General features: G+C 37.8%; 2 protein-coding genes across 14 annotated transcripts; one reads left to right on the forward strand and one right to left on the reverse strand.

Moving 5' to 3' along the window:
• Positions 1–299: 299 nt before the first annotated feature.
• LGI1 (leucine rich glioma inactivated 1) lies at positions 300–30,688 on the reverse strand. Of its 3 annotated transcripts, XM_069019678.1 has the most exons (9): positions 30,557–30,601; positions 13,500–13,948; positions 13,039–13,110; positions 9,185–9,256; positions 9,010–9,081; positions 4,886–4,957; positions 3,479–3,648; positions 2,904–3,068; positions 300–2,819 (listed from the first exon to the last, which is right to left on the reverse strand). In XM_069019678.1, the coding sequence occupies exons 2-9, from the start codon at positions 13,688–13,690 to the stop codon at positions 2,002–2,004; spliced, it is 1,632 nt and encodes a 543-aa protein (XP_068875779.1). In that variant the 5' UTR covers positions 13,691–13,948; positions 30,557–30,601; the 3' UTR covers positions 300–2,001. The 3 variants fall into 3 exon arrangements, with proteins under 3 accessions (XP_068875779.1, XP_068875780.1, XP_068875781.1); XM_069019679.1 differs by lacking the exon at positions 4,886–4,957; XM_069019680.1 differs by lacking the exons at positions 13,039–13,110; positions 13,500–13,948 and having other exon boundaries at positions 30,557–30,688.
• Positions 30,689–30,779: 91 nt separating this feature from the next.
• Positions 30,780–50,725, forward strand: LOC138112487 (protein FRA10AC1). Of its 11 annotated transcripts, none has more exons than XM_069019690.1 (14): positions 30,780–30,902; positions 35,297–35,373; positions 37,355–37,447; positions 37,531–37,576; positions 38,382–38,458; positions 39,143–39,226; positions 39,714–39,798; positions 42,970–43,015; positions 45,711–45,824; positions 46,824–46,866; positions 47,280–47,427; positions 48,029–48,067; positions 49,325–49,412; positions 49,851–50,725. In XM_069019690.1, the coding sequence occupies exons 1-14, from the start codon at positions 30,870–30,872 to the stop codon at positions 49,904–49,906; spliced, it is 1,029 nt and encodes a 342-aa protein (XP_068875791.1). In that variant the 5' UTR covers positions 30,780–30,869; the 3' UTR covers positions 49,907–50,725. The 11 variants fall into 11 exon arrangements, with proteins under 11 accessions (XP_068875791.1, XP_068875792.1, XP_068875783.1 ...); XM_069019691.1 differs by having other exon boundaries at positions 47,303–47,427; positions 49,328–49,412; XM_069019682.1 differs by lacking the exon at positions 30,780–30,902 and adding an exon at positions 31,084–31,254 and having other exon boundaries at positions 49,328–49,412.
• The last annotated feature ends 1,466 nt before the right edge of the window (positions 50,726–52,191 follow it).

The raw sequence follows: 52,191 nt of genomic DNA on the forward strand, positions 1-52,191 counted from the left end.
AAAACATTGAATGGTTTGCTGGTAGATTGGAGATGGGTTCATGACTTTGTATTTCATTCCTTTCCCACACAAAGAGCACTGAAGAAGAAATGGACAAACTGAGTTGGCAATCACAGATGTGTAGCCAATGTTGAGAAATAATAAAAAGTATTATTTGGGTTCATCTGGGGTTTGAAATCATGCTCATATAAAAGCTAAAACCACATAAAGGAAATATGGTTCGACATATAAAGGAAACTGCCAAACAAGAGATTATTTATTAAGAGGATTTTTGGAAATGTATTTATTAAGAAAAACTTGGGAGGTTTCAGCTGTGAAACATAGTTTAAAATCTTTCTACTCACATTGTAAATACTTACGGAATAGGTAGTTATTAAGCCAAATGCTTAGCAGAGCATACGCAACTATGGATAAAAAGGCATCAGAAAAATTAACTTATTCGAGTAGTATTGTTCAGGTGAGATTTCTTACTTTTCAAATAACATTAAATATAAAAAACCCTCCATTCTTTATTACAGAAGCATACTGTTTAGGACTGGCTTCCTAAAATATACATTAATCAGCTCATGTGACTAGCTGAACTGCATAGTATGATTAGTTTTATTCACCAATCATTGTCTGTGAATGGTAGAAATGTGTAGAAATGAACAGAGTATTCATGTGTATATTTTGAAGATGGCACTGGAGCACAATGATAACTTAAGTGAATGCAAAGGTGTCTAAAATAAACTTGAGCTCTCTTCCTGAGCTGCACCAAATCATTTTCAGCATCAGTGTAGGTTTCTCTCAAGTGGTGCACTAGATGTATGTAAACAAAAGACTATTTTAACTTTGAGCTTGTAATGGATTTTGATGCCAAATTCAGATTTGGCATAATTTAACAGATATAGTTAGGTTCCCTGGAGTTGCATACACTATACAAACTGACTTTATCCTGCCACATTCAAAATTCCCTGAATTTCAGAAGTACCTGCTACTAAGATTCATTGTAGGGTAGTGGAAAAAAATTACTTCCCATTCACTAGCTTCATTCAGAATAAGGAATAAATTCATTGAAGACTAAATAATTGCAATTACAGTGGAAAGACTTGACAAGGACACAGAATTCATGCAAGTGATGTTTGACAGTTCAGCTATAGAAATAGTGCTAGCTGAAAAATAAGCTTTGCTTCCAGCTTTCAGCTTTTCAGCACAGTAACAGCCCCAGTGTTGTACAAGAGATTTGTTTTCTGCTGCTTCAGCATCAGGTGAAGAAACACAGACCTTTACCTTATCTTTTATCCTGCTGAGTTCTTTGTAAATTTTTAGCTGTACACAGTACAATGGCCCATCCTGCAATTAGATGTGTATAACTGAACCCTTCATCCTACAACCACATCTAGGTAACTGAATTCTTTTTTCTGCTTAGAGTTCTATTTAAATCAGTGAAGCTTTACATAACTGCAAGGATTGTCCAGGTGATAATTTATAGGCTTGTGTTTCAATGCAGTATCTTTATCAAGAACTTCTTGTTATAAGCAAAACCCACCTGATCTTCAATATTGTGCATCTTCTATGCATTACAACACTGCATTGGGCAATATGCCTTCTTGGCTTTATTTTATATGTGTATAATATATACACAAATAAAAAGTATCACCTGCAAATAATATTTGGAATGTGAAAGACACAAAATGTAAACATTTTATTTGGCAGTTGTTTCAAACAGGTGAATAAATAAATGGAAAAGTACATCTTAATATTCTTTATAGCAACAGATGCAGTTGCACATGTATTTACATATTGTGGATGCAAAGAACAGTTAATTTCTTTTTGTTAAAAAATGCAACTTCCAACACCACTAGACTTGACAATTAAAGATGAAAATACTAGTAATACTTTGTTCTAGCAATCTCAACTTTTAAAGGCATTCATTTGGAAGTAAGATAAGAGAGTCATCATGCATTTAGTTCATTTTGTCCACTTACAGTAGAAAGTCTGATGTAATCTCAGAATTATGTGTCATGCGCTTAAGTCAACTATGACATGTTTATAAATCAATGTAGTTCCCTTAAAACTTGAAGCAAAGAGAAAATCTCGTTTATCGATGGAGACATGTATGAAAGATCTTGGTGCCTGTACGTTTAATTCTTGAAACTTCACAAATTTTGCCTTTTCCGCATCCCAATAATAGACTTGAGTGAAAGAATAATCACTTCCAAGAATGGCATATTGATAATTATTTATCTGAAGTGGTTGGAATACCATTGACCCTCGGGATGGCATCCTTTGTAAATCCAGAAATGCTGAACCACCCCATTTCATTACTTTAGAGTCCCCAATAAATCTTGTTAAGCAAATGTATACATCCTCTTTCACTTTGAAATGCTTCACTGCATATGCGTCTTCCATATCTTGAATATCAAACCGCTTAACAAATTCATTTGTTCCTTTGTTCCATTGATATATTACAGGTCTTTGGGAACTACTTGACAGAATTAAATGTGGTTTGCCAGATATTTCAAGATACTCCACATCAGTATCTCTGTACCAGGCGTGCAGAGACTGATGGGAATAAAATCCATTCCCATTCCACTTGTAAACTGTGGTGAAACCAGCCTTTGAACTGTCTGCAACAACAAAATACCAGTCTTCAGCAATCCTGAAAGTTTCAATGTCATTGGGTTTTCGGATTTTAAGGATTTCAATATCTTGAATTTTTATAAACTTATTAGCAAAAATATCTCTTTTATATATGTGGGAGCCTCCAAACAGCTGTGCGACAATGACATACAGCTGGCTCTCAATAACTATAGGCTTACACACAACAGTTGAAGTACCTATAAAGAGAAAAGTAAAAGACAGGGTTAGTACCTCTTCCTGGATAATTTGTTGTAATGTTATTTGTCAAGCAGTGTTCATACCTGTAATGTTGTCGTAATTCCTGAACATCACTTCCACATGGTCCCATTCAAGAAAGATGCATTTTCCGGTAAAAGGCTGAGCAATAACCACGTGTTCATCATTCATATATGAGAAAGTATCTACTGACAGAGATTGGTATGGCAGGGACTGATAAACTTCAAATTCTGCAAAAGTGCACACAACAGATGATAATTACAGAGATACTTTACATACTGTACTGAAAAAAAGTCTGCTTAGCAGATACCAATTTATTACAAATTACAGTATTTCATCACTAGTCTAATTTTTCTATTGATAAAGGAACACTACAATTTGGTTTTCAATCTTTCTCAATAAAAAGAGGTAGTGTTTTATGTCCCAGTTTTCCAAATCCTTATGTAACATATTGAAGTTTGAGTAGATACTGCAATATGGGACACTGCTCCTAAATGATTCCCATGTCAGACTTAGACCAGCAAAGAGTTCAATATTGATTTTAGTAGAAATTCCATCCAGAATGCAGCCTTCCTGCAAAAAGGGGCTCTAGAATGAAAAACTATAATTTAACAAGATTAAATAATTTGAGGCACATTACCTGTAATAATGCAATCAAACTCTTCCGGAGAGAGGCTATTGATTTTGCGCTTCTTATATTCTGGTGGGCTTTCACAGTAAATGTCTTCAACAGTTGCATTGGTGCTGCCCAGCCACTCCACTAACCACTTCAGTTTGCAGTCACAATTAAATGCATTGCCTCTAAGATCTCTACAACAAATAAATCATGCATTGAAAATGAGTAGTCAGCTAATGTGTTTCTCCTAGAGAACAACAAAACAGGCTTTTGTTAAATATGTGCCCTCTTGCTTATTCTCACTTGAGGCCTTCCTGGCTTAATTTGTCCTGACCCATAGCTAAACCTGCACACCAGAACCCACACAGCTTTAATTATATTAAGGTAATCCAGGAGATCTTAACTTGGTGACAGTCAGAAATATTTATTGATTTCCCTGAGTTTACAGGTAGGCAAAAGCCTACCAAACTAGTGACCCCTGCTTCTTTTGGATTACCCTTTCTCAGTAAGAACTTTCTAGATAACAAAATAGGAATTAATGTAACCTGATGGTCAGTCAGTCAGTCAGTATTCACTATCTCCTTTAGATACATTCATTTGGGGCTTCAGGAGACACAAGCAAAGGAGTTCTGTTCAAGTCTTTTACAGCTGTCTTCAGACAGATTTCCGATCGTATGTACAGGAACAGGCAAGCGCCAGGACCAGACTGTGTGACCACCTGGCCACCATCAGTCGTGCCAAGTAATGCTCCCAAATACACTGGCCACGTCCACATCTTACTACTGCAGCTCTGCACTAGGAATTCAGCCCACCTTGTTCATACAGGCAGCAGGCCAAGGATTTCTCAGTTTATTATCCCAGATCAGATGAAATGGGATTTGGTATATTCTAAACAGGATCTATTTCACTAAAGCAACTATAAGATTTATCTGTTTATCTATATTTTGTGGTTTTACTAGTATTATACACATATATTTAAACAAATTGATGTTTTGATTTGGTTTCAATTAGATTTAGTATGGGATACTTACTTAGACACATGCTTTATTGATAAAAGACAGCTTTCCCAGACATTGCTTACACATTAAAATGTTACTCCATTAAATATCTTCCACCTCCCCCACATGCCTTGCTCTCTCATGCATCCCTAAGGATCCTCCCTTTTTAATCACGAAATATTAATGAACATGCAGCTTTATTACATAAATACTAACAATATTACTTATCTTCATAACTGGTGGAATGTTCAAAACTATCACAAATTCTCAACAACAATAGACAAAAACTGCAAGCCTACCCATACTGTGTAGTCTCTACCCAGTAATAAGATCCATTACCAGCTACTGGTTTGAATGGTTACTCAGAAAGTCCTCTAAAATAATCTCTTTATACTTCTAGTATAACTCATAGATTAATTAATTGCGTTCTTACACATTTGTTAAAGAATCCAAGCCTTTGAATATGTCTCTAGGAAGTGACTGGAGATTATTATTTGCAAGACTCCTGTAAAAGAAAACACTGCAGTATTAGTGCTAGTTCATGAAACTGCACATTTTTGCAAGTTGTGGTATACTGTGTGGGGTTTTTTCTTATGACAAAGAACACTGGTATTCTCCAGCACTTAGTTCTAAAAGATTGCTTTTAAGAATAGCTCACTTACTTTGTGACTTTTCCTTCCACTAAAATGCCATGCCTCTTTCTACTTTCTCACTCTTCAGCAGCCTTACAGCATTTACAATACTTCACTTAGCAGGGTAAAAAGTGCTATCACCTTTGGTGTTTTGCCAACACCATTTAACATTTTAAAACAGTCATGATTGGATCTACTGATGTTTTCCTAATGAGATCCCAATACATGGTGTTCATATCACTGCAATTTCCCCACTTTCTTGTACCTCTTCTGGAAGGAAAATCTTACTACTATGGGCTGGTGGGCTTAGGCTTAGCTCATAGTTTTTGAAAATATGCAGTAATAGGCTATAAATTGCTGATTGGCATGTGTTGCTTTCCTGGAATGTGCATGTGTGTGTGTAAGTTGTATTAGACCAGCAAAAAAAATGTTATTAATTCCCAGTTTTTAATGTTGGGAAAACTTGTTTAAATTCAGTGAGTATCCTAGCTAGTAAAAGTGATGAGGAAATGTGAGCAGGCTTTGAACAAACAGTATATTACAGTCAGACTGTGTCTGTGAGTCCACCAAAGGTCTCAGATGTCACGGGGGGCATGACAGAAAAAGAATAATGTTGTAAGGTATAGTTTATGCCTCTTCCAATTAACAGAATTATTTATTTCTTATGAGAAGAAGCAAAAATGGAAAGAAATCATTCTAGATTAAGATCTCAGTTAGAATCTGTAGCTAGTAAGACTTAGAACCTCTTCTGTTTTAATTTGTAAACATAAATGTTATCTATTAACCACAATTTCTCTAGCCAAACAAAGACACATAGGCACATACAAGAACAAGCCCAGATGAATTAGGTCTGCTGCCTGATTTAAAAATAAGTGTTTGTCTGATCAGGAATAGTAAATATGGGAGGCTTCCATTAGTCCATTCTGACTTCACCACTTTCAGAGTATGTCTCATTGTAACACTGTATGTGAATGTATCATGTGCTTCACTTATGTGCAATTTCATGCTGCAGAGCAATTCTTTAAAAGGTATTCACTTGGAAAAAACTGTGTGGACTTGCAAGCTGAGACAAGTTTAATGCCCTATATAGTTTTTATATATTATTATATAGCAAACGAATAGGAATGATGTTCTTGGAAGTAGGAGTGGTTCACCACTGCCATGGGAATATGACTGACAGAAAAATTTAGGCAAGGTTTATGCATTTGCCAATTTTTGAATGAAAATTATGCAATTTATATTCCACTGTTAAAAAGCATACTTATATATTAGAAAACAGTGTCTTGACTAGATGGTGCTGTATGTGGTATTTGGTTTATAATAACAGAGTAAAGGTTGACTCAAACATGCCGTTAAACTTAGGGTGACAGTTCTGAAAGAAATGCAATCAAAATTATGTATTGTGCATAGAAATTATTGTCCAATGCCACCTGTAAGATTTTGACATTAAATTAGTAAATTAGTAAAAAGATGCAATCTTTTTAAATTTTTTCTGTTCTTAAATGTACTCTGACCAGAAAATAAATCCTGTTGCACAATAATAAATACTAGATGGCTCTCTTTTACAATAAGGAGACACTGTAATTATTGAAGTTAATCGCATTATAAAAGTACAAATGTTTGGATAGCTTACTGCATTCCACAATTTATGTTGTGAAAAGGAAGCAATAGAATAAATAGAACAAAGTTCATCTTATCTAACTTCATAGAACTTATTTGCATGCTCATTTACTATGATTCTTTTTAATATATTTTATGTACACAAGTACTCTCTTGTTTCTTAAATGAAAAGTGCCTCAGGGTGCCAAATGATCATTATTAATGTGTATGTGCAATTTTTCCCAAAAGATGGCAAGTGGTTCTGCAAGCAGATTAAACTAGTGGTGCCTCTGCAGTTATCTTCCACAAATTTCTCATTGTCTTTGTGAATAGTGCTCCATGGACAAGAGCAGCATGATGCACAAATCTATGCCCCAAAAATGTGCATGCAAATGGCAGTTGCTGCTCAAATGTGCTTCTGTCTTTTGCATATGTTTTCTCTTGTGAAACTCCTGACATCCCCAGAAACCAATGTAACAGGCAAGACAAGATATTAGTCTTGGACTAAATGCTCTGTGGAGAAGAAACTGTGCCTTCCTCTGTTTTAGAAAAGCAATTTGTTCACTAGGAGCAGCAGCTACTAAATAAATAAATGACTATAATAAATAATGTACTGGACCCATTTGTGAATATAAAGCTACTCGTGCATAAATATTTTGAAGATAGGGTCCCAGTTACCAGCCTTATCCAGCTATCTGTGTTTTCTGACAACAGTATAATTCTGCCTGGACCTCTAATATGGATTGTTGTCGGATGTGCACAGCCTTCTTATGTACCTCTTTCCCTCTCCTCTCTCCTTCCTCTTCCTCAGACCTACAGTCATTCCGTAAGTAACTTTATCTACACAAGTAGCCACAGTAGGCCTGGTTTCAGCCAGCTGTAAATCTTGTCCTGACCAAAAGGGAAAGTAAAAGTGTTTTATGGTACATTTACTAGGTGGTGAAGATGTGGTGAATTGCAATTTGACAATTATAGTTATGCAGTAACTGTTTAAAATGGAACCTTTGCTTTCTCTCCTCTGTCAAAATATATGAAAGAAAAAGTTAAATGACCCTGTTTCAAAACCCTCTTGGAGATTATCATGTTAAGGCCAAAAGGTCAGAATCCACTCCCTTGCCTATGACATGCACCCCATGACATGCTTCAGAATGCAGATGCTCAGAACTGGGTATAAATCCATGTCAGGCACACTACAGATGCTTCCTTTTCTTCCTTTTCTTATTTTGTATTTTTTTTTGTTTTCTTGTAGTGTGTATTTTGTTTTTAAAAAATTTATTCCTCATTAAAGTACAATTATTACTAAAAGATAAACTTGCTGTAAGGTAAGAGACAAAAGCCTGTATAAAAAACTGTCTCCCTAGCTCAGAGACAAGGATGCTACTCTTGTTTGCAGTGAAATGTTGCAGGTATTTGTTGCCAGTGTGTGTCTCACCTGCTGGGCACAGTGTCAGAAATGCCCCTCCTGGTGTGGGCATGGGCAGCATTGCTCCTACTGCCACATCGGCATCCAGAGTGCCTTGGACTAATTTCCCCTCCCATCTAATGCAGCAAGGGGCTGCAGCAGGTCAGAGGGCAAGAGCTGGCCATGTTTCCAAGATAGCCAAAGGGCTGAGCAGCACACAAGGAATGGTAAGCAGATCCCAGTGTCAGTGGGTGACAGATCCTAACTGTGGGAAGCTCTTGCTCACATGCAGGAGAGGACACAGTGCTGAGTAGGGTAGGTGCAGAATGGAAGAAGTAGATCAGTAAGCCATAATAAATACATCTTATTGCAAGTGTTCTATTTAAAACTGCTTTGGGTGGGTTATTTTCAAGTTTGATTTAGTCAAATTCTTGTGGATACTATTACTGTCTGAAGTGGACACAGGCACAGACAGTGATGGCCTGTCCAAAGAATGACTGCAATATTCTCCTGGATCCATGTCAGACTACGGTACATGGGAAGAGGTGTGTGTCCATCCCTCAGCCTCCCACATTCCTAACCACAGCACCTCCTTTCCAAGTCCCAAACTGGGACTCACCTCATCAGTGCCAAGATTCCCAATTCATACTCCTCCCTGTTCCTGCATGCTCAGCTGGGAATCCCCTGTGCCCCAAGCAGAGAAAGTCAGGGAACTACTGCCTAACATGTACTTCTTTGCCTTCTACACATACCACAGTTTGGAAGTCTTTGATGGAAACACAAAGATTAACATTCTAATTAAATTACTATTAATACTACTTAAATAATATGAACAGTTATATATGAAAATGAGAAATTCAACAACACAGTGGTTCAGTCACTGTATTAAATACACCGAGTAATATATTCAATCACTTTACTTACAGGTGAATTAAAGATTTCAGTCCTCTGAAAGTATTTCTTGAAATTGACTTAATGCTGTTGTTCTCTATGAACCTGTAATGGGTCGTAAAGTGATTCTGGTCAAAGCAATGCCTGGAACTTGGAAGCCCAACCCCTCTACTCAATAATGCCAGGAAATATACTTTTGTCCACTCACAAATATTCCAGATGAGGAAGGCCCATGAAAGCATCATCACTAATAACATCAAAAGTGTTGGACGTAAACAACCTGCATAAAGAAATGCAAAACAAAAGACCATTAGGTTATTAGCAGCTTTAGAAAATGGTTCAGCAAGCCATGGTAGGCCAAATTTCCACTGCTTGGTTTCATGTTTTTTCTGTGCAAGCACTGTAAGACCGTAAGGCTGATATATAGCACCATAGTGTGGTGCAAAGGGAAGGATCCAACCATTGTCTACTGGGGCCATCTGATAAAATTCCTTTGACTTCTGTGGGATGTAAACGTGGGTTTATCATGGCAGTGAAACAATGGGATTGTACAACTGCCTCTGGAGATATATTAGGACGACAATGAAATGTTCAAGTACTACAGAGGTTTAAATTGTCTTGGTTTAAATTGCTGGTTAGCCAGACATCAGGTTGAATTTGCAACACTGACACGAAGGAAAATCCTTTAACTTTTAAGTTAAACTTGTGAGTGTATTTAACCTGAGGGTACTGAGAAGTTACTGAGGAAAAAAAAGGAAAAATCTCTTAATTCAGTCAGTGTTTAAGTCAGAATTATTTTTAAGACCTCATTATACCTCTTGGAGATACTCTTAGTGTATGCATCTAACAGTAAAAGTACCAACAACACTTTCATTTTATGTAATTTTGTAAGCATTAAAAATGGACTAGCATTGATTTTTCCAGCTTTATTTATGCTTATCAGCCGTGTTTGCATTTGTCCATTATAATCTAGCCCTGGACCGCCACACTTTTACTGTGGTGAGACATCATCAAGTACGATGACCTTTACCCCAGAATACTATATGCACATCTATATTTTAATCAATTGACCTGATGGATAAATAGATTCATATGATGACGTCCTTAGACATTCAGGAATGCAAGATTTCCAAGTACTAATTTAACCACTTAATGAGTTAATATCTTATTTTGAAGTTTACATTCAGAATAAATTGCAGGTAATTTATTTTCTCACTTGGCTGTTGCAGATTGTGTTTTTTCCACTTTAGGTACTTTATATATGAAGTGTATGAAAAAATACAAGCAGGAAATTCTTCCTTTTTGTCAAAATCAAGAAGTACTTCAATTTTAGAGAAAACAAGTATTTTTGTAGAGTCCTTGAACCAGAAGACCAATTTATTAAATCCTGCAACTAATTTTACTTTTCTGATGTGATTTTACTGGATGATTTTTCCTTTTCTGCACTCTACTGTATAATTTAGAGAACAGAGTGGTATCTCTTTAAATAGTATTGCTATTTTAGAGATTGCCAGGCTGATAGCATAGGTCTCACACTTGGTGAGCTCACTGGCCTCCCAACTCATACCTCCCCCCAACGTCTGTATCACATGTATTTGATGGACAAAGTGGTTTTTCTCCCATTCTGTCCTCAAACACCATACTTGCTTTTTCTGGAGATAGAGGCTGAAGGTACTGCACTGTATCTAGGGACTGTATCACTTGGCAGGAACAGCACAGTGCTAGCAGGTGCAAATCCTGATGCCATGATTACCTCCCTTCTTTCTACGGGCTTTCTTGTCATCGGTTTATAAGGGCACCCTCAGCACGTTGCTAATATACAGAGATAAAAGTGCTGAAGATGAGAGCCTGGAGGTTTTCTCTACATTTAGGGAACACTCCTGCTGGCACTTCACCGTAGCTGTGTAGGTTCTTTGTATTTTTGTTGTCACATGAAGAGCACAGAGCATACCATCCATACTACACAAGAAGAAAAGCTCTCCTGGACTGGGAGTAACGAGTAGTGTTTAGCTCAAGACTATGACTTTTCCAGAGACCATTGGTGCTACTACATTAAAAATAGTAGTAATTAATAATAGTGGCAGAAATATTCCATATTTGGAAATCTGCGACTGATGTATTGGAGATACCCAGTTACATTTGGACTTCAAAAACGTAGTGCTGGAGACTATTCCTATTTCTATATGTATTTCTATTATTATAGAAATACATATAAGCTACTAAATCTTGCTGTTGGCTAAATTAAACCTACCATAATACAGCTATAATCACGCAAAGCTAAAACTTACAGTAATGCTTAATTAACGTAAGTTTTCCATAGTCTTATTTCCCTTACTATCTTCTTCCAAATAGGAAAATTTTTCTTTCCCATTTACAAATTGGAGTGTTGTCCCCACAGATACAATCCTGCTCCTATGGTCTGTGTTTCAGGAGTCATTTGCCTTAGATTAGCAGCCTGACATTCCAAGGATGGCAAGCAGCTCAACTACCATGTTAAAAATACATCTGGAAAAGAGATCACTCATTAAAGCCCATAGTGGAACAAACCCTGCTTTTCTGGGGTCATAGATTTTGTTGCAGCATTGATGAACAGCAGTGTAGAACATGCATTTCTTTGTACAGTAGAAATGGAAATTATTATCATTACCAAAATGCCATAAGATGTTGCCCAAGCCCACTGTGCCAGGCACTATAATAACTCAAAATAAGATGACTGTGTCTGTCCTACTCCACCATGCCAAATTCTGCCTGCTTTGCAGTGGGATTGCTAAGTGTAGGTGGTGTATCGTAGCCAAGAGAGATGATGTCCTACTCACTCTCTTCAGATACAAGCTCTACCAATGCTGCTGCTTTTTCTATTTTCCTCTCCTTTGAAAGGCCCATTGCAGAAATTATGTGAAATGTGTCCCTTTTGTGATCTATGACCACCTGGGAAAAGCTTCTCTGGAATAAAGCACCATGGAAAAGCATTTAGGTTTCCATAGTAACTGCATTTACCTATTTACCCTGTATCCAAAATTGTACAGTATGTCTGCACCTCCTTATCAGCTCCACTTGAGGTAGCAGAGTACAGCCAGGGTCAGGGCTTCAGCTGTCGGTACGCCACCAGTTTAATTTAACAGCCAGAGAGCTCCGGTACATCAACATTACACCTCTGACCACATCCAGAGTGCAGGGAAGTCGGTTTGGGACAGACATCCGATTTTGGTTTTGATCACACTGGGGAGTCTGCCTTGCCGGATTTCTGAGACAAATCTGGGTGTGTGTCAGGCTGGCAGCACATCCACTATAAACAGTTCAGGTTACACCCCCTCTACCTCTGTATAGCTCACAATTATATAATCGTATGCCCACATTTCTAGGAAAGCCTGTGAGCCTGTAAAAATCCTGTGTTGAAATGCAGCTAACAGTTAAACATCCCAAAATATTCTCTTTCCATGTATACCTCTTAACAGTATTTGATTTTGAAATAACAACTTCAGTTTCTTTAATTGGAAAAAAATCGTCATTACTTTTAATAACATAAAATAAAAAACAGGGTCAATTCCAGGTGCTATGAAGGCAAAACTCCCACTGAAGTGACTAAACTTCCACAGAAGTCAATGGCAATTTTACATGGAAAAGGACTTCAGGACCTGTCCCACTGCAGTGATGGGCCTGATCTGAAAGGTTCTGAACTCACAGGCCATGGGAGTTGCAAATGGGCAGCTTTATACTGGGATCAGGTCCCAGGAATGCAGAAAATAAACAAGAATAGTTGTTGCAATACTCAAGTCCTTACTGTAATGTTAATTAAAGCACAATGAAGATAACATACATTCTGTCACCAAAAGCTTCAGCATGTAAGCATTCAAAGTAGCACTGACAACAGACAGCCTTGCAAAATACAAAGTAAAAATTAAACATGCACTATCTTTCAAATTGCTAAAAAGTCTTGTATTTTATGATCTAATAAATCTTCTGCTGCTGTTTCTTATAAAATTAATACTAAGACCCTTTCTGAAATATTTATGAATACATATACATTTCATAACAAAACTGTATCATATAAATATTTCTCACAGAAGCTGCAGAGATGGTGTGAGCAAAAAACTCCCTTCTGGGATTTTAGTAAAAGCAGATCTCACAAAGGATCTGTAAAGAAGAAAAAAACAACCATACATTAATGTAGCCTCATATATCTATGGTTATAATACTGATCTGGTCATCACAGAGAAATTTATTTATATAAGTAAAAAAAAATACCTCCCCCCCCGAATATAATGTGACAGGTTTCATGTACTATACAAGAAGGTATAAAATGAGATGTGTGCACATACACAGACACACAGACAGACAGACAGATGAAAGAGATATAAAAATCAGGATTCAATAATGCAGCACAATTCTAACACACTAGCTGATGATTCTGAATGCTGGAGGTACTCCCTGCAGCAAGCATCCTTCTGTATGCACTGAAAACACCACACATCCTAGTTCATTTTAAATCATAAATTAAATAACCAAATGCTTACAGCCCTTACAGTGAGATAACATCAGGCGGAACGCTGCGAGGAATAGATCTGGCATTTTCACATAAAGCATTATCTTTGGTACAAGTACACCAGGCAGGACATTTTGGCTTCACTGGTTTCTTCCCTTCAGTCAGCAAAAGCACAGATAAAAGGCATAAGAAATAAGCAATTCTTCTAAAGGGTCTGCTGGCATTTCCCATTCTTTTGATCCGCTCTCGTTCCAGCCAGTTGAAAGAATATCCCAAAACATGAACAGGGTTCTTTATTCAGCCATTGGATGTCTTTCTATAAGTCCAGGTCAATATTTGTCTCTGCTTTCCCAACCCTTTTCTTTCTCTTTCACTCTGTTTTTGTAGATAGAAACCTGCAGCTGATCTGTATGTTTCCACTCACTCAGGCAACGTACTGCTCAGAGAAGAGACCTGCGAGGTGCTGTAAGATGGGGAAAATCCAACCGGCTGAAGGGAAAAAAAAAAAAAAAAAAAAAGAAAAAAAAAAAGACTTGCATCACCACAAAAACACTGAGCACAACACAGCATTAGATTGCAAAGTGATGTAACTGAGAAATACACTGCTTTCTGTTTTCACAGGGAGGCCCTTTCCCTGTTTCCAAAAATAGTACAGCATTATGTTTTGCTGGTGGGTGGGTGAGTGGGTGTGGGGTGGAGTGTATGTGTGTGGGGGGAGAAATCAGTCATCTCTTACTGGATCCCTACAACCTCATGAACCTTTCAGAATTATGCTCCGCATATTGCAAGCAGCAGAACTAATGGCAGTATCCACAGCAAAATGAAATAGAATGAAACCATCAAAAGCATTGCTGCAAAAACTGTTAGATTAATTTTTATCCTCGGCCTTTATTGCACATATTTGTACCACTGAAAAACAAGCTGCCACACATGGAAAATATTACAATGTATGAGAGAATGCCTTTGACTGTCATTCCTAAACAAAATATTTTCTCATGCAAAATAGACCCCAAGGACAGCTTTTTTTTTTTTTCCTTTTTTTTTTTTCCTTTTTTTTCCTTTTTTTTCAGAAAAAGAACACTTCTCATTTGTTGCATGTTTTCTGAGCTGGTTAAATAAAGGCATAGGGGGATAAGGCACAGTTCTATATGGACAACATTAATTTAAAGTTCAAGTTAAAAAATGTATTTTCTTGGAACTGGTTTGATCATTTTAGATGGAAAAAAAGCAAATTGTCATTTAAATACCAGCTGTGTTAAAGATATAGTTAAGAATGGACCTTCTTTGAAAAGTGACAGGATAGGGACAGATCTTGGTGGTAATAATGAACCTTTACAATCCTGCCTGGAGGCTGCAATCAAAATGAGTGCTAGGTGTGGTTTGAGTGCTCTGTAAGATACAGTCCTCAGCCTGAAGACTTTACAGTAAACTACATTAAATATTGTATAGGGAACTTAAGCAGCACCTAAGCATTACTACATTAAGAATGGTAAGACAAAACTAACAAATGCCAAATGGCTGGGAAGCCATATGGGATGATTTTTTTGTTCAATATAGTATTGCTATTAGAAGAGTTTGGCAAACTTTAAGAGGTCTTAACACTTCTCCATTGGACTGTTTACATTAGACAGCTCACAAACACTACTTGGGTCAACCCAGTGGTACAGACATTTAATACAGTCAGGCTCACTATTGGCTCCATCACATGGATGTTGTCTCCTCACCAGGTGACAACCTGATCTCCTGATAAGATCTCTTTTGACTCCTGGTTACCCTTCCTTTGATTTCACCTGATGGCCACCTGGCTCTGGCCCATTGCTTCTGCTCTACAAGCCATGAAATCACAAGATCAATATCAGGCCATGTCTATCTTCCTCAGGAACAATCCCAGCAAGGCCTTAGTGCATATCCAGATACGAGTGCCCACCAGGGATTTCACAGGCTATGGGCAGAGACTGCAAAACTGCAGGAAATTGTCTATGGATATATGGCAGGACACCAGCACTGCTGAACCCTTCACTGGCAGGTGGCATAGCCCATCTCCCTGGGATGAGGGGAGACACTCCGAGCTCACACCAGATGTTGAGACTGCACCCTCTGAGGGACTGCAGCCTCTGAGGGACTGTAGGACTCTGGGTGCAGCCAGAAATGTCCAGAAAGCTTTCAGAGGTAGATGGCCACCTTCAAAGGCCCTGCTGGGAGAGGATAGCAGTGTCTGTGCACAGGCAGGCATCTGAGCCCGTGGAAGAAAGAGCAGCTCATGCTTTCTCATCTCCCATGCTTTCTCTGCTGTATTTTTGTAAAGCTCTTTGTTAATTTAAGTGCGGGCCAATGTTTTTGCTCTTAAGAAAACCTTCCCTGTCAGCAGTCTCTCCTGAAGTACCACCAGCTAAGAGAGGCAGAAACCTGGGTTATTTCTGAGCCCTTCCATCTTCTGTAAGAAAATGGAACAGAATTACAGTAGCCAAGGTACTGAAATAATTATTAAGCAAATGTTAATGCCTTTCCATCCCCCAGTATAAGGGTAACTTCTTACTCTGGAAATGATCTAGTTGTACCTGCTGAGAAGGGAGCTGGATCTGTGGGACTTGCATAAGTAGGCTATACCATCTTCTCCCCTCCAAGATGTCCAATGGCACAGACATGGTGAGGTGAGAACAGAAAATTCTCTAAACTTTTTTTTCTGAAAGAAGCCTGTTGTTGTTTGTTTGTTTATTCCTGGCAAAGCTACCCATTGCCATGGCAATATTTTGCCACTGATGGGGAAACCCCGTGTTTCATTTCCTTTGGCTCATTCACTGAAATCCACCATCAATTACCTAGGCATTTCTCTTTAATTAATACTCCAACCACATTGTGAACCTCCTGAAAACTTCGCAGTGTAGAGTTTTCTTCAGTAACAAAAGCACATTCTGTAGCAGAGCAGTAACCTGACTCCAGTTTTGTCCATGCAGAGAACCGCCTGGAAGTTAGCTTTCTATTCCAAACCACATGCCAAAACAACCGCTTTTTCCAAAATTGCAATATTATGAATATTTATAACAGTCCCATCAAAAGAGAGGCATAATCACATTTTCCAGGGTCCTTTTTTGCCAAGGTCAGCATCTCATTTCTTGCCATGCAGCAGTTTAAAAACAAATTGGTTCATGGATTTTCGGTGGCATAGCTTCTCTCCAGCCCGGCGACACTTGGCTCACCCTTTGCCAATGCCATCGCTGTTTGTCTGGGGGCCAGCGGAGCAGGCAGTGGCCTGCTGCGCCCACGGACCAGCGCCTGCCTCTTGGTCCCTGCTTGTTTTCCCGGGTGTTTCAGGTACTGAGTAAACACAATGGGATTCAAAATTCATTTATTTTTCTTTCAGCGAGGTTCCAGCAGGGGGGATGAGGGAGTTGAGGATGCGTTCCTCGGTCTGCTTCCCATCACTTGACGTTCTAGCCGAAAACCCTGCACCTTGCCGTGCCGCGGAGGGGGCCGGCGGTCAGGCGCGTTCCGGGCTGGGCAAAGGGACGCTGGCAGGGGGACGCTGGCAGGGGGACGCCGGCTGGGGGACACTGGCTGGGGGACACTGTTCGGGGCCGGCGCGGACTCCGCGCCACCGCCTCGCCGCGGTCCCGTATCCCGGCAACGCGGCGGCCCCGGGCGGCGCCCGTCCTGAAGGGCCTCGGCCGGGCGGGGGCGAGGCAGGGCCCGAGGGAGCGCCCGGGCTGCCGCTCGCCCTCCCTCGCCCCGCGGCCCCTGCGGTGCCAGCCCTCGCTGTAGCCGAGCGGGCCCAAGCCGAGCGGCTGCAGTGTTTCCTGCACCTATGTGCCGTCATATTTCACCTCTCCGGGGTTGACCAGAGCCAACTACTCCTTAGGGACCAGTCGTTTCCCACGCCCTGGCTCTGCGTGGTAAGAAACAAATTGCTGTTCCTTCCAATGTATCCAAATTGTTTGGTAACAATTTTTTTAATGATAATCAACCATCTAGTAAAAATCTTGGTGCAAGTATATGAGTCAAAATTAAAACTACTTTTGCCTGTTGCCACTAGAGGTATTCACCACCGACCACTGCTTGTGTTCTTTGGTGAGACTTAGCACAACTTCTAGGCTTCGTTCCTAGAGCAAACATATACATTATTATTATTATTATTATTTACTAAGCATACAATTTTACAATGTGTTCTCCAATATCTGGTTAAAATATTAGTTTTTCTACAAGTAAACCTGCTTGCTAAAATATTTGAGGACAGCAAACACAAATGGTCAGAACATAGAACCAAAAATTATTTAAAAAAATATTTAATATTTTTGAGGTATTAACTCCACGCCAATGGCTATATTTGCCTATTTGCATTAGACTACCAACACATGACAAAATTTGAATAAGCTTCCTGGGGTTTCATGCTCAGTACACTTCCCTTTGCAGATCCATATCCTGTTGCAATTATCCTTAATTTCATCCCACTTTTAGAATACCGTGTTGCCTTTTCTCTGTTCAGGATGAGCTGTCTGCACATACATAATCCAAAATCCACTGATGGTGATGATGAGACTTTACTGTGCTTGGTGTTAAGCCCATAATATTACACCACACAGATGGGCAATAGTCTGAATCACACCCAGTATTCATGGGTCTCCTAAAGAAAAAAACATTGTCATTGCTATGTTACTACTGTGTTTGGAGCAGAAGGATTTTGAGATCAAAGACTCCTAAAATATTTCATGAGTCTGAGTTTTTGCTCTCTTGGCTCCACCCTTTTAAGAAATTCTGCAGCAAATGGCAAATTTAAAGCAGCTGAGAATGAGGCTTACTTTCAAGAAACAAAACTAAGTCTTGTGAATTCTAAACAGTTTTGAAAAGATTATGCTTCCTGGTGGATCTGGCACCAAGAGCCATTGCCAGGAAGAGGCCTTCTGCAGGATAGGCATAATAAAACTTGAGATGCCTTTACAACAGCTCATAGCACAGACAAGCTTGGGAATGATCACAAGACTACCCAAAACTTTTTATTTGAAGAGTTTTGCTGACTTTGTCCTATCCTGTCTATACAGGTTCGTATTATGGGTATCCTTCTTTATTACACCAGTTTCATTAAAAGCAAAACAACCAGGCCAGTTCCTGTGTCAAAAAGCCAAGGAAATGGCCAGTTCCTGTGTCAAAAAGCCAAGGAAATGGCTGCTTAACTGCTGCCAGCTTTGGAGGAAAGAATGACTTGGAGGGTGGTCTGCTTTCCCTTACATAAAGTAGCCAGTTCACAGTTCATTATGGACTTAGAAGCAATCACCTCTGAAGTGAGCTCTCATGGCCAAAACTTCATAGTGATGTACAACACCTGCTCCACTGAGCATATCCTGGTGAATGTGCAGGTGTCTCTGGAACTGCTCGCTGGTTTAAGTACACCAGAATTTTGCCAATGACAAAAAGTATGTCAGGAGACATGTACTGGTATCTGAATGATCTCTCTTTATGAAAAACAGATGCATAATGTATTTCTTTCAAAGGGAAGCCAGGGAAAATTAATCTCTTTCTAGGTTTTATTTTGTTGCAAAAAAGAACTTTCAACATCCTTATGATTCTTGATGCTTCATTTGCTTCTAAGCTCTGTTACCAAGCAAATACAATCCAGTAGCATCAACTGCTCTCCTGATACCAGCCACTTTTTTCCAGACCTACACAAATAGTTCTTGCTTTGCTTCTGTTGTCTGTTTTTCCTTGAAAATGCTAACAATGGATATTTAAAGTTGAGGAAGAAATGAAAGAGCAAACATACATGCTCAAGAGCGAACCAGAGCCCAATTTAAAGATGTATGAAGCTGTGCTACTTCATGGTTCACAGCAGGAACTGAGACCACACCTAATACAGGGGGAAGTGTAAGAAAGGAAACAATACACAAGAACACAAGGTTTCCACCAGCTGCAGAAATCTGGATTTTTTTTTCAATCTTTCAAGACAACTTGCAAGAAAATTTGTAGTTTAGTCAGGGAAGATCAACTTCTCCTATGTTGGAAATGGGAACACTTTTGAGACAGACATATGTCTCATATGCCCATCCATTTCAGTGGAACTGACATCACACTCATCACCTAGCATACATCCTACTGTAAGATTAAGTGCACTCTATATGAACCTCTCAGCGAGGAGAAGTCTTGTTCAAATATGCAAGTTACTTTTTTGCCTTTTTTTCCCCTACATAGATGGCTTGATCAGACATAAAAACCAGAATATTAGTGAGAGAATCTATGCTTAATTTGTAATTGCAAGTTTCTTCAAAACTGGCATGGTGATTTTAAGAACATATTTCTGTGCAATGCTTTCCTTAAGAGGATGGTTTCTCTCTTCCCAGCTCTTCCAAGTACTATGGATTCTGCTCTCTTCCACAGCTCACTGCTGGTGTTTCTGCTCTAATGCTATTTTCTAAACTGGATTAAATAAAATAAATTTCTGGTAAAAGAACCAGAAAACAAACAAAAAAAAACCTAAACAAGTCTAAATCCTTCAAACCTCCCTCCCCCCCCCCAAAAAAAAAAAAAAAACTAGACCAGAACAAGCAGCTGAGGACAGGAGTGGGCAGAGAGCATTGGTTTCGCTGATAGAGAAAATGTGTAGGGAGCTGCATGCTTGAGGGGCAGTTTCATGTTACAAATGCTCATATTTAAATGAACCATAGGCAGAACTGGTGACAAAGCAGTTGTCAAACCTCAGTCTCCACCGAACAGGACATATATATGAACCTCATCAAACACCCCAGTATTTAGCTACCATTGTTTAAAAGTTATCATTTAACTGGAGGACAGACTTTCAACAGGCGTATACAAACTGATACTTCATAATTATCATCTCCCCTCTGCCAGGTCCTTGCACTCTTAATTTGGTATTTATTCATAGAAGGTATCCTTCATGCCTGCATTCAAAATAGGAGGGATAGAAAATCCAGTAAGAACCCTGTAACCAAAACAAAATGTCCCAGATTTTCTAGCATGAGCAAGTGCTTTCTACAGACCCAAAACAACATACTACTGTCAGTGTAGCTAAATGCCATTTAATTGGCAGCTAGAAAAGTCTATAATACATTTCTTCATGGAAAAATGTTTGAGCTCTTCCAGTTTGCCAAGATGCTAATTAAAAACAGACGGCGTGTTACAAAATCTTTTCCTTGACCTGTGCTATCTTACATGCCCTTCTGTACTTTTTCATGGCATTGGCTCCCTGAAGAATTATTCTAATCTTTATAAACTTGTCTTTAATTATCCTTGTCATTTTGCAAACAGAAAAAAGGTAACAAAATATTATTTATTTAAATGTACATAGGAAATTTATTTGTTACATGGCAGAGACAACAAGCTTTTGAGGAGAAAGTCTTTACTTGTTAAAAACAAAAGGTTTCTATGTCCTGAATAATTTACAGTGAAAGAAATCTTAGTGCCACTGAAGTCACTGAAATACTTCAAGTAGAAGCCTTGCTGGAGTGCCACTGACATAATGAACTGCACAATAGGAAGGATGTGCCTCATCAAACACATATTATTGTTTCATCATTGCTAATCAACATGCTTTACAAAGCAGAGATTTGGATCAGAGCTGAAACATTTTAAGGGGTTGTTGGTGATAGCTCCACAAGTGTATTTTACTGATGTTTTTATTGTTCTCAACAACTCCAGAAATTTGGAAAAATACCTTATTTCAGTAAGAGTTAATCCTTTTTACCTCAAGCAAATACCAATTCTGCCTGACATCCCACCCTACATTATGGCAGGCAGGCTGCCACTGCACAAGCCCAGCACAGATTCTCCATCAAATAAAATACGGCACCAAGCTGAACTCCAAGGTCCCTTTTTCTTACGAACCACATTCACCCTGCAGAGGAGACTTTGGAGGGCTGAAAATTTCATTACATCTGTTTGCTCATATGCCAATATGGTACATATTTAGTACAGCTTTAAGAAAAGATTTGCTCTTTTGGCTGCTGGCCCTCTCCCTCTGCAGTGGGAGAACAAAACCAACACAACATCTTTATCTAAGAACTGACTGTAGTTTTAAATATAATTTTCATAGCAACAGAGAAATACATGTTTTAGTTATGACTGCTCAGAAGCGAAAGGATTTTCTCTACCTTGAAGATGGTAACATTCACACTTAGAGTTCAAAATGATTCCTAATTTCACTTTTCTAAGACAACAATCCAAATACTGTACAGCTGACTTTCTTTTTGACACCAAACACTTGTAGGCATCTGTAAGTTTCCACTGTTGCTGCCCTTGTGATTTAGGCAAAGAATCATTAAAACTGGAGGGCCTAATTCCCAGCCTCAATATAACACATTAGTAAGAAGTAATAAGCTCCTTCATGAAGCAATATAGCTCCCCAGCTAAATAATTGGCACACAGTACTGATTAAACAAAGGCACATGTGGCCTTTTTTCCCAAGATTTTTTTTAGAAGCAAATGGATGAATATATAAGAGAAAAAGACAAGGACAAAAAAAACCCCAGGAATGGGAACTCAAGAGAACAGTTAACATCACAGAAACCGAGATGTTGGCTCCTAAGCATGGAAGGGGGGACCTGAGAAGTTCCCTAAAGAATTTCTTGAAGCAAGTAATGGCTGAAAAGAGCTTGGAGCTGCAAATAGTCTCCTGCTGTTCAATTTTCTCTTCACTTAGGGAAATGAAGGCTATACATTCATTGCAAATAAAGACTGGATCAAAGATACCCAATTCCATTAACAATTTATTTTCTTAAACAGAACAATTGTAAATAATGACTTTCTAGATAACTGCTAAGGTCAGAAATAGTAATAATGCTCTACTTTATGTTTCTGACACCACTGCTTCCCCCTCAGGGAGGCAGATATCCCTTCATATACACATTATATATATACATATATATTAAGATCTCTCTCAAGAGCTATATATAGCTTCTATTCACAGGCAAGCACCACAACCACTTATTCATTCTTTTCATGCTTTACCTGCTGTTTTCAAGGCTGCCCTGATGCTAAAAATAGCTTCACATATTAGAGGAGGGTTGCTATAGATTCAGAATGGGTGATGTTCCAAAGACAGCTAAATCCCTCTTTGCCAAGGATCCATGTGGATGCAGCTGATGGGCATCTGTGACCAGGGCTGTGATGCCCTTTCATGAAGACTCTTGGGCTCCAAGGATGGGGTATTTGTGTTGTTTTAAGGCTGCACTGAACTGCAAATCAATATGAATCATGGATGTCATCGTAAGGTTAAGGCTTTGTTTTTTATACTCTAGTTTAGATCACAGTACAACAGTACCTTCAGGTATTAATAGCATATTAGCTTCTTTTTAAATGGGAGAACAATTTAATATTCTGTTGTATGGGCATATTTTTCTGTGGGCATTGATGTCTTCAAGTAAGAAAATATCGAAATGCTTCAATAGTCTTCTTGCTTTTTCTAGTTCTTAACATTTGTGGCTGGATTATGACCATATCTGAGATAAATGAGGTAGTCAGAATAGTATTTTGCTTTTGTTAACAGACTCATAGAAACCTGCCAAATACCGACTCTGTTAAGTCTTTGGCAGTCTGTTGAGGTTCAAATAAAAGTTTTACAGGGAAAGAGTGGCATGGATTTACTAAACCAAGATTGATAAAATATATTAAAACAGATTCTAATATAAATCTAAATAACACAATCCATCTTTTATGGGCAGTATATTTAAGGCCAGTGTAATACAAACTTGAGAGAATATTTCATGAAATGCTAAAGGAAATGTTTTTTCACTCAAATCTCAGTTCACATCCTGACCCTTATCTTCCATGTGGTTATGTTTTATTTCCATTCAAGAAAGACAGTCACCTAGATATGTAAATGTAAACATTTTGACTTATAACTTGCAAATTGAATGTGGTTTCAGCAAGTAGCAGGACCTCCCCCAGGGTACAAGCCGGAATATTTCCTTTTACTTGCCATAGATACTTTCCTTGGTGGTTTTTTGAGTCTGCCATTTTTACTTCTAGAGTTGTGGATATTGCACAGCTCAGTGTTGCTGGCTATAAATAACATAACATGATATTTGTCGCTAAGGTAGACTAATGGTTGCCATTTAGGATAGTTATCTTTCTCATTCCACTTAGGTGCCATGGAATGAATAGTGTCCTGGAAATACTTTCAATAGAAAGGTTGACAGCATTTCAGTACTTCATGTCTCAATGATACTGGTGATTAAATAACATAAAATTGTATTTAATTTGAAATATAATCCAAATTATTTCCAAACCCTGGCAGTCAGTAGTATACTTTTACTAATAAAAGGTCAGTTGTAGCAGAATGGCTCATGGTATTACTAATTAAATGAGGTCTCACAGCAGTACTCTATAAGCACGTTCATTAAAAACTGTGAAATAGGAAATTTTAACTGATTCATCCTACTTCAGTGCTCAGAGCCACTTTTTTATATCCCTGTATCCTTCAGTTTTCACTGAAGGATCAGTTATTGATCACCTCAACCTAGATACCAACAGCCTCTACATGCAGCTACTGTATTACTTTACTATGTAATGCCACTGAAATAATAAGATGAAGTGAGGGTTGATTCCATCATCATTACATCATATTATGCTCTTATACCTTAGTTTTTAAAAATCTGACTGTGAGATTCCAAACAATTGACTGCAGCACTGTATATTGCAAATAATCTCACATGTATTTTCTTTGCTTTAGGACAACCAGTGGAAAACACTGTGATGAACTCATCTTACCAGCTCCACAGTACAGTTTTCAGGACTAGCCCTCTGGATTCCTGAGTTAAGATCTCAACTTCTAAGTTAAGATGAAACACATCTCTAAAAAACAGGTGTTTTCTGGAACATATTTGCAGGAATGAGACTGTACATCTCTATTACATTAAATCTTAGACCCAGACTTTGAGGCAGAAGACTTTAGATCCCAGACATTCCCTGTCAACAATTTGTACCTTTCCTCAATTCTCATAAGTGAATATTATGAATGTACATACATGGCAGACATTATGCACAAAAATGCATGTCAGGAAAAGAGGGAATGCATATCTTTTCCACTATAGTTTAAAAATGCAATGAACTTTAACTTTGCTCATGTATTCTTTTTTCCCCCACCAAAAAATGCAGTGGGAAACAATGTAATTTAAAGAAAATAAGTATATTGCTTGCTTGTCAGTTGTTTTCTTTTATTTATTTCCACGTTACTGGATTTTCCTTCTCTTGCTTATTATTTGCTATGATTTTTTCATTTTATATAATAACTCTGATATCAAACTGGAAAAACAAATTTGCCTTTCTCTTGTATTTATGTAATTGAATGCCATCAATCACTTTCCACCATAGCAGATCTAGCCATAAAAGTAAGATTAAGCATTCTTTTCTCTCTTAGGAAATAGTTCATACTTCAGGGAATTTAAGCATAATGAACTTCTAAAATCGCCTCAAATGAAAACTGGAACATGGTGGAGGAGTTAGTCTCTGTATTCCACTTACTTAAATGCAAGTTGATAAAAGTAAGCAGTAGTATTTTGCACATACTAGTAATTACTTTTAAATTAAATTCCTGATAGGCTGAAGTCACTACTCTTTTTTATGCATGCCTCCATGCATGTGTAATCTTGTAGTGAGCTTTGTTCTGAGCAGAGCTGCCAGACTAAGCTCTGGAGACCAAAATCACCTGCCACACAACAAACATGGAACTAGCAGTGACAATTAAAGGACACCAGACAGGAGTCTACATAATATATCTCTAGGGGATTTATTTAGTAAAATTCTGTACGTTTTTCAAAAATAAGCCCAAACTTTAGAGATAATATGGGGAGTTGATTCTAAGAATTATTTTTTTATGAAAGTCTGATTTATTATTTCCATAACTGAATCAGTCATACCTGTCATACCATTATTATTTAAAATCAGTCAGGGTCATACCATTATTATTTACATTATGCATCTTAACAAGGGCTTGCAGAAAACTTTATTTTAATGATATTTTTTGAAGTACACTGAAGTTTTAGGATCAAAGTTGATGCTTTGAGTGTTCCCTTAAGTGCAATGAAGTGAATGGATGAATGAAGCAATCTGATTTTCAAGATATATTATTATAAGATTCTTACATAACTCTGTAGTCACAGGCAAGAAAACGAAAACAGATATTAGGAATTAAAACAGTTATAGTTCTTCTACAGTGTATCTGTGATCCTTTAGCATGTTAAGAGTGGAAGTAATGCTACCATCAAATAAACTGTTGAGCAGGACTTAAAACTACTTCAGTCCATGATAATGAAGATTAAGGCTGCTCTTCTGTCAACAGTAATGAAAAAATCTTGTTAATTATGTGTGAAGTTGAGAGGCCTTATCTGCATCGTAGGAGGTGGAGCTAAGGGAATAAATCAGGTTAGGCTGTATTTTTTAACATTGTGCCCTAAACTGGGATTCTGTTTACCAAATTGATCAGCTGAGAATAAGGGTGCAATTTCCTCATCTTTGACTTCTTGGGAGATTTTCAGATCAACAGAAAGTTTCAGCTTTATTTTTAATAAGAGCCTTTGATACTTGTTTTTAACCTAAGAGCAGAACAAGTTCAATCTGGAATTTGAGATGTGCACTGTTGCCTTCTTGAGCTTTCCATTACTGTTTATTAAACTAACTTCCAAACTTTGGTCTCAAAATAAATGCTCTGTAGACAGACAATAGAACCAGCACCTTCAGTGCACTAGGCAGTAAGTAGTTGTGGAGACTGGCAGTGATTTGTTCATCCTAGAAGTAGAGGAGCCAGGAATAACAAAGGTCCATGGGTCAAATTCTACCTCATATGTCCTTCTAAAATGCCATCATCTGTCAGATCTGCCTTCAGATGTACAAATTTTAAAAAGAACTGTTTTCCAAATTGCTTATCATATTGGAAGTCTTCATGTTCTAGAAATTCTGTCTCAACATATCTGACATTGATATCCAATGGTGTTAAACAGGAATAATTAGGAAGAAAATGTCCACAGATAACTGGAATTTAGGAAATTCAATACTCTTAAAATAGGATTAGATATCCTATTATTTGTTCTATTTTATCTTATTAATAAGTGAAATGCAATACAATGATTGTGGCTACTTATACAAAGGTCTGGGATTTTGGAACATGGAAGGAAACTGATGATCAGTCAGATGCTATTTTTTCAAAGGCACTTTTCTAACAATGATTATGCACTGAAATGGTAATTGCAACTTCAAAATAGCATAAAACTGCACAGCTGATCTCAAAATAATGGACACAGCATGGGCTTGTCTATGATTACTTTTTGTAACTGACTCGATACTGGAAATATCTTTAAATAAAGAAGTTCTTTTCTTGAATAAATTACTTTATCAGCCAAACAAATAAAACTGCATTTGCCTTTTAGCACAGCAACATTGACATCTAGTGGCTAGTTAAGCTTCATGTTTGATATTCCCTGTATGACAAAAAAATGTGGACACACCATTTATTGAATTGGACAAAACAGATATGCACTGCAACAGCCTGCTATCTCCACATAGCCTCTAGATGATTACAGAATATCATTAGTCTTTAACGACTAGTTTGGAGTGACCAGTGCCAGTGATGGGAACTGGTGAGCATGAGTCACTGCCCCTCCTGAACAGCCCCACTGGTTTTCCCTGACTGTCAGGAAGACTTAAACTTGGGAAAGAGTTGCCTGATTGTAGTGTATACCTTCCTCGGGGCTTGTTGGGAGGCACACTGCATCCCTGAAATTGTACACGCGTACCTCTAAATGAAAAAGAGCTACAGTTACTGAATGTGATGTTATTGGCATATGTGAACGTCCATTTTTAGCTTTATTTGTTTTTTTCTACAAATTACTAGGGGGCTTCAAATAGGAGGAGATAAAAATCAGGAACATGACAGATGCCAAAGTACTGTTTGTACAATGAAGACACAAAAATAAATGATTTGGCAACTTACTTCATAGACATGTAGGAGATAGGAAGGTGCCAATATAAAAAAACATTAGAAAGTCATTTCCTCATTTGTCAACAAAAGAACTGACTTAATGGAGAAAGAGGAAAGATTAGACAGGACAAATCTCAATTTTACTAGCATTCTTGATGGTTCCACATTACTGTCTCATAATCAAACTCAAATGTAGTCCCTGGCAAACAGCTCACAATGGATGTGGTTGTCAGTGACTGCCCTGCCTTGCTCTTCATACCAGTGGTAGCTGCCTCTTCTGGCCTGCTGGCAAAGCCTTCTGATTTGCTTCGTTAAAAATTAGAACAATTTTTTAATTGGATAACCAAAGTAATTTTGATTCAACAGATTAGAGGCTGCTGAGTTTAAACAACTTTACCAGAAGATCTTATGAGGCAATCATCTTCTCCAGGAAGGCAGATGTGTTTCTTCCTGGCTAAATACTGTTAAGGACTAAACAGCTATGCTTAGTATTTCTTAAAAATACATAGAGAAATCTGAGTCTGAAAAAGAGCAACAAAATGTAAGAGTTCTCCAATACATAATCTATATAGAAAGGTTAAAGTACTTTTTTAGGCTGCAAAAAGGGAAGACTGTGGGGATATATGTCTTCCAGAATTTAAAGATGTTATTCAAATGATGATCAGTTCTTGCTTTCTGTACAAACTAGTGCAGAGCATTAAAAAATTATTGCAAGTAGCAAGAAGATTTTTCTTAGACAGTAGGAAAAACCCCTTTATACCTAAGAGGTTAATAGATTAAGGTATTTAAGCTGTGAAATCTCCTATACTAGAACCTTTTAGGAACAGCTCAATAAGTATGTCAGGTATAATACTTTGAATTCTGCATCTTTATAATGTATGTACCATGTCTGACTTAAACTTTTTGGATACACCAGGTCTCATACTTAGCCCATTCTAGATTTAGGGCAGAACTAAAGCAAAAGGTACAGTGATGTTTTCTCCTTTGTTGACCACGAAGTTCAGGGCTACGGTAATTTAAGACTATTGTTTCACATTACTGCTGATTTAAAAGAGCTGCTGCTGAAAGGGCAGCCTGTGTTTCTCACCTCCCCCTTCCCTCCTGTCCCATCCCTCCATCCCTAACATTTTGTTGCCCCACCAGGATTACTCATCAGACATCACAGCAGGATAGCCACAGGAGCTAGGGTGGCAGAAAATTAAATTTTGTAGTTCAGCAGGAGTGGTCAGATGAGCACTAGGGCCAGTTCAAAAGAAATGTTCTCATCAGTGGCAGGTAACCCATAGATTGACTTACTTGTAAAGGAAAGCTGTGCTCCTAAGGTTTGGCTGTACAGTCATTGAAATCCAACTTAAAATGGTAGCACCTTCTGCCCCGTAAAGAATGATGCCCATCTCATCAGTTCTTTTTCCTGTATCTTCCAGTCCTGTGGGACTCATATGACAGAACTGCCTTTTTGGTGTCAAAATATACTGTTGTTAGAATTAAACTATGGAGATACTCCCCTTGGAGCAAAGTATAATACACACACCAAGAGCTAAGGGCACATTCAGTTTCAACTACCAGTTTATTTAGGAGGCCATTTCTGAACCCATTCCCCAGCTGTAGCTTACTGTAGCCCACATAGAAAAAGCAGTCAGGTGATGTTCTAAAGCAACACAGTCAGACATCAGAAAAGCATAGCATAGCAAGATGAAATTATCTAGCTGCTATTCTCAGAAAAGCTGTTTATAAAATAACTTCAGCATCTACAGCAGTTGCTATAGTTGGACTCACTGCAGAATTTTCCTGTCCCAGAAACTGTATTTTTTCTATATGCAGGCTTTTGTGGTCACAATACAATGCCAAGAGATTCAAGAATTGTAATCTTTCCTCTACCTTTCCCACTCTTCTTCAAAGTGCATAATCAATGATATGTTGGCCCAGTTTCCAGAATCATGTCAGGATTCATTCACACTAAAGCAGTCTGTCATTTCCATAAGACAGGAACAACAAAAAGATGCCTGCTATTACAGCTTTGAGGGTATACATTATTTATTTTGATATATTTAAATTATTAATTAGGATAATTCCATTTTTGCAACAGAGTCTCTGCCCTTTAGAGGAAAGGGGCTGCATTCAGTAGGACTTCAGCAGAATACTTCAGCATGCACTCAAATAAGCACAGTGCCACTCAGTTCCTTTCCACGGGACACTTTAGCATCATCTTTACATCCCTTCACAGCGATCATGATGTAACAAGTAACACAAACACTAGGTCAGGAGAAAAAATAATTCTGAAAACGGAGATTCGGTAGCCAAGGTAAGGAGATACATTGTCAACTATGGTGTGTGACTGCCTTGCTGCGGAAAAGCAACTACCTACAACTTGTATTTTACAACTTGCATATTACAAGGACAGCAGCAGTATTCAAATTTTTAATATTTCTCTGTATTAAGTGTATCTGTGGTTTAACTATTCAGGAATCAATAACACAACTGGAAACTCTAACACAGTCCAGAAGAAAGTACCTGTGATGGATTACAGCATTTCAGACCTCAGCAGTTCAGGTTGTGTTTGATGGGAAACTATCAATTCCTTGCCAGCTAATTGCTGTATCTGATGACTTAATGCCGAAGACTGGTGCTTCCCAGATACTTTATCAGAAAACATTTTTGGTTTATAAAGCTCCTTTTTATGATGCAACCCACAGGCTCCCAAACTCTTATCGCCCAGCTGCCGTCGGTCCTCACATGGAAACTGAGTCACATACTGCCTTTCGTTCTTCTAACTGCGAGATGCGACTGAAAAGAAGAGAAGCCGCTGGCACAGGCAGAAATCAGAATTACAGATCGCCGTGCCGAGGCTGCGATCGCGATCTGTGCCGCGCCGAGGGCAGCGCGCACCTCCCGGGCACGCCTGGCAGCTGCTGCCCATCGTAGAGCGCCTCCCGGGGCCTCCCTCACTGAAGGGTCCCCTTCTCCACGAGAGGTCCCTTCCAGAACAACGACCCCCCGCCTCCCCGATCCCTCCCGAGGGACCCTTTCCGCCGGGCCCCAACACCCGCAGCAGGGTCTAAGCCCCTGCCCCCACGACAGGAACTGCCCTGCCCGAAAGCGCCGGAGCTGGTGCGGGGGCGACCCGGGCCGGGAAGGAGAGGGGCGCACTGAGGCCTCCCTGAGCCCCTGCGGCAGAATCCTACCTTCCCAGAGGCGGAGACCGCGGCAGCCGGGGCCGCTCACCGGGTTCCCGGGCACGGAGACTCCCCTCGCCCCTAAACATGCTGAGCGGCTTTCCCCTCCCCTCCCCTCCCGTGCCGGCTCGCCCTCGCCCTCCCCCGCGCCCCGTTGCCCCGCGCCGCCCGCCCGCGGCGGAGGGAGGGACGGAGGGAGGAAGGGAGCCCTCGGTGCGGCCCTGCTCCGCCTCTGCCCCGCTTTCCGGGAGCGCTCCCCACAGCAGCGCCGGGGCCGGGAGCAGGGCCGGGCGTTCGAGGCGGCCCTCGCGCCGCCGCGGCCATGGAGCCCAACCAGCTGCGCCTCTCCGCGGCCGTGAGTGGGGCCGGGAGGGAGGGACGGAGGGAGCCCGGCAGAGACGGGCGGGGACAGGCCCGGCGGAGGCCGCGGCCTCCATGGCGGCGGGACCGCGGCGGGCGGAGGGGCCCGGCCGTGCCCGCGCTGGGAAGGGCCGAGCCGCCCTCCCCGGGCGACGGGCGGGCAGCCGGGGGTCGTGCCTGTGCCCCGCTCCGGCGACGGAGGACGGGTCAGGCGGGCAGGGACAGCGCTGGGCCACTTGGTGGAAAGCAAGTGAGAAAGAATGGCTTCAGAAGCTGCGTGCGACACACACCGGCCGGTGTTCGGTTTCTCCGTGGAGCTCCCCAGTACTCTAATCCTCGATGTCATGGTCTGCTGTGACCTACCTTTTACTCCTACTTTTTCTCTCATAGCTATAATAAAGGGGCAGTATCTTGTGAGTGCGTTTTCCCATTGTTAGGGTAGTTCACTGTACAGTCTATGCAGGCACTCCTTGTAATTGTTTTTACAAGGAAGAATAGGTTTGAAGCTAGTTGTACTTGTTTTCAGGTTTTTTCCCCCAGGTGGGAGTGGCAAAGCTTCATAGACAGCATCAAGGTGAGAGGAGGATGTTGCAGTGAAGCATTCTGACTTTCCACACAGCATCCTTTTATCCATCCAGGATGGCTCCTCAAGCCCTGTTATAGATCCTGTGCTTCCTTCAGACCCTCCCCAAATAGTTAGTGCTAAAAACGAGCACTGGGGCCTGTTCTGGGCCACATCTGGGCTGTGAGCAGACACGACCACAGACCTGCGTGCTGGGCAGATAAAGGGAAGGATGGGAATGATGATTATGAGGGCAGTGGCAAGACTAGGCCCGAAGTCAGGAGCCACACGTTGGAAATATTTTATGGGACAATTTTGCCCTTTTTTCTTCTTTTTGACTGTCATCTTGTGTTCAGCCACATGTTGTGGTCAGGAGTCAACATGAACTGTGATGTGTCCATTTCACCAGTGTGTGTTTACTCCATTGGCGAGGCTTAAAGGAGGTGCCTTCTCTGGATGCAAATAAGTGCTGTCAATGCAGTGCTGGGCAGTTTGTAGTGCTCTGTATTGACATCAAGAGTTGTTATGTCAGTCTGAGGTCAGTTACGTACAACGTTCATACATTTACTGTGTTTTGTGTGGGTTTTAGGAGCCCAGAGTTAAGCGGACTTTGTTCTGTCTCCAGTTGTTTCATTATTAAATAATCCAAGATGTTTGGATTACTTAAGTGTGACCTAAATGTACCCCAAAACATATTTGCACTTGTTTTAATTTCATGGTTTCAGTTTGTTTTCTTCTTTGGGAATAAACAAATCAAAGTTGGTGCAACAGCAAAATACACTGTACCATTTAAGTTACATAGTTTTCAGGTTCATGTTTTGATAAAATATTTGGTATTTTTATTAATAATTTACTAGAAGCATTCTGAATCTGACAAATTACATCAAAGCAAAGTTTATATTTAAGGGTTTATTAAATAGTGAAAGCAGTTATTTTAAATTTTGTTGATGGTTATGCATGTCCATGTCTAAATCTTATAGGTTGGGCACAAAGCTTTGATATCTGCTCCTCTTTTGCTACAGTTAAATATTAAACACATTTTCCTTATTTGGGAATGTTGTCTGGCTTTTTTTTGTGTGTGCAGAAGGGAAGAAATCTGCCATGAAATTTTATGGTATTAGGTAGATATCTGTTCACATTGTCCTTCCAAAATGGCAAGATTCATTTACGGATGAGATTCTTTGATGGAGTTCTTGAAATGAACTAGGTATGTTTTACCAAAAGTCAGGTCATCATCCTAAGGTGCTATCATCCTAAGGTGTTGGGTTAGAAATCATTTAGTCCCAGTCTCTCCAGTGTGGTCCAGCACTGCTGGAGCTGCTGATGTCAAACCCAGCACCAGTGCAGCACCTATCCATCCTGCTGTTGCCTTCAATGGAGGAGTGATCTAGAAGTGTCAGGACATCAGACATGGGTTTATTCTTTTTCACTCTGAATTTATCTCTGAGGTATTGTAGTGATTCAGAGGAATGTCTGAAGCTGTGAAGAGCTTTCCTGTTGGAAGAGCAGCCTAGTCCTTAGCCATACCTGCCTTATATTCCCAGTCAGCTTTACAAAAGGCAATCATCAACTTCTGAGAGCCCTGCAGTATGACTCTGTTGGAGCAGCTTTTCTTGCATCTTTTTTTCTTTTTATTTGAATCATTCCCAGAATCACTTGAGAGCTGATTACTGAGGATGTCTACTTCTTTCCTGGGGTACATCATCCAAGGGCAACTGCTTTGTGAAAATCTCCTTTCATTTGAGCTTTCCTCTTCTTGCCTGTTTCAGTACTTCATCTGTCTAATGCTTTCATGCTCATGGTGTTGGCTGGGACTTTCTTCCCTTTTGAGTGTGAAGGAAGGTCTTGATGTTCATTTGGGAAGCATTGCTAATGCCATTTAAAACATGCCCAGATTAGCATGATATTTTTTAAATTTATAGGCCAAGTATAAATATATTTGATGCATACTCATAGAGTGCTCAGACTTTTCTAAAGACCACATAAGCTTCATTAACAAAAGTAGTGACATGCTGGCTACTAGAACCAGCTAGCTATGAGACTACATCATTGCTGCTTTTTTGCTAGTGCACGAGGACCATTTATAGCAGACATCTGCTGCACTTGTTTGTTTGGTTTGGGGTTTTGTTTTGCTTTGGGGGGTTGTTTAGGTTTTTTGTTTGTTTCTGTTTTGTTTAGTAATGGACAATTTTTATGTCTCCTGGGGAATAGAAGACAGTTCAGAAAAAGGTTCTGATTTGCTTTTGCTCTAATATAAATGTATAGGAGAGTTATGTGTTTTTCAGAAGCATCCAGAAGAGTGGGAGGAACATTACAATATTTTTATTATTATTATTATTAATAATAATAATATTTTTAAATAATAATAACAATAAATTTTTAAAAAAATCTTAAAAGCAGTCCTTTACTGTCAGTTTGAGAAGATAGTGTTTTACATACTGTGCACGATACAGACCAGTTGTTGGTGTCAGTAGAGGATACAGCTGACTCTTCAGCATGGCATTTCTGCAAGGCATTTGCATCAAGAGAAGGCACCTCATCAAAATCATCCTGAGAAGTTGTGTCTTTTTTTCAGGTTTTGTTTTTCTCAGCTTTTTGGCTGAGGAGGAATATGATTGTAGGTAGTGTAAGAATCAGCTGAATCAAACGTGCTTGTTTTCTAACCCATTGTCTTTTCTTACCCCCAGTCTCACTTACCAAGATACTTAGGTAGTGTGTGTTGAACCTTTCCACATGTAGATAAATGAATAACCATCCCTCTTGTTTTTACCTCAGTTGTGTAAAAGCTTGTTTGGAGTCGGTGCTGGTTTATGCAGTTCCCAGCTCTGGCTGCTCTCTCCTTGTGCTGCCCCTTCAGCTGGCTGGTGAAGGTTGTGGGGACTCAGGATGAGCTGTAAGGAAACTTACCTGGGTTAAAAGAATCTTTTTTTGCATAGGTTCCTTTGTAACTTGGGTGAGTTGTTTGATCTGGTTCATGTGTACTTTCACAACTGTAACTGAGCACTTGGAAGGAAGGTACCAGAGTAGGAGTGAGGGAGAGGAGATGGGATGTACTTAAGCCATTGCTTCTTCTGAAGGAATTGAACATGGAACTGTGCCTTGAAAAATGGAGGTGATAGATCTGGGCATCAGTCAGTGCTTGGTCATTTAAAAGCATTATAATATGGATATTTTGGTTTTCTTATATGCGTTAATTTGACATTGTAGTCCCAAAGTGTGTGGAAAAGGTTTCATTTTCTGGTAAGAATGTTGTGCTGATGAGGTGATACATTTCTGCAAGCATATTGTTATTTTATATTTTAGTTATTGTTTCAATCAGATTTCCAGCTACCAGTGTAAGATCTAATGATCTAAAATGCTGTATCACAGCCCAAGAAACTTCTATTTCCATTTTCCTTCATTTATAATGTGGGAATATAACTTGCTGTCCTCCAGTCCCCTTAAAGACTAGCTCCTTGGGAAAATATTCACCTTTCTCTTATGTAAGGAACATTTTTTGGAAAACAAAAACTCAAGGTATTTATCATACTTGTAGTTTTCTGCATCTATGTGAAGATTAAATACGAGGACATATGCATATAAATTATTTATAAGGTGATCTATTTTATTAAGTGATCTTTCTTTGCCCTGTATTATATGGAATATTCCACAGACAAAATTCCATTGTCTGTGGAATTTTGTTTGCCTTAGACATGTGAGACTTTGCGCTTGTTGGCTTGCTCTCTGTCTTTCTCTCTTTTATTTCTGTATGATGGACAGTACTGATTTGTAATTATGCCATATCCATATTACATTAGCACATATATTGACTGGTCTATTATTTTCAGGCACATGGCCATGGAGGCTATGATTCTGATTTTAGTGATGAGGAGAGTGGAGAGAAGTCTCTGCAAAAGACTAAAAGGTAATGTAGTACAGAATTAACACTTTGCATTATGTATTTTGTACAAATGGCCTCTTAGTGTGCATAGAAGATGATGCTGTTGTATGTAAGGTCTGGTGTTGAAACGGTTTTTAAAAAATCAATCTCTTTGATTTCTGCATCTCCTCACCTCCAGCTTGCCAAAGCTTGTAATCTCCTAGGAGCAGCTGATTAAGATCTGTTCTGCCATCTCCATCTGGTGTATATTTGCCCCTCAATTCTTGGAGCAGAGTGTTTTGTTTTTCTAAGCATTAGTATCCACTGCTGGGTTTTGGCAGTGCTGTTCACACCCCTGTGATCCATCAGGACAAATGGAACTGCTAGGAGAGCAAGGCAAAACAGGCCAAGTGGTAGCAGGCTTTGTAGATATAAAACACATAGAGATATAAAGTGGAGAACTGATGCTACTTCTTTAATTTGTGGTGAGACCTGGGAATTGCTAAATTGTGTTGTGATGAATCCTTGAAATGTACCTGCACATCTCTTATTTGAGATGACCTTGGCCAATACTTGCAGTGGTTTGCACAGTTAGTGACCTGGAATTTTGTAGTCTGATCTTACTGTATTGTAAAGATGTGTATTTATTTATGTATTTATTTTGCTTTTCTATTTTAATTCCTTGACACTTTCTGCACCATACTTAACATTTGGCCTACATTTTGCATATACTTTCCTTACTTTTTCCTGTTTCTCCCTTGCTCTTTTATTGGACTTTATTTAAGAGGACTTTCTAGAAACTTTCTTAGGACTCTTGCATATTTTTCCTTTGTAGAAGAATTGAAAGAATGAGTTTTGTAGTGTCTGATTGCATTCTGGGGAAAAAAAAAATCATGTTTTAATCTTTGGAATAGTAGCCATTGTGCCATTTCATATATTTTATAGATATAGCTGTTCTCCATTAAAATAGTGACTGGTTTTGTTCAGATTTCAATTTCTTTAAATGCCATTGCACATTCTACCATTCCACTTTCTAGGTGGAATATTAACTAACCATCAGGAGCCTTTCAAAAATACCGTCATTATCCTTGTTCTGGCACACTACTGCTGATTCCCAGTAGGGCTCTTATGTGGGTTCCTTTTCTTGTTCTATCATGGTATTTATTTTCACTGTAGGGAAAATAGCTGTCTTAAATTCTCTCCAAATTGCTGTTGTATAGAGCCTCCTTATGGGAATTTTGTGCTTTTGAGTAAATTATACCCTAAGTGTCCAGAGTCCTATATTCCATAGCTAGAAACAAATTCCCTGGCTTGCTTTCTTCAGGTTTCTGATTTCCATTCTTTCTGCCTGCTGATAGTTAAGGAAAAATCTCTTCTTCACATAAGTTCATGAATGAAATCTACTAAATTTAGTAAAAACTAAATTTACTAGCTAAAATGTATATATTTTTATTTTTATTATTGTTGAACTCTAAAAGTAATTTTAGCTGCCTACTGACAAGTACAGTTCACAACATGGTAATTGACTTTTAAATTTGTGATTCTTGTGATTGCACTACAAGAGGCAGAACTGTTTAATGAGGTGTTGAGACATTGGCATGAAAGGGTGGAATACGGTTACTGCCAATCACTCATTCAGTGACTGCACTGTCCTTCCTGTTCCTACTTTGCTGTGTAGCTGAGATTTGTAAAGGACTTTTAATGTCAGAGTGAAACTGAGGAATCTTCCAGGTTTTTTCATTGCGATTCTATAGTGATAATATTAATAAAAACAAATATTAAAAATTGCTGGTTTAAGCAATTGCCTCTAAATGCCTACTGGAAGCAAATGCATTTCTGATTTGTTTCTGCTAATGAGGTGAAGTCCAAGCTGACTTTGGTTCTGAAGTTTCATTTTATTCTTGTAGAAAATAGCAATATAACAGTTTCTGTTACTCAAGATAGTGCAAAGTTTGGCATATGAAAATTTTATTGCTTATAAAAAGTGTTTGACTAACTTTTCTTCCTTTTTCCCACCTACTTTTAGAATAGAGGAGGATACCCTTCTGATAAAGCCATTCCAGAAAGCAAAACAAGGCAGTGTGGTCCACAGACAATTTGCAGCTGAAGAATGTGATAGGTATCTTTTACATATTGCTTTTGTGAAACATTTTCCCCCTAATGGAAAGATAGTTTTCACTGAAACATGTTTGTTATTAACAGGGAAGAAGCAAGAAAAAGAAGATTTCACTTGATATCAATGGATGCTGTATCCTTCTGTTTCATTTTTCAAGTTTGAAGATGGAGCACAGGTTATCCATTATGGTAAAATACTGGGATTTCTCAATTATCACATCAGGTGACAGTGGCGCACCAGATACTGAGTGATTCTTCAGAGGAGCTTCTTTTTGCTGTTGAGATAAAAGTTAATTGAAAACCTTTCTAAGAATCCATATAAAGTTTTTATTTGTGAAGACACTTTCTGAATAAGTTATTACACATTCAGCTCAAATTATGGTACAAAATGTGTTTCAAATTATGTTTCTGAGGCCAAAATGTTCAAAGAAGCATTTAATATTTTTCCATTATTTTCATTTCCAAACCAAATCATACAACTTTTATTTGTATGTTGCTGGTAAAAATGTAATAAATTATTCCATTTTAGTAGCCAGACTGTTTTTATAATAGAAGAGCACAAACCTGTTTTAAACCAAAACTGCAGTACAGAGAAGCTGTTGTTTAAATCACAGCTGAAAAAATGAACCAAGTTTCTGTGTATATGCATACAGAGCATCTTTGATAAAGAAAGACAGTTTTATAAATGATGAATGAGGTTTTAAAGATGAAATTGCCTTGAATTCCTGTATTTGGAAATTAGCTTCTATGAGAGGTTATTAAGTAAAAGTTGCTATTTGGGTTGCATTAATTCCACTCCTTTTTTTTTGAAATTATTGAACTGTTTGTGAGAAGAAAAGTCTTTCTCTTAATAAAAACATTTAGGTTGGAGTTTTTTTAGTTTTAAGCTATGGTAAAAGGAAATAAGTTCTGAAACAATCCTTAATTGCTTTATTCAGTATGAAAGACATAAAAAGTTTGTGCATGACTACATTTTATACTATGGCGGCAAAATAGAGGATTTCCGACGATCTGGGTGAGAACCATTAGCAAACTTTCCCCTCTTGACCCCAAAGCTCTCCTATTATGTAAAGGTGATAAGTATATATTATAGCTTTGGGGGCAGAGATGATGTAGCTGTGTATCAAATTACTAATTGTTTTGGTCACAAATGGTAGCTACACTAATTGGAAATACCCAAACACAAAATTGCCTTGTTTCATTTTGTTTCCATATTTTTAGAGAAGAGCTTACCATGAGCTGAATTATTCTTGTTTTGTTATGTAAAAGGAAAGATGACAGGTGATCATTAATGGAGGGTACATTGAGAAATATCTGTCAGTACCTTCAAAATAACAGTCTGAAATACCTCTGAAATGTGCAGAATTGCCATCCATTGTCCAGAATAATGATAACTTCTTTAGAGCTATCTATAACTGCCTTTTAACATGACTGTCTTCAACAAAGAGTATAAAAAGTGTTTTCAGACAGGGTCAAGTCATCCACAATTTCAGTGGCTGTTTTCCACCATGAGTTTTTTTATTTGTGAACAGGTATGCCAAGGAATACGTTTTTGATAGTTTTATTTCATAGCTATGTATTCCTTTATGCTGTGAGGTAGAGATCAGAACTGTAAAATATTGATGCTTACCAAATGATTATTTGATGGATTTTTATTTTAATGTTACATTGTACTTAAAAAAGGTGTGTCCTTTTATAGAGCAAATGACAAGACGGATCTTGATGTTATTAGAGAAAACCATAGATTCCTGTGGAATGAAGAAGATGAAGCAGACATGAATTGGTACCTGAAACTATTATAGGATATGTTATTTTTAGATCACTTGTACTAAATTTGTTATTTCCCCTACTAATTAAGAATTACTGTGCATACTTAGTGATCATTCTTTGATCTTTGATGCATTAGAAAATGAAAGACCATTAGAAGATCTTTCATATTGTAGTATTGCTCAAATGCCAACATGAATTCATGACAGAAAGAACTAATAAATAATAGTGATTCTCTGAGATCCAGATGACTGTTCAAAAACTCTGAAGAAAGCAGAGTTTGAAAAAATACTGTTTAGTATGTACTGTGGATTTATTTTATTTTTCCAGTTTTATGGAAATTACTCCTTAATTTAATGAGCGTGTATCTGTTGTATTTCTAGGTCTACAACTTATGTTCTTTTGATGAAACAACTTGTCTTTGTCTTGCTAATGTCATTACAATATAAAGTGAAATGTGTTGTCTTCTACATTTAATAAAAAATAACACTTTTTTGTTTTAGGGAGAAGAGGCTTGCAAAGAAATATTATGATAAATTGTACAAAGAATACTGTATAGCAGATCTCAGCAGATACAAAGAGAATAAGGTATCTTTCATTAGTGTAAATAATCTTGGTTTTTGAAGTATACCCTTTTTAAAAATTGCCTTGTGATTGTGGATATGTTGTAAAACCAGAATGTTAGTACCCCTCCCATAGAAAGGGAGTTGTGAGAATTTGTCAAGTCACTTAATAAGCAGCAGCAGTTTGAATCCAAGCATTGTTAGTGCCTCAAAAATGTGCTTCTGTGGGAATAAGAACATTTCTGTCAGATGATGTTTTATGAAGAGGTACATTGTGTGTGAAAGGCAGAAAATGCAAAGGGGTTAAAGAAAGAAGGCTAGAGAGGTTGCTCGGAGAGGCGCAGTAGATGAAGCTTAAAAACCCATGGAATGTTACTGCTAAAAAAAAAGTCTAAAAGAGTTTTGTACTTGAATGCTGGCAGAAACAATTTTGGAAAAGTCTATTCTAAAACAGCATCTTTTGCTAGTTGTTCTTCGCTGTTTGTGGAAACAGGATTTGTATGTGCCTTGTAAATAAATAGAATTTCTTAAGAGAAACAGCGCAATTCCAGCACCAGGTTTTCTTCTTAAACGGAGCAGCCTTATTTTTTTCTGAGTTTTTGGCTGACTAACTTCTTAGTGAAAGAGTATACACTAATTTTCTATTGTGATTTTCCAAAGACTGGTGCTGAACTCAGATGCATCTTGGTGTTTTTAGCACACAGTAACCCAGCCTATATAGTTCTTTTAGACTATTTATGGTATTGAAAATTACATTCGCTGGTAAATATTTGCAAGGACTGGGCTTAGCTCTATTAGGAAGAAAAGATGGCAGTCATCTAAAGACAATTGGGACAGTAAAATGCAAAAATTTAATTAAAATTAACAAAAACTAAAATGCTGAAGATGCCTTCCCTCCTTTTTTTGAGTAAATTTGATTTTATTTTTCTATAGCTATTTCATATCCCCCCAGCTGATTTCCCTTGAGCATGCTTACAGATTTTGTTTCTCTCACTACTGTGCCAAGTTTCCATATGTTTGCTGTCTTTTGTGGGAAACTGTTTTGCCCCAGATTCTTTCTTTTTTTTTCTTTTTGTGTTGTGTTGTGCGAACAGTATTTCCCTGTCAGACTTCAAGTGTGTCTGTCCTAACTTTCAGGTCACTCTCAGTTCCCATTTATGCTCCTAAGTCATTACCTATATTTTTGGAATTGCCATGTCAGCATAACTGCTGTGTCATGCAATTTTTAAAATATTTATGCTTTCTTTCCTCAAATACGTTCTGATCATATGAAAGTCCTTTCTTAGATATTCTTAGAAAAACAAAAAAAAAAAAAAGAGATTTTTCTCAATGACTGATTTATCCATGCCTATGTTTGGTACAGAAGGATTTCAAAGCAGGCTTTTTTCTTCAAAGTCTTAAATAAGCTGCTCATCCCGTTCGTACTGATGGAATACAGTCTCTGCTTTCAGATTTTTCCTGCCTTAATTTTTTTCTGAATTTCCAGAAAGTGGAAGTTGGATATCTTTAGCCCCCCTGCCTTCTGTTTTGCAGTGCTGGTGCTATGAGAGGGGCAGGGTAGATAATAAGCTTCTCAGCTAGTCAGCCTTTTGCATGATAGTTGTTGATGCTTTACATGTTGATGCTTCATCTTGATATAAGAAAGAAATTTTTTATAGTGAGAACATTCAGTTGCTGGAACAACCTTCCCAGTGGCACAGTGGAATCCCCATTGCTGGAGGTTTTTCAGATGCAGTTGCCCAGGGTGATAGGATAATCTCATCTGGGCTGCCTTCCCCATGGAAGGTTGAACCTGGTAGTCTGTTGAGGTGCCTTCCAACCTGGGCTGTCTTTGATTCTTTCATTCTCTAGTGTGCTAGTTGCTGTCAAAGCGAAGTTGGAGGTCAGTTTTCTGGGATGTTTTAAATATATATATTGCACAGATTGAGACTTGCACGTATGTGCTCATCTGTCTTTTCACAGCTGTAATTGTTCCGCTCCTAGCCAAAATCTTCTAGTCAGGTAATTTTTCTAAAGATCTCTGCATAGAGATTGTAGCTCAGATCTCTTTAGGAACTTTTCTTCTGAAGTAAACCACTGTTTTGTGAAGGACTGGATAAATGGTAAGGGGCAGTTTCATGGGAGAGTCTCCTTTGAGAATCCAAAAAATAAGCAGAACCACCTTCTCAAAGACCAAAGCTCAGAAGAAAACAGTAAAAAGCCCCAAGACAAACAAACCTGAAAGGCCACAGCCACATTCCAGTTGCTGGTCCAGACTGTTTTACTCACTCACACACATGGCTGTGCACACACACACACACACACACACACACACACACACACACACTCCCCTGCTCTCATCACTAGAGATTCACAGGTGCTCTCACATCCAGAGCTGGAGACCTACTCATCCTCCTTGCTCCATGGCCACTTCACCTACCACCAGTCTGGCTTGGTCTTCACTGGTGTTTCCTTTAATCAAAAATGCCAGTGTGAACCTCTGGTGTGACACTACAAAGAGACGGTGGAAGAGTGTTCTGACAGCTCTTGCTTGTGATGGGTCTGTTATTCCTTACATTTTCCCTAGAGAAGAATTTTCTAGGTCAAGGTTCTCTTTAAACCTTCAGTGCATCTTGTCTGCAAACTTTGAGGCTGATAAATGACTGTATTGTCAGATAGTTCAGTTCTACTGTCAGCTTTGCAGTGCAGCACAGAAGGGTGTTCTGCATTTAAGTTTTATTTGGTATGCACTAGATTGGAAATGTTCCCTTTGTTGTCTTATTTTCCTAGAGAAATTCTTGTTTGCTGTCTCTGTACTTTGTTTTGTAGCTTAACAGATTGGAAGTGTCTCCTATTTGCTAAGAAATGAAATCTGTTTGACACCTGGTCAATAAATAAAATAAATTCTATTATTTCGTTTTTATTTCCAGATTTCTAGGCCAACTTGTCTTGGAAATGTTAATATGTTTGCTTTTGTAATTGTTTTTCAGCATGGAGGACTTTCTGTAAAAATAAAAATATTCAAAGTATTTTTATAAATAAAATACCACTCTGGTGAGCTGAGGCAAAGAGACATTTTTAATTAAAAGAGAAAAAATTAAATTTTCTTGACCAGAATTAAATGCATGAACCATGTGCAGGACATCAATCAACTGAAATTACTCTTTACATTGCTTAATATATTGACTATTCACAAGTCAATTTTGGTTCTTAACAGTTTGGATTTAGATGGCGACACGAGAAAGAAGTAATTTCAGGAAAAGGTAATGCTGTCTTTCATTTTATATTACATTTCTACCTGATGCTTCTCTTGCTGCTTTTTGAAATAATTTTGTGTGATAATATTTGACAGTACTGGTAAGTTTATCAGGTAAGTTTATAATGTACAATAAATTGACTTGTCTTCCAGCTTTGCTGTTTTATGCCACATAGGTTTAGATTGCACACTTATCTGCACATATTAAAATTAAAGGAGCATATAGTTTATTTTCACAAGGTCAGTTTTGTAATGAACACCACCATAATGCATTTGGTGTAGATGTAGAATTTAATGAATGGGCTTTTTAGATGCTTTTTCTCCAGTAGTTTTGCTACCTCATTAGCCTTTGATACCTGTAATTGAAATCTCTTAGTAGTCCTCCTCAGGAAATAATTCATTGATTAACAGTTTCTACAGTGCTGTTGTGCAAAATGTTAACTTTTAAATTAAGTTTCTTGTGTGGTACCTATTTTAGGCTAAATTGGTTTTGAAAGCTTCAGTAGGAATGGTTATCATGTCTCCCAATCCTGTCTCTAAATCAGTAGCTTAATTCTGGGTGTGAGGTCTTACCAGTGTGTTACTGGGACTTTGCACAGTGGTCCTTGTTCCATGGCTGAGGTGCTTGAGCTTCTTCAACTTGCTGAAAAAGCAAGAAAAGGAGGTGAATGAGGTATTGTTGTCCTGGGGGTGGATCCCCATACACGTGTGGTTTTCAGAAGTCATGGGCACACGCCAGGAAATTGCATGGAGTTGTACTGTTGATCAGTATCACTTGGTTACAGTTTAATAAACAGCTGTGTTCTGTAAACACCTCTATTGTAATATATTTCAAAAAGTTAGAAATGCATTTATGATCTTTAAAAAAATTAAGTATTTCACAGCAGAAAGTGTGAACATTAATGGTGGGGTTTTTTAAACTGTAAAGATTAAAGCCTCTAAAGGTAGTTGTAGTCATATGTTGCATTCAGCACTACAGATTATATTAATGGATAGTTACATTTGATACAATTACATGCTTTATTGAATACTTTAACAAGATAATTAAAATTAAATGAGAAGTAAATTATTTTTATGTCTTCGTGAGGAAAAAAATTTATAGCTTTGTACTTTTAATATGTGGTATTCCATATTTTAAAATGTGGGAGAAAGTGCAGAATTACATATTTCAAGCTTTTTAATGGAATCCTAGTGAAAAGTGAGCAATTGGAATATAAGAGTGGATAAATCCTCTCTTTCACCACTGGGGGGTGCGAGAACCCAACCCTCTCGGGGGTGTCGGACGCACTCTCCGAGTGTGGTTCCAAACAATCCTTTAAAAAAAGCCGTGGGTCTTTTATGCTATTTTAAAATATAAATCAGCCATATAAATTGCTTTAATTAAATGTAATAATACATCGATTCCTACCTGTCTGATAATTAGCATTAGCATTGTATGTACTTATTGTATGTGCTGATGTAGCTGTGTCCATATAGTGGCAGTGAGAACCACTGCCAGTGCGCTGTACCAAGGTTTGGGGGTGGTAACAAGGGAACGCAGGAATGGAGTACTCACATTTGATTGCTTTGCATTTGATGGCTGTCTTTACCTGGTCATGAAGTAGAAGAGCTAGGATAAGTGAAAGAAGAGGTGTCACTTGTATTACTAATTGTAAATGCCAAATTATTTCATTGGCTTCTTTTCTTTCCACTCTTTGCCATAAGTGTTTTGAAAGGTCATATAGCAGATTGCTGTGACACAGGGTACTGATAGGCATACCTTACATGTGTATTAATACCTTAATGTGTATTAATTTGAAACCTGCTTTTCAATGAGAGTTTTGGGGGTTTTTTACTTCAAATGTTTGCACTCCAAGTGGTGTTTCATTACAGAACTGAAGTATCTGAGGACACTGCCAATCCATTAGTTAGCCGCTTAGGCAGAATTTTCTGAGGTTAATCATTCACCAACAGTCCTGCTTGTGAGCCTATTAATACACATCCTTTCTGCCTGCTCTGCATACAAATCAGTCTTCTGCAAAGGGAATACATATATCTTTATTACTCCAATATTGGGACTTCAGTGGTGTAAACAAAATTGATTATTTGCAAATTTGTTTTTAAATCAGTGTTGCTTTTCACATAATGAACCAAAGGAAGCTTTTCAAGATGATGTAGCATTTCTGACAAAGTTGGATTTCCTTTTCTTAAAAGGAAGGTATTTATGGATAGTCACTGGAATACAAATTGTATCAGGAACACTAATTATGTAAAAACATGTAGGCATCTTCATAGTGTACAAACGTGATACTTTGAATAGTTTGATGTCATTAAAGATACATGTCTGAATCACAACTTCTGATCCATCATCCTCTGCTAAGTGAGTAATTTAGGGTATATAGGATGTATCCTAGTACACTCATTTTTTCAGAGTTCACTATTAGGCTCATTATTTCATAACGTTCACCTTCATCCATACATTTCAAAACACAGTTATGTTTTTTTCTTTGCAAATAGACAATATTGGACAACTGTGATTGATTGCTTTGTTGTTCCCTGTTATTGTTTCCTTAATCTAGATCTTATTTTTAGATTTGTGGGGTTTTTTTATTTGAAAGAAATGGAGAACAAAAAGCAAAAACTGAGCAGAACTGGAAATAACAACTCCAAATCTATTAATGGTCATCATTGAACCACGGTTTGCTGGTTTTGACTCTTTACAGGTCAGTTTTCCTGTGGAAATAAACACTGTGATGAGGAAGAAGGCCTGAAGAGCTGGGAGGTGAATTTTGGTTATGTTGAACATGGCGAAAAGAGGAATGCACTTGTGAAATTGAGTAAGTCAGCCCTTCAAGGATTTGTACACTTGGGAGAAGACAAGTATCTTGTACTTTGAATGCTATTGAGTGAGACCCAATGATAGTAATATGAATTCATGACAAATGCTGAATAGGAGATCATTTTGTTAATCATAGATCGTAGTATGATGCTCTTGATTTAGGGAGAACAGCTGTTATCATTATATATGACTAAGTTGTTACAGGTTGAGCACTTCATTCTGTATAATTGGCATGTCATAAAATTAGAATAATTGGCTGTAAGCTGTTTCATATAGAAGCATTTCTAGTTTTAATGGACAATACTGCATTGCAAGGAGAATTTCGGCATTGTCATTGCTTGTTCAGTTTCTTGGCTTAGAAGTCCTTAGGGCTTTGGACCAGACAACTTCCTGCATACTTTTAGTTCTATTGATTTTATTTCAAGTATTTGTGTTTTCTTAGAAAAGTTCGATCTTTAAATAATTTTCTTTTCAATTCTTATATCTCGACTGGGATTCTCTAATTCAGTATTGTGTACATTATGATATGTTCATCAGATAATTAAACTCAGTGCTCAGTTTATACAGTTACTTTGTGTAAAATGAGTGAATAGTGGGTTTTTTTTTCCTTTTGTGCACACGACAATCCATGTGGGAACACTTGGTCTCTGACAAAGCTCTAAGAGACTTACAGGTCTTCAGTATAATTGCAGAACAATTTGATCTGTCCACAAGGATCCATAAATGGGATGCCTGGACATGATAAGTGCTGATACTTCTTTAATGAAGAGTGCCAGTGCTAAACTTGTGATCTTTCTTCACATTTAGTATAAAGTCTGGGTTTGTACTGAAGACTTTCATCATGTATTTTTTCAATCCTGGCTGCAATTACATTGTAACTAGTGTTTTGAAGGAAAAGCTACTGATAATGAAAGATCAAGTTCTAACTAGTTTTGTAGTTTTGTTAATTATGTTTATCAAATTCTTGGCTGCAGTGTTCTCTTTTTCTCTTTTTCAGGACTATGTCCAGAATGTTCCCACAAACTAAACTTCCATCACCGGTAATGAAATATTTTGAAAATAATGGGGACTGAATTATTGATAAGTTGAATTATGATGAACAGCACCTTGGGGCAAAACTTCAGTGAGATGATTATGAACTTCATTTATCCACAAATAGCATAAATATTCTGGGGTTCTTATAAAGCCACTGTTAAGAGTTAAGATACCGTGGTAATGACAGCACAGAACCCCTCAGACTGGAAGAATTCCATCCCTACCACCACAGAAGTTTCATTTGCTTAACTTCAGCCTGGTGATTATTTTTCTTATCTTGTGTTTCTATAGCACTTTTCTTTTTAACTGAATCATTTTTTTTCAGTTTAACTACTGGTATGTGTCTGAAAAAATGACAACTGTTTGACTGAATTAAATACTTCAGATTTACTGTTGCAAAGTATATATAATAGAGAAGGTGTACATTCATCTCTTTTAAAGGAGGAAAGAAGTCAAAACACACAAGAAAAGAGGCACAGCTGTACAGAGCTCTAAAGAGCCAAAAAGTAAGAAGACAAAATTATCTCGTTCAGCAAAAAAGAAGTCCAAGAAAAAGACCCATAAAGGTAAATTGAAACTTTAAAACTTCAGTATTAAAATACTCAGATAGGTCAGTTGAACCTTAGTTTTGCTATAGCTACATAGATATATAATTATAATTATGTATAAATATAGATAAATACATTTAGTTATACATACAGTTATGTAACTTCCTGGACTGTAACACAGGTAGTCAGAAACGTAAATTTCTTAGGTAAAATTTCCTAGATGCAGAAAAAAGATAAATTTCTTATATTTAACAGAGAGGGACAGCCTTTTGAAAAGTATGTACTGCAAGGGAAATTTGTCCAAGCACTGGATTTTGCATGCTAGAAAGGGTTGTGAAGTATTTCATTCCGTGAGGCTTTTGGGTTGAAAGCATTTTGGAAATGTTAGATAACCTTTTTACACCACAGATCGTGGGTTGACATAATTAGGCTCAAACTGATGACCTGTGCACTCATGCAAAAAAATCCTTTTATTTCAGTGTTTGCTTGCTCTCTTTGAATATGGTGTGTGCATGTGTTTAGAGTAATATATTGTGATAAAAATATCTTTGTATACAATTTAAGATAACGGATAAAACCAAGAGAAGCTTACTGGTTTTTTTTCTATTTTTCTTTACAGATCAGGTTTCTTCAGACGATTCAGGTAATTCTGATAAAGGTAAAGAATATCCTTTATGTTTTTGTAATAAGTTGTATAATTTCATAGGCAGTTGTCATTGATCTTTGTTTTATTAGCTGTTTTAATATTTTATAAGATAAGAATGCTGTCTGAAACAGAAATATGAAGGTTTGAATGAATTACTTACATATATTAGAGAAAAAGTGTAGGGAATTTCAAGAAGGAAATAGTTGAATCAAAAAATAAAAATGTGGGCAGATAACAGAATGGAAATAATCAAAAGGATGAGAGGTCACACTGTTCCAAAAAAGAGTAGAGGGTGTAAAAATAGGTACGTTGTTAATAATTTCATGCTGTGTAGTCTATACTTTGTAAAGATAGTACTTTTCTGATACAAAAACTGCTACATTTTCCTTCAGGGAATTATACTGATGTGTACTCTGCTCAAAAAAAAAAAATTAAATAAATCCTAGGCTTTAATTAATGTCTTTTCCAGCTACCACCTGTAGTACCTCAGAGACCTACTTGTTGCAGGTGGATGCATTCAGTGATTCCTTGGACATTGGTTGTTTCTGTATCTCAGTGATTGCAGTCCCCAGTTTCTTTTTTGGTGAAACAGGCCCCATGTCCTGGTCATGCCAGTTCTTGCTGCAAACTGTCTAGAAGTGATTGACTGTTTTCACTGATTTCTCTACTCTACTATACATTTTTAAGAATGTTCTCACCCCCTAGGCTTTCCCAGTTATATACAGGAAGACCTGAAGCAGTTTTCTAATGACTTGGACTATGCACAAAGTCTTTGTTTTATCAGGAAACTTACTGGAAGATTGAGAGGGGGTGGTTTCTGAAATGAGTTGTCACCCCTGTGTACTAATATGAAAGAGTTATGCAGCAATCCATATTTTCTTACACTTTCACTGATAAGTCACAATTGATAAGAACTATCATTTAAGTAAGGTAATTGATTACTATCATAAATGGAAAATGAATTGTAATTTTGAGTTTGTGGTTATTTAATTTTAAGAAAAAAAATGCTATGTTGCTGTTGTGTCAAGATCAGTGTTTTGATGATTGTTGTTATTGTTTGACCAAAACATTCGTTCGTGATACCTAAGAATCTTTTTGATGCTACACTGATTAACATAGCAAAACATTTTCATTCTCCCTTTATGCAAAGTTAAGTGTTCTGTTTATTCTCATGGTTGCTATTAAACATTGCTTCTAGCAATATACCATCTAATTAAAAAAAGATAAAATATTTTAAAATTTATTTCATAAGCATTTTAAATTTTTCAGCAGATTCAGATGACAGCAATGCAGAAGATGGTCCTTCAGAGGCTGACTTTTGGAAAGGTCCTCTACGAGAGGCAGATGAAAAATCACGGTTAGTTTGAAATCGTGGACGTGCAGCTTCTGGAACGTACGGTGTCCATTGAGAACTGCAAAGGCAGAGGTGTCCCAAATGTTTCAATTATTCAGACATAAAAGGTTATGTCAAATCTCTTTCTGTGTAGTGAACCTAAAATTGTGTTTTTAAAGAGGAGACATACGCAGCTCTTGAGGAAAACCTTTGTTAAACCACTATCATACCACTGCTGCCTTACCCCCTACTATACCGTTAATAATCTTAGCAGCAGGTCCCAAGAGTCAGCTCACACAGGGAAAGGTGAAGAGTATTGGAATGTAGGGAGTAAGTCAAAACTATCTGTATCTTCTGCAATGCTAATCAGAAGTTTGCTAAAGCTTTTTCATACAAAGATTATCTGCTAGGTACAAATCCAAAGCAGAACTATCTGACTTTTATTTTTTGTTCTTGTTACAGGGAAGAGGAGTTTGATGAGTATTTTCAAGACTTATTTCTCTAAAACTTGCAATTGATGTAGGCTGATTTTCTTCATGAGTTGTCAAGATGGAAGTCTGGAAATCCAGTCATAATTTTCCAGAGACTGCTGTCTGCCAGCATACCTTTTCTACAGTCACTCTTATGGACCATTTGGGTAGATTGTCTTTGTAGAAGGCTTCAAATCTAAAAACTTTGTTTCTTGTAGTAGGCTGCATACTCTTGAAACAAGAGAAGTAATTTTTTCAGTTCTGTGCAAAAGATATATGGCACCCAAACTTAAACAAACAAGAATATAGTTTATTGACATTACAACATGGAAGTTCACTGCTTTTATTTTATCTCAAACTTCAGTTATTGCCACATTTTTGTAAAGGAACATTTTGTAAGATTCTGTGAGTAGTTTAAAGCCATACACTTTAATATATTTATCCTTTAAATTTATTAAAGAAGAATAAATAGCCTTAAATTTATTGGTCATGTTGACTTCAATACTTGGGTATTAGTCGCTGTAAGTATTTTCAAATGCTATTGGAGAAGTTCAAATTTTGTCAAATATGTGTTCTACTTGAATTAAGTAAACCATATCTGAAATGTCTCTCCTACTCCTTTAAAAAGTTCAGTTTACTGTGACTTTCTTTTAAATTTTAGTTGTAATGTGATGTGTCTTGAAATTCCACTTACACAAACTTGGTTGGTTGGTGAAATTTTCAATGTAAAAAATAATGTGTGGCTTTCTACTAGAGATGCACGTGACTTTAATGTTATCTGTGGCTTCTTTCCATTGATTGAATGTTAATCCTTCTTTCACGTGTAATCCTAAATATACAAATAAAACATGTATATTGCTTGAGAAACTTTCTGGATTCATTTTGTTCTTCAAGTTGCCACACATCTTTAAACATTAATTCAGTCATTTCCAAAAAAAATAGTCTGCACATTAATAGGTAGCATGCCTATATTTTTTCTGTCTGGTGAAAATTACTTTGGATACAAAGGTCAGACTTTTTAAATTAAGTTTTCATGTTAATCTGAGGAAAGTTAATGTTGTATAAAATGTATTTTTGATAAGTACTTCTCACTGTAGATATATTTATAGAAAGTATTTCTAGTAAGTATTTGATGTGGACAGTGTAACAGCAAAGATGGTTTTAGCGTACTTATGAACATCTTACACGCACTTATATGAATGTTGAGAACTCTATTTACAAGTATTACTTAACATAATTACATTTTAAACAGTTTGTACTTACATAATAGATGACCGTACAAGGACATATTTAGGGCGTCCTTGAGTAAGAAATAAACGTATCCTTGCATGAAGGCTTCTTTAGGTAAGAAGGTGGATTTAAAGGTTAATTCTCTGTCATCTTGCAAGCTTGGCTGAGAGTCAAATCCAATCTGCAGCAATCTGCTTAAACGTGTGCAACTTGCCCAAAGGGGCTTTTGTTGACTGCGTTGCTATATTTGTTGCTTCAAGTATTGTATATTAAGTATGTGTTCTGAGTAACTAGCTTCTCTTCGGGTCTTTAGAATACAGTTATAAAAAGTTAGACTATACATATTAAATACATAATTTAATACAGTTTTAATAAAATTACATTGTAAAACAACCTTGAAATAGTTTTCTTTAGTAGCGGCTTTTAATACAGAAAGTAACATGATACCCAGTTTTATGTCATAACTGTTTGCATAAAATATTTGACACATTTATAAGTCAGAATGTTGTGTTTGGAGTTTTTTTGTGGATTCCTCTAATTTTGAGTGATAAATGTACACAGTATCTGTTTGTTCATGCTAAGACCATTCTTAGAAAGGTTTATGTAGAGCAAATTTCTCATTCTCCCTTCCGTGTGGATGCAGAAGGTCCTCCAGAGGAAAAAAAGTGTGAGTCTGCTTTGTTTAAGGGGGAGGAAAAGTGGCAGGATTGAATTTGCATGTTGAATTTCTCCATTGCAGGAGTTGCATCCATCTCATTAGACTTGAAACTGGTTCCAGTGAATACTCAGATCTGTGCCTAACATACTGGCCATTTGCCTTCCTCCATCCGTGGGAGGAGCTGGCTGCCCGAGTGGAAGGTATGGAGTGGACTCATTCCAAAGGTTTGGGGAGGGAGATCAATGTTCCTGAACAGCTAATTTGTGTGCAGTCTGTCTTCTTGGTTGTAGAAAGACAGATAATGGGACTATTGATGTGCTTTACTTCTGCTTTACTCTCCCTCAGAAGATTAAGTTGGTGTCACTTAATTGGTTTTCAAATACTTTAATTTATTGCATTTTGCAAGAGATGCATTGGAAGTACATGAGCCTTTTAAAATGCCCTT

Source organism: Aphelocoma coerulescens, chromosome 6 (genome assembly GCF_041296385.1).
Source record: "Aphelocoma coerulescens isolate FSJ_1873_10779 chromosome 6, UR_Acoe_1.0, whole genome shotgun sequence".
NCBI lineage: Eukaryota > Metazoa > Chordata > Aves > Passeriformes > Corvidae > Aphelocoma > Aphelocoma coerulescens.

What these genes read in the sequence shown, in the direction of transcription:
- LOC138112487 (XM_069019681.1), top strand. Translation starts at nt 31,168, where the DNA reads ATGGCTTCAGAAGCTGCGTGCGACACACACCGGCCGGTGTTCGGTTTC. An exon ending in GAGGATTTCCGACGATCTGG is followed by an intron (nt 38,459 to 39,142) that starts GTGAGAACCATT and finishes GTCCTTTTATAG; the next exon opens with AGCAAATGACAAGACGGATC. An exon ending in AAACTAAACTTCCATCACCG is followed by an intron (nt 46,867 to 47,279) that starts GTAATGAAATAT and finishes ATAATAGAGAAG; the next exon opens with GTGTACATTCATCTCTTTTA.
- LGI1 (XM_069019678.1), bottom strand. Translation starts at nt 13,690, where the DNA reads ATGGGAAATGCCAGCAGACCCTTTAGAAGAATTGCTTATTTCTTATGC. An exon ending in CTGAAATCTTTAATTCACCT is followed by an intron (nt 4,958 to 9,009) that starts GTAAGTAAAGTG and finishes TTTCTTTTACAG; the next exon opens with GAGTCTTGCAAATAATAATC. An exon ending in TTGGATTCTTTAACAAATGT is followed by an intron (nt 3,649 to 4,885) that starts GTAAGAACGCAA and finishes TATTTGTTGTAG; the next exon opens with AGATCTTAGAGGCAATGCAT.